Source organism: Hyla sarda, chromosome 1 (assembly GCF_029499605.1).
Source record: "Hyla sarda isolate aHylSar1 chromosome 1, aHylSar1.hap1, whole genome shotgun sequence".
NCBI classification, from domain to species: domain Eukaryota; kingdom Metazoa; phylum Chordata; class Amphibia; order Anura; family Hylidae; genus Hyla; species Hyla sarda.
In genome coordinates, this window is record NC_079189.1 from 432474901 (window position 1) to 432546989 (window position 72089).

The window sequence follows — 72089 nt, forward strand, 5'->3', positions numbered from 1 at the left end:
ATCAGAGCATGTGTATACAAAATTTGTAGGGAAACCTTAGTAAATACAGTGGAAAAAAATTGTAGGGAATTAAAACCCACAAAGAAACCTACACAACACTCTGAGGCTAAGTTTCCATTTTGGTTTTTTTCTGGCAGTTTTTGGAGATCTGCCACTGCAGTTTTTGAGCCAAAGCCAGAAGTGCATTCAAAAGGAATAGGACATATAAAGGAAGGACTTACACTTCTCCTCCCTTATGGATCCACTTCTGACTTTGGCTCAAAACCTGCAGTGGCAGATATCCAAAAACTGCCAGAAAAAAAAAAGTGGAAACTTAGCCTTAGTAAATCAGGGCCAATGTGTGAATGACAACTGCTCCAACATTACAGCTTTCGGAACCTGAGTTTTGGGTCCTCCACAATTATCCTGGAGTTCAAATGAAAAAGACATGAAGGAGGAACATGTGAGGAGAGCTGTGTGTTGGCCCTTCTTATCTAATTGGCTATGGCAACACTGAGAGCCTCTTCAGCTGGGTGACAGGCACAACCCCAAGCTGCTTGGCTGCTGTATACTGAAGCTTTTAGCAGTCACTAGTCTATTATAAAATGTATTAACTTGTAATAAAGTCTATATTTTGTACTAGCAAGCTGATTATGAGGTTGCTCTTTTGCACATGCAGATCCATAGGATAGTTACTGGGTGATATGAGACTTGAGTTTAACAAACCATATTCACAAGGAAAAGGCTCTTGCTCTGTGTGATGGTTGTACATGCAGATTACAATTCTATGTAAAAGATACATCTAAGCCAGTGTCTTCCAAACAGTGTGACTCCAGCTGTTGCAAAATGACAACTCCCAGAATGCCAAAGGTTGTCGGGGCATGCTGGGAGTTAAAGTTTTGCCACAGCTAAAGGCACACTAACTTGAAAACACTGACATAAGAGGTTGTAGTAGATGCAGCTGATCCTGGAATCTACTGGATTTTGCTGTAATTGAGTACTTTAATCTTGATCTTAAACTTGCTTCTATATGTGATTCTGGTCAGTGTAGTGTATTTTTTTTTTTTTTTTAAGCATTGTAACCCAGTGATCTTCCTATTGCATTTGTCTCATGTGGAAAATATCTGAAAAGTGTCCCACATACTGCCTGCTCTCAGTCCTACCACTTCAATAAGACTTTTTAATTGTTCTTAATCATCTCGCTGCACGGAGGGCCAATCTAGGAATGAGCAGATTTCTGTACGAGCTATAATACTGTAAAGGGGAGCTCTTCATGCCCTAGGTGGCACTGGGAAAGCTGATACCCAGAGTTCTGACACTTCCCCATTCATATCCTTCCAAGGCCTTGTTGATACTACCGAAAATGTGCAGAATGTCTGCTTGGAAAACACGGTGGACATTCTGCACACTTAAATGGGCCCTGTCAGATTCAAATACTTTTTATATGTTGTACATCTTAGCAAAACATTAACCTTTCTAATATACTAATGGACTCCTCTGTGCTCTCTCCTGTCTAATAGCACTCCTCTGTTCTCCCTCCTTTCTGATAGCATTCCCCAGTGCACTCTCGAATGCTATCAGTCAGGCAGGAGAGTGCACAGGGGAGTGCTATCAATCAGACGGGAGAGTGCACAGGGGAGTGCTATCAGACGGGAGAGTGCACAGGGGAGTGCTATCAATCAGACGGGAGAGTGCACAGGGGAGTGCTATCAATCAGACAGGAGAGTGCACAGGGGAGTGCTATCAATCAGACAGGGGAGTGCTATCAATCAGACAGGAGAGTGCACAGGGGAGTGCTATCAATCAGACGGGAGTGCTATCAATCAGACAGGGGAGTGCTATCAATCAGACAGGATAGTGCTATCAATCAGACGGGAGTGCTATCAATCAGACGGGAGTGCTATCAATCAGGAGAGTGCTATCAATCAGACAGGGTGCACAGGGGAGTGCTATCAATCAGAAGGGAGTGCTATCAATCAGACGGGAGTGCTATCAATCAGACAGGAGAGTGCACAGGGGAGTGCTATCAATCAATCAGACGGGAGTGCACAGGGGGGTGCTATCAATCAGACAGGAGAGAGCACAGAGGAGTGCTATCAGACAGGAGAGAGCACAGGGGAGTGCTATCAATCAGATGGGAGTGCTATCAATCAGACGGGAGTGCTATCAATCAGACGGGAGTGCTATCAATCAGGAGAGTGCACAGGGGAGTGCTATCAATCAGACAGGAGAGTTCACAGGGGAGTGCTATCAATCAGAAGGGAGTGCTATCAATCAGACGGGAGTGCTATCAATCAGACAGGAGAGTTCACAGGGGAGTGCTATCAATCAGAAGGGAGTGCTATCAATCAGACGGGAGTGCACAGGGGGGTGCTATCAATCAGACAGGAGAGTGCACAGGGGAGTGCTATCAATCAGACAGGAGAGAGCACAGAGGAGTGCTATCAGACAGGAGAGAGCACAGAGGAATTCTAGCCCACCCTCACTTTCTGGACGTTGTCCATGACTGTGCTTCAACTTGGACAAAGCCAAGATTTTATAAGCCACGATTTCTATAAAAAGGAAATAACTTTCTCATGAAGTATATTAAAAGGGTTAATATTTTGCCAAAATGTACAACATTGAAAAAGTTTGTATCGCTTGGCAATGTGATATCTCAGAATGCAATGCATTTCTGAGCGGAATCCGCAGAAAGAAAAGATATGTCTATTCTTTCTGCGGTTGCCGGAATCAGGATTTCCATGGCAGACAAAATTCCGCTGTGTGCACAGTGCAGTCAATGGGACTCTGCTGCAGCAGAATATTTATTATGCAGAATTCTACTCTGAATTACTGCTGTGTGAACATAGCCTAACTATCTCATTCCTTTTTATAGTCAGTAGAGGTGAGGAAACTGCTGTATGAAACTGATGGCTCAGCTGTTGATTTGTTTAGTGTTAGAGAAAGTAGTTCCACTTTTAATGTTGCTCTATTGCTCCAAGCAGTTAGGTTTGTGCATAGAATAATTGTAGCACATTAAAGGGGTGTTCCAGGGGAAGTTAAGAAAAAAAATTGCCCCAAAGCCACCACAATACCTGTGTCCCCTGTAGTTATCCTTGTGATTTTACCAGCTTCTGTGGCCCCTGTTGTCTTCTGAATATCCTTTTTTCTTATTACCTCTGCTGGGGTTCTGCACTCTAAAGGCTTATGCATGCTATGGATTTTCAGAGCAGGATCCTCTTGCAGCAGAATCCCATTAATCTTACTGTGCACACTACAGTAGTTTTGAAGTGGAAGTGAACAATCTGTGTAGAAAAGCCCAGGACTTCAGAAAATAAATGCTGATTCTGCAAGGAAACTCCTTGCTGAATTTCTGCAGTGTACATGGGCCCTTAGGATGGGTTCACACAGCAACGTTTCTGCACTGAATTCTGCATGAATTTATAGCCAGTTCACTTCAATTTAATTCCTGCAGCAGAAATTCTGCTGTGTGAATGGGACCGGGGAATCCCATTGAAGTGTATTGGTTAAAAATTCAGTGCAGTAATTCTGCCATGTGAACCTGGGGACAGGCTGTCCTCAGCAGATTTTATTCTGCAGAATTTTAAATGCAGAAAACCCGCTGCAAGCCCCATTAAAGTCAATAGGGTCTGAAGCAGACATTCCGCCAACCCCCCCTTTCAAACACTCAGCTAGAAACCTGCAAATAAATCCGCTTGTGTGAAAGAGCCCTTAAGGTAGAATAACACATGCTGTATTTGTGCAGCTGATTTTGCTACCCATTAACTTTAATGAGTAGGAAAATACGCAGCGGCAAAATACGGCACGTGTGACCTTACCCTTAAAGCGTACCTCCAGTGACAATCCGCTGGCAGAACAAACTTAAAAAATTCCCAGCAACTGCGTATCCAGAGACTAAAGTGATCAGGATGCGCCCATGCAAATCTATGAGAAAGGAAAATGGTAATCCTGTTCACACTAAACCCGATACACAGAGTTATAGTGGGGGTGAATGGGAGACCAATGCACGGTCTCTAAGATAACTACCTTCAGTCCGGCTCCTGATCCCTCTGGAGATTGGCTTCTATATTCGCTGAATTGCGTGTTGGAGACAGGCCTGCCAGGGAAATTTGATTATTCATGGCAGCTGGTCTTATGAGCGCTTAGTAGGCACAAGTGCTCACGTGACCAGTGGTCGTGAATATTCAAATACCCCCGGTGGGCCTGCCTCCAGAGGGCACTTCAGTGAAGATAGAAGAGGATCTTCAGCAGGACTGAAGGTAGTTATCTTAGTCAGAGACCCCGCATGGGTCTCCTGTTCACCGGCACTATAACCCGGTGTATTGAGTTTAGTGTGGGTGAACAGGATGACTGTTTTCCTTTAAAAAAAACTCCTTCTGCTGGACCATGGTTGGAGATGCGCATGCGCGGTATATTCACCCACATTGTGGTTGCTCCCCCTGCTCTATGAGTTAGGCCCAGAGCTGGCGCGATGTGAGAGTATACTGTGCATGCGCGTGGCGACTCGCACATCTTAGTGGGTCTGCTTGTAGCGGTGTATTGCCGCTCCGAGCAGGTACATGTAAAGGCACCATCTAGCTGTCCTTCAGCGGTGGATCCGCAGTGTAAAATACGCTGGGGATCCGCTTGTGTGAACTTACCCTTATAGTCTGGGAGCTGTTTACACCCTGAATGTATACTATTAAAATGAACATACATCTATATTTTTCAGTGCCTGGACATGCTGTGAATTGTAGTTTTGCAACAGCTGGAGACACAGTGTTAGGAAATCACTGCTTTAGGCATTGCACAACAAATCAAAATATTGAAAGGCATTTTTTTTTTTTTCTGTGCCTTTAAAGAGAAGCAGTACTGTATATACACTTAAACCTCTTTAAGAAGACCACCTTAATTTGGATTGAAAGGTGGTCTTAAAGGAAGTGGCCACTATGCATAATTATATGGTTGACTGAAAATCTGTCATGCAACATCTTGTTTGGCTGAGGGGGGGTTGTTCTCAGAGAGAGGGGGGATTTAGCAAGACCTGTACAGAGGAAGAGTGGTGCAGTTGTTTATAGCAACCCATCAGATCAGCCTGTGAAAAATGAAAGAAATGATCTGATGGGTTGCTATGGGCAACTGCACCACTCTTCCTCTGTACAAGTTTCACTGTATCTCTAATCATTTAAAGGGGAGTTCTGCCTACACCTCCACTATGTACTGTCACTACTGCAAGAAAATAGTTCCCACCCTTTGGTAAATGTTCAAAAACTTGTATTTTTATTTTGTAAGAAATAATAAAGTACTTTTGAGAGAAATGAAATGAGTCTTGTATGTTTATTACTGACTGTGTCAAGAAGCAGCAGCCACCTAGACGTTGCGTCACGTGACTCCTCTATTTACATCCGTCACGTGACTCCTTCACGCTGCGTCGGGGGGAGGTGCCTCAGTGAGTTGGGGGTGGGAGGAGCCTTGTTAGGGCTGCAGCGGCTGTAATCCTTAGTCGGAGTCTGCACGGCGGCTAGTCATGTTACGGGGGATTACGGTGCTGTGCAGGGCATGGCTGCCGGCGCGGACAGGTGAGCTGAGAGGAACCGGTGACCTTGTGGTGACCCTGGCTGGTGACACCGACAGCTGACCTCTTTGTTGTCTCCACAGCTCCCCGGTGCCTGCACACAGTTTATCAGAGCACCGAGTTACCGGACACCCACCGTATGCTGCGGGACACATGCAGGGAATTCTCCGAGAGAGAGCTACAGCCCATAGCTGCACAGCTGGACCGGGAGCACCGGTACCCGAAGGAACAGGTGTGCTGCAATGTCATGGCCGCTGCCCTTTCACCCACTGAGAGCTCTGTCCTGTGGCCTGACTCCTATACAGTTTCCCAGCCAGGGTGACTCCAGCTGTTTGAATAACTACAACTCCCAGCTTGTTGAGAGATGTAGTTTTGTAACAGTTGGAGGCACCCCGGCTGGGAGTTCCACTCTCTCCTTTAATGTGTCTCAGGCCCCATTCACATCATGTTTCCAGCCCCGCTGCAGTTATACAGGGTATAGAATATGTTTCCTCTGTGGATCCACATTCTTCTGCATGGAGCAGAGATGATCTGGAACTAGCACTTAATCCCTTAAATGGGCAATGTCATGAACTTTTTTCTTTATATGTTGTAGTACTGATGTACTACAACATATTTCTAATATACTTTAATACTTATTTTTTTTATTAAAACACTTTATTTTTATTTTGAAATCCAGCCACTAGGGGTCTCCCTCCTAGAGGCCAGCTGCAGCCTGGCGTGACCTCCCCTGAATTCGGACCAATGCCGGCCGGGCAATCGGTCCAAATTCATTCAGCCTGTGCTCGCTCCCTGCCTGTCAATCAGACAGGCAGGAGCGAGTGCTAAGAGCACATTGGCTCCCTGGCCTCACGCCGGCACCGCCTCCCGCTGCTGCCTCAGGAAGGACTCGGACTCACTTCAGTATGTCTGTTTCGGGTGGGGGTATATATTTTTATGTGTCTAGCACCTTTATTTTTTTTATTACACTTTTAGCTCACTAGTCTGAATTCTTCTCAAAGGGAGGGGGCGTGGCCTCACTGTGCAGGTCTCCGCCCCCTCCCTCAGTATGCTGTCTGCTCACATCTCCCCTAGCATTAGCAAAACTACAACTCCCAGCTTGTCCTTACTGACAGTAGGGGGACACATGCTGACAGTGGGAGGATTTTTCCTCTGTGAGCCCTGCACTCACAGCTGTCAATCAAGGAAGTGTGTCCATGACAGATGATGATGCATGGACACAGCAGGAATAGTATGTGTCCAAGCAGGTAGGGGGACAGTTTTTTGACTGGCTTTTTCATCATGAAATAGTGAACATTTTCTAATTAAATGGGCACTCTCATTAACCCCTTAAGGACTCAGCCCATTTTGGCCTTAAGGACTCAGACAATTTAATTTTTACGTTTTCATTTTTTCCTCCTCGCCTTCTAAAAATCATAACTCTTTTATATTTTCATCCACAGACTAGTATGAGGGCTTATTTTTTGCGTGACCAGTTGTCCTTTGTAATGACATCATTCATTATATCATAAAATGTATGGCGCAACCAAAAAACACTATTTTTGTGGGGAAATTAAAACGAAAAACGCAATTTTGCTAATTTTGGAAGGTTTTGTTTTCACGCCGTACAATTTATGGTAAAAATGACGTGTGTTCTTTATTCTTAGGGTCAATACGATTAAAATGATACCAATTATTATATACTTTTATATTATTGTTGCGCTTAAAAAAAATCACAAACTTTTTAACCAAATTAGTACGTTTATAATCCCTTTATTTTGATGACCTCTAACTTTTTTATTTTTCTGTATAAGTGGCGGTATGGGGGCTCATTTTTTGCGCCATGATCTGTACTTTTTTTTTGATACCACATTTGCATATAAAAAACTTTTAATACACTTTTTATAATTTTTTTTTTAATAAAATGTATTAAAAAAGTAGGAATTTTGGACTTTTTTTATTTTTTTTCGTTCACGCCGTTCACCGTACGGGATCATTAACATTTTATTTTAATAGTTCAGACATTTACGCACGCGGCGATACCAAATATGTCTATAAAAAATGTTTTTTACGCTTTTTGGGGGTAAAATAGGAAAAAACGGATGTTTTACTTTTTTATTGGGGGAGGGGATTTTTCACTTTTTTTTTACTTTTACTTTTACATTTTTTTTAATTTTTTTTTACACTTGAATAGCCCCCATAGGGGACTATTCATAGCAATACCATGATTGCTAATACTGATCTGTTCTATGTATAGGACATAGAACAGATCAGTATTATCGGTCATCTCCTGCTCTGGTCTGCTCGATCACAGACCAGAGCAGGAGACGCCGGGAGCCGCACGGAGGAAGGAGAGGGGACCTCCGTGCGGCGTTATGAATGATCGGATCCCCGCAGCAGCGCTGCGGGCGATCCGATCGTTCATTTAAATCGCGAACTCCCGCAGATGCCGGGAGCTGTATTGATCCCGGCACCTGAGGGGTTAATGGCGGACGCCCGCGAGATCGCGGGCGTCGGCCATTGCCGGTGGGTCCCTGGCTGCGATCAGCAGCCGGGATCAGCCGTGCATGACACGGGCATCGCTCCGATGCCCGCGGTTATGCTTAGGACGTAAATGTACGTCCTGGTGCGTTAAGTACCACCTCACCAGGACGTACATTTACGTCCTGCGTCCTTAAGGGGTTAAAACTAATTTTTGCTATTGCACTCCATATGGTAAATTAAAAATATTTCTAATGTACTTTACTTAAAAAATGAAGTTTTCTATGTTTTCTTTGTGCTTAAAAAAAGCTCAAGAACACATTTTCCTCCATCTCATACACAGACTTTGGACTGAAGCCCAAACTCAAGAAGTACAGTCTGGAGTGCAGCATATGGCAGTTAAGTGTGAGAAGAGCTATGATTGGATGAGGCTGGACACACCCCCCTCAGCACTCCAGTCTGCACTTTCTGTGTTTGGACTTCGGTCCAAAGTCTGTGTATAAGATGGGGGAAAATGTGCTCTTGAGCTTTTTTTAAGCACAAATAAAACATAGAAAAACTTCATTATTTTTTTTAAACAAAGTATATTAGAAATATTTTTTATTTACCATAAGGAGTGCTATAGCAAAAATTTGTTTTAATGAGTTACCCTTTAACCCCTTGGCTGTGAACAAAGCAGGCTGGCAGCTCTGAGTGTTTAGGACTTCAGCATGAGTCAGAAATGCTTGCTGACAGGACTGATTGGGAAAAATACAATAGAAAGAAGCATATTTTTCATTAACATGCTATTGGAAAGTTATTCAACATTCATTAAATTTTTCATTTTCACGGACCACTGTTCCAAAAATCTGTCAGACACCTGTGGGGCGTAAATGCTCACTGTACCCCTTGATACACTACATGAGGGGTGTAGTTTCCAAAATGGGGTCACATGTGGGGGGCGGGGGTCCATTGTTCTGGCACTATGGGGGCTTTGTAAAATGTGGCCTTCAATTCCGGACACATTTTCTCTTCAAAATCCCAATGGCGCTCCTTCTCTTCAGAGCATTGTAGTGCACCCGCCGAGCACTTTACATCCACATATGGGGTATGTTCTTACTCAGAAGAAATGGGGTTACAAATTTGGGGGGCTTTTTTCCTATTTTCCCTTGTGAAAATGAAAAATTTAGGGTAACACCAGCATTTTAGTGAAATTTTTTTTATTTTTTTTTCATTTTCCCATCCAAATTTAATGAAAATTCATCAAACACCTGTGGGGTGTTCAGGCTCACTATACCCCTTGTTACGTTCCGTGGGGGGGTGTAGTTTCCAAAATGGGGTCACATCTGGGTATTTATGTTTTTGCGTTTATATCAGAACCGCTGTAAAATCAGCCACCCCTGTGCAAATCACCAATTTAGGCCTCAAATGTACATGGTGCGCTCTCACTCCTGAGCCTTGTTGTGTGCCCGCAGAGCATTTTACGCCCACATATGGGGAATTTCCGTACTCGGGAGAAATTGCGTTACTAATTTTGGGGTGCTTTTTTTTCCTTTTACTGCTTGTGAAAATAAAAAGTATGGGGCAACACCAGCATGTTAGTGTAAAAATATTTATTTATTTTTTTATTTTTTTACACTAACAGGCTGGTGTAGCCCCCAACTTTTCCTTTTCATAAGGGGTAAAAGAAGAAAAAGCCCCCCAAAATTTGTAGTGAAATTTCTCCAGATTACAGAAATGCCCCATATGTAGCCCTAAACTGTTTCCTTGAAATACGACAGGGCTCCAAAATGAGAGAGCGCTATGTGCATTTGAGGACTAAATTAGGAATTGCATAGGGATGGACATAGGGGTATTCTACGCCAGTGATTCCCAAACAGGGTGCATCCAGCTGTTGCTAAACTCCTAGCATGCCTGGACAGTCAGTGGCTGTCCAGAAATGCTGGGAGTTGTTGTTTTGCAACAGCTGGAGGCTCCGTTTTGGAAACACTGCCGTACAATACGTTTTTCATTTTTATTGGGGGGGACAGTGTAAGGGGGTGTATATGTAGTGTTTTTACCCTTTATTATGTGGTAGTGTAGTGTTTTTTAGGGTACATTCGCACTGGCGTGTTACGGTGAGTTTCCCGCTAGGAGTTTGAGCTGCGGCGAAAAATTTGCCGCAGACCAAACTTGAAGCAGGAAACTTTCTGTAAACCAGCCTGTGTGAATGTACCCTGTACAAACCTCCAGCTGTTTCAAAACTACAACTCCCAGCATGTACTGACAGACCATGCATGCTGGGAGTTGTACTTTTGCAAAAACTGGAGGCACACTGGTTGGAAAACCTTCAGTTAGGTTCCGTTACCTAACTCAGTATTTTCCAACCAGTTTGCCTCCAGCTGTTGCAAAACTAAAACTCCCAGCATGTACTAATCGTCGAATGGCATGCTACGAGATGTAGTTATGCAACAGCTGGAGGTTACGTAACTACAACTCCCAGCATGCTGAGACAGCTGTTTGCGTTTTGGGCATGCTGGGATTTGCAGTTCTGCAACATCTGGAGGGCTACAGATTATAGACCACTGCACAGTGATCTCCAAACTGTGACCCTCCAGATGTTGCAAAACTACACATCCCAGCATGCCCAGACAGCAAAGAGCTGTTTGAGCATGCTAGGAGTTGTAGTTTTGCAAGATCTGGAGGGATACAGTTTAGAGACCACTGTATAGTGGCCTCAAACTGCAGCCCTCCATCTGTTGCAAAACTACATATTCCAGCATGCACAAACAGCTGTCTGGGCATGCTGGGAGTTGTAGTTTTGCAACATCTGGAGGGCTACAGTCTCAGACTGTAGTCCTCCAGATGTTGCTAGGCAACTTACCGGCTTCCATAGGATCCAGGGAGCCGTCCTCTTCTGCCGCACGACGTCGCCGTCCGCCAATCACCGTCGCCTGCAGCCTCCGGAGGGGTAAGTGGACCTTCGGCGTTCGGTCCCCTTCGTTTCCCTGTTCTGCCCCGCCTATTGTGGGTGGGCAAGACGGGGAAAACGAAAGTAAACCCCTCCACCCCCGATCTGCTATTGGTGGTCGCATCTAGACAACCAATAGCAGGGATAGAGGAGGGGTGGCACCCCTGCCACCTCACTCCTATGCCTTCAGGGGGATCGTAGTTGTCTTAGACAACCGCGACCCCCCCTTCTATTCCGGGTCACCATAGACCCGTAATGACGCGGAATCGGCGCAAATCGCAAGTGTGAATTCACTTGCGATGTGCGCCGATCGCCGACATGGGGGGACTAATGACCCCCTGGGCATTTGCACGGGGTGCCTGCTGATAGATATCAGCAGTCGCCCCCGCCCGGCAGGGACCGAAATTCCCACGGGCGTATGGATACGTCCTTCAACCTTAAGTACCAGGACGCAAGGGCGTATCCATATGCCCTTGGTCCCCAGCAGGTTGATGCAATTGCAAAACCCTATTGGTTTTGCATGCTTTACAACATATCAAAAGTTTTTGTATCTGACAGTGCCCATTTAAATGGGTCCTGTCAGATTCAAAAACTTTTTATATGTTGTACATCTTGGCAAAACATTAACCTTTCTAATATACTTCATAAGAAAATTTTATTTCCTTTTTATAGAAATCATGGCTTATAAAATCATGGCTTTGTCTAAACTGAAGCACAGGCATGGAAAAAGTCTAGTAAGTGAGGGTGGGCTAGCACTCCTCAGTGCTCTCTCTCCTGTCTGATAGGACTCCTCTGTGATCTCTCCTGTCTGACAGCACGCCTCTGTGCTCTCTCTCCTGTCTGATAGCACGCCTCTGTGCTCTCTCTCCTGTCTGATAGCACGCCTCTGTGCTCTCTCTCCTGTCTGATAGCACGCCTCTGTGCTCTCTCTCCTGTCTGATAGCACGCCTCTGTGCTCTCTCTCCTGTCTGATAGCACGCCTCTGTGCTCTCTCTCCTGTCTGATAGCACGCCTCTGTGCTCTCTCTCCTGTCTGATAGCACGCCTCTGTGCTCTCTCTCCTGTCTGATAGCACGCCTCTGTGCTCTCTCTCCTGTCTGATAGCACGCCTCTGTGCTCTCTCTCCTGTCTGATAGCACGCCTCTGTGCTCTCTCTCCTGTCTGATAGCACGCCTCTGTGCTCTCTCTCCTGTCTGATAGCACGCCTCTGTGCTCTCTCTCCTGTCTGATAGCACGCCTCTGTGCTCTCTCTCCTGTCTGATAGCACGCCTCTGTGCTCTCTCTCCTGTCTGATAGCACGCCTCTGTGCTCTCTCTCCTGTCTGATAGCACGCCTCTGTGCTCTCTCTCCTGTCTGATAGCACGCCTCTGTGCTCTCTCTCCTGTCTGATCAGACACAGAGGCGTCCTATTAGACAGGAGAGAGGGCACAGAGGAGTGCTTTCACAGGAGAGAGGGCACAGAGGAGTGCTTTCACAGGAGAGAGGGCACAGAGGAGTGCTAGCCCACCCTCACTTACTGGATATCGTCCATGCCTGAGCTTCAGCTTGGACAAAGCCATGATATTATGAGCCATGTTTTCTATAAAAAGGAAATAACACTTTCTTATGAAGTATATTAGAAAGGTTAATGTTTTGCCAATGTACAACATATAAAAAGTTATTGTATCTGACAGTGCCCATTTAAATATCCCGCAAGTAAAATGTATATAGTAGAGTGCACATAGTCACCAGTAGACTATACCTGTCTATAAAAGTCTTTGGGCATAGCCTTGTATACATCAGAATAGTTTTTTTTTTTTTACCTGATGACATATACCACCAGTGGAGCCCTAAAACATAATGTGAATAAAACCATAGCTGCTTTTAAAGTTCAGGTGGCAGTTTGGCAAAAGAACAACCATTAATAGTTTCTTCATTTGCAACCACGGTTCCCTAATAAAGAGGTTTTATTCTGCCAGTAAGAGTAAACATAACTAGTTCTGTCCTATTAATGTATCTGTTTAAAGCAACCAACTTACACGTAAAGATATCAGTCTGGCTGTTCAGACATCTGTGTGTGTGTGTGCATGTGTGTAAAGGTGGCCAAACATCTAAGTTTAGAGCTGTAACTCTCTGAACTCTCCATTCAATTGAATGTTAAAGGAAAACTGTCAGCTTGCTCCCCCCGCACTAACCAGGAGTGCTGGCTGGTAGTGTGGGGGACGCTGATCAGTTTGATGCCTACCTTGCCTGGATCTGCCCCGCCGTTCGGCCGAAATCTTTGTTTTTCTGTAAAAGCTAATTAGGTGCTAACTGGCACAGGCTGCGTAACTGGCACTCTGACGTCAGCGCAGCTCGTCCGCAGCGCCGCCCAGCTCATCAGTATTCCTCTCCTCCCTCTGCCTCTCCCTCCTCATTACAGAGAGGGGAGAGGCAGAGGGAGGGGAGGAATAATGATGAGTTTGGCGTCGCTGCGGCCAGCGGCGCTGACGTCAGAGTGCCAGTTGCGCCACCTGTGCAAGTTAGCACCTAATTAGCATATCAAGAAGAATGAAGATAATGGACGAATGGCAGGGCGGATGCGGGCACGGTAGAGGAGGGTGTAAGTCTCTATCCAGACTATGCAGGTGGTGGCCTAAAGGTCAGGGAGTTTAAAAGAAAACTGTCACATGTTCACTGGCGGATAGTGCCCGGATCCGTCCGGCCGTTCGCCTGCAATCTTTGTTTTTCTACATATGCAAATGTGGCTGTAACTGGCACGGGCGGGGTTTTCAGGAGCCTAGTGGCACTGTGACGTCAGCGCCACCCGTCTGCGCCGCCTGATTATGAATATTCATCCCACTTCCCTCCGGCTCTCCCTCTCTCCGCTGCTCCTAACTGGTTTTCACTACGCATGTCAGGAAGCGGCGCATTCGCAGTGAAGACCAGTTAGGAGAGGCGGGCAGAGCCGGAGGGAGGTGGGATGAATATACATAAGCAGGCGGCGCTGTGGACGGACCGCGCTTAGAAAAACTAAGATTGCGGGCAAATTGCTGGACGGATCCGGGCAAGGTAGGAATCATATGACTCAGTGTCCCCCGCACTATACGTCAGCACCTGTGGTTAGTGCAGGAGTGAACATATGATAGTTTACCTTTAAATCCAACCTGCCCAAACCTTTTATCTCCTTAACATAATCTGTAGGGGAGGGTCAGGAGACCATCCATATACTTTAGACAGTTGTCAGGTCCTGACAAAGCCAGTGAGTTTGGCCAACTTTGACTAGTTGTAGGTAATTTAAAGGGGTACTCCAGTGGAAGACTTTTTAAAAATTTTTTTTTTTTTTTTAAATCAACTGGTGCCAGAAAGTTAAACAGATATGTAAATTACTTCTATTAAAAAAATCTTAATCCTTCCAGTACTTATTAACTGCTGAATACTATGGAGGAAATTCTTTTCTTTTTGGAACACAGTGCTCTTTGCTGACATCACGAGCACAGTGCTCTCAGCTGATATCTCTGTCCATTTTAGGAACTGTCCAGAGCAGCATATGTTTGCTATTTGGATTTTTTCCTCTGGGCAGTTCATAAAATGGACAGAGATGTCAGCAGAGAGCTCTGTGTTCCAAAAAGAAAACTATTTCCTCTGTAGTATTCAGCAGCTAATAAGTACTGGAAGGATTAAGATTTTTTAATTTACATATCTGTTTAACTTTCTTGCACCAGTTGATAAAAAAATAAAAAAAGTTTTTCACCGGAGTACTCCTTTAAGGATGCTCATATACATTTATTAGCTGTCGAAGGAACGCTTATTCAGCCAACATTTCTTTCTGCTAACAAAATTGAGTAGGTGTCGGCAATACTTAAACTCCTGTGTACATGAGTTTGTATGCAGGAAAACAGTAGAGGGCTATTTGTGGTGCTTGGCCTGTATAGTCAATGTATACTACATGCAGTGAGGATAACATTTGGAAAGTGCACACACCAGTAAAATCCCAAACTTTATTTCCAATCCATTAAAAAAAGGTTTTCAGGTCCAGAAGAACATGTACGATAGAGCTGATGTGGTCACATGGATTGAAAATAAAGCTTAGGAATTTACTTGAGTGGCGAGTGCTGCTTTTTAAATCTTCCCCTTGCTGCATGTACTCATGCTGCCCACAGCTATTAATCCGGTTTCCCCCATACAGATGCATGCTCGGCTTAGCCAAGTGTGCGTGTATTTGTTATGAAGGAGAGGGTGATCTGCCCTGACCTCTGTCTAGTATCTTACCACACATGGTCAAGCTTTCTGTAGAGTATATAAATCCTTAAATCCAATATAAAAGTCATCAACTGCATGTTGGTCGTGGCAAAAGCGTTTATAACCAGGGGTGTGGAAATAAAAAAAAAAATAAAAAATACTTGTCCAAGGGGCTAAAGCGGAACACAATCTACTTGTCACTCAAGAAAATCCACTTATCCTGGTAGATACAAGAATTTCAACCCAAATAGTCTGTAAATAAGGTCTTTATTAGTTTCTGCACTTTCGTTTTCTCCTTCTCGCCCTATAATAGCCATAACTCTTATTTTTCCATCTACAGACCCATATGAGGCTTGTTTTTTTCGGGGGCCAATACTACTTTGTAATGACACCTTTCATTTTTCCATAACTTATGCTCTGAAACAAAAAACATTTATTTGTGAGCAGAATGTGAAAAAAAAGGTGGCCCCCTATAACATAAATTTTTCCGTATACTGGGCTGTATGAGGGCTAATCTTTTGGGCTGTAATATGCTGTTTGCATCGGTACCATTTTGGTATTGATTTGGACTTTTTGAACACTTCTTTTTACTTTTTTCTGGGATATGATGTTATAAACATAAAAAATTGGTCCTTCCACCTCACTAGACCACCAGGGATGGTTAAAAAAATCCCTTTAGACACCGCTTTCAACTTTGATAGCGGTGATCTAAAGTAGGGCTGGGCGGTATACTGGGCGCTGGAACTCACTGTACGCCAGTGGTAGGGGGTAGGGGAGGGGGGGGGCAGTCGGTCCGGCCCTGCATGCCCGATACAGGGCTAAAGCTATGAAAAATTCACTTGCCTGGCGCCACATCCCTGATAACTATTTCAGTGAGGAGGGGGAAATAAGCCACTGGCAGCGGTGTATCTTGCATGCCTTTTAACGGGAGGCAGGAGGCTGTCAGCTGTTGGATAATTTGCCTGATCCCCTATCTTCCCAGACCCCTTTAAATAACCCCTTTAAATAGTGATCTCAATGAGTAAACTACCAGGCATTGACAATGGCAGAACAAATAAGATAGAGCATGAGATTCCATACATGTTTTAATGTATGGGCTGCTTCATCAATGACAATCAGTATGGCCATTGGTGCAGCTGTCATGAGGATTATTACTCAGCTTTTCCAGTTGCCATCAAATCATCAGCATTATGTGATCAATACACCCAATAACTAGATGAAAAAGTCATGAAAAACTCTGCGTGAATAGTAATGGCAGCCATATTGTTTGTCCGTTGGCATGGTGATAGAAACGTCATTTCGGCTGTTCTGGACAGCTGACCGATGACACTATGCAGCAGGGGACCAATCAGACTGGTCCCCTGCTGCAGATCATTGTCATTAGTCAGTCAGTTAGTCACTGACTAATGACAAGGACTTGCGGGGTTCAGGGCTGATCGGGTCTCTGGTGACCCGATCGCCCGGAAAATAGGGATGATCGGAGCAGTGAGAGACCGCTCCGATCCATCCTGAGTGATAGGAGCGAGGTGGCAGCTGCCACCTCGCTCCTAAACCCCTGCCATTGGTCGTAAGTAGAGATGAGCGAACTTACAGTAAATTCGATTCGTCACGAACTTCTCGGCTCAGCAGTTGATGACTTTTCCTGCATAAATTAGTTCAGCTTTCAGGTGCTCCGATGGGCTGGAAAAGGTGGATACAGTCCTAGGAGACTCTTTCCTAGGAATGTATCCACCTTTTCCAGCCCACGGGAGCACCTGAAGGCTGAACTAATTTACGCAGGATAAGTCATCAACTGCCGAGCCGAGAAGTTCGTGACGAATCGAATTTACTGTAAGTTTGCTCATCTCTAGTCGTAAGGACTAGAGACCAATGGCAGGAGGGGGGCGGGAGGTTAGAGGTGAAATCCCCGCTCTGCCCCGCCCCTGGATGTCGGGGCAGAGCGGAGGGAAAATGTCGGATGGTCCCGGGACCAGCGATCATGTCCTGGGACTGGCGATCGTGTCGGGACCCGCGGCCGTATCCGGACAGACAGCGCGGGACCGGCGGAGGCAGCGGCGGACGCAGCAGTGAAGATCAGCGGTAAGTGTTCCAGGAGTTGCCAAACTACAGCTCCCAACAAGCCCAGACAGCCAAAGGCTTTCTGGCCATGCTGGGAGTTGTAGTTTTGCAACATCTGGAGGCCCACAGTTTGGAGACCTCTGTGCAGTGGTGTCCAAACTGTGCTCTTACAGATGTTGCAAAACTAAAACTCCCAGCATGCCCAGACAGTCCAGGCATGCTGGGAGTTGTAGTTCTGTAACGTGGTCCTTCAGATGTTGCAGAACTACAACTCCAAGCATGCCTGCACAGTGGTCACCAAACTGTGACCCTCCAGATATTGCAAAACTAACTCCCAACATGTCGGTCTGGGCATGCAGGGAGTTGTAGTTTTTCAACAGCTGGAGGCACCCTTTTTGGGAAACACTGAGTTAAGTAACAAACTCGGTGTTTTGCAACCAGTGTGCCTCCAGCTGTTGCATAACTACAACCCCCAGCATGCACGGACAGCCAAAGGGCATGCTGGGAGTGTTAGTATGCCTCCAGCTGTTGCATAACTACAAGTCCCAGCATGCCCTTAGTTGTCACTGCATGTTGAGAGTTGTAGTTTTTGCAACGGCTGAAGGCACACTGCTTGCGAAGTTTACCTCACACAGTGTTTCACAACCAGTGCGCCTCCAGCTGTTGCAAACAACTCCCAGCATGCACTGATAGACTGTACATGCAGGGAGTTGTAGTTTTGCAACAGCTGGATGAACACTGAGTTAAGTAACAAACTCTGTGTTTTGCAACCTGTGTGCCTCCAGCTGTTGCATAACTTCAAACCCCAGCATGCACGGACAGCCAAAGGGCATGCTGATAGTGGTAGTTTTGCAACAGCTGGAGGTTTGCGCCCCTCCCCCCGCCCCAGCCGGGGTCTACAGCGAGCTTCTTGCTACAAGTTTGAGATGCAGCAAGTTTTCCCCGCAGCTCAAACTACCAGCGAGAAGCTCGCTGTAGACCCCGGCCGTGTGAGTGTACCCTAAAAACACCACACCACACTATACTACATTACACAAAATAAAAAGTAAAACGCTACATACACATACCCCTACACAGCCCCCCCCCCCCCCCCCAAATAAAACATTTCTTGTATGACACTGTTTTCAAAACGGAGCCTCCAGCTGTTGCAAGACAACTCCCAGTATTGCCGGACAGCGATTGACTTTCCAGGCATGCTGGAAGTTTTGCAACAACTGGAGGCACCCTGTTTGGGAAACACTGCCATAGGGTATTCTTGGTATCGGAGGCAAGCGTCATTCTTGCATCCGGTTCCGTCCTTATGCAAATCCCTTATTTAGTTCTCAAATGCGCATGGCGCTCTCTCACTTCAGAGCCCTGTGGTATTTCAAGGCAACAGTTTAGTGCCACATATGGGGTATTTTCGTACTCTGGAGAAATTGCCTAACAACTTTTGGGGGGCTTTTTCTCCTATTACCCCTTGTAAAAATGTAAAATTTTGGGGAAAACCAGCATTTTAGTGAAATAAAAAAAAATAAAAAATTTACATCCGACTAACGAAAAGTTGTCAAAAACCTGTGGGGTGTTAAGGCTCACTGTACCCCTTGTTACCTTCCTTGAGGGGTGTAGTTTCCATAATATTATGCCACATGGATTTCTTTTGCTGTTCTGGCACCATAGGGGCTTCCTAAATGTGACATGCCCCCAAAAACCATTTCAGAAAAACTCACTCTCCAAAATCCCATTGTTGCTCCTTCCCTTCTGAGCCCTCTACTGCGCCCATCGAACACTTTACATAGACATATGAGGTATTTACTTACTCGAGAGAAATTGGGTTACAAATTTTGGGGGATTTCTCTCCTTTTACCCCTTATAAAAATACAAAACCTGGGTCGCCAAGAACATGCGAGTGTAAAAAATGCAGATTTTGAATTTCACTCCTTCACTTTCCTACTATTCCTGTGAAACACCTATACACCAATACTTTGGGGGTGCAGTTTTTATAATGGGGTCATTTGTGGGGTATTTCTAATACGAAGACCCTTCAAATCCACTTCAAACCTGAACTGGTCCCTGAAAAATTCAGATTTAGAAAATGTGAAAAATCAGAAAATTGCTGCTGAACTTTGAAGCCCTCTGGTGTCTTCCAAAAGTAAAAACATGTCAACTTTATGATGCAAATATAAAGTAGACATATTGTGTATGTGAATCAGTATATAATTTATTTGGTATGTCTATTTTCCTTACAAGCAGAGAGTTTTAAAGTTCAAAAATTGCAACATTTTCAAATTTTTTATGACATTTTTGAATTTTTCACCAAGAAATGATGCAAGTATCGTCGAAATGTTACTGCTATGTTAAAGTAGAATATGTCACGAAAAAACAATGTCTGAATCAAATTCATAAGTAAAAGCATTCCAGAGTTATTAATGCTTACAGTGAAAGTCGTCAGATGTGCAAGAAACGCTCTGGTCCTTAAGGTGAAAATGGGCTTGGTCCTTAAGGGGTTAAACTTGGGTATGTTTATGCTTTCTCTACAGATCCAGAAGATGGGACAAATGGGCTTACTGTCTGTGGAAGTCCCGGAAGACCTAGGTGGAGCAGGACTGGACTACTTGGCTTATTCTATTGCGGTAGAAGAAATAAGCCGTGGCTGTGCATCCACTGGAGTCATCATGAGTGTCAACAATGTGAGAGCAGAAAGCCTTTCCATTTATTTAGTTAATATTCAGCGTATTCCATTAGTGGCTATTTTGACCACTTATCATTAGTGCTCATTAGCCTCATTGACTATAGCAGTGAAAGGGGTACTCTGGTGAAAACCTTTTTTCTTTTAAATCAGCTGGTGGCAGAAAGTTAAACATATTTGTAAATTACTTCTATTAAAAAATCCTAATCCTTCCTGTACTTATAAGCTGCTGAATATTACAGATGAAATTACTTTCTTTTTGGAATGCTCTTTGATGAGATCACGACCACAGTTCTCTCTGCTGACGTTATTATAATAACGCTTTATTTATTGCGGTCCTTAATGGGATTTGAACCCAAGTACCCAGCACTGCTAACCACTGAGCCACCATGCTGCTGCCCTTAGCATACATCTGCTATGCATCTGCTATGCATGGTTGCTAAAATGGACAGAGATGTCAGCAGAGAGCACTGTGTTCGTGATGTCATCAGTGTTCCAAAAAGAAAGGAATTTCCTCTGTAGCATTCAGCAGCTAATAAGTACTGGAAGGATTAAGATTTTTTAATAGAAGTAATTTACAAATATGTTAAACTTTCTGCCACCAGTTGATTTAAAAGAAAAAAGGTTTTCACCGGAGTACCCCTTTAATTACAGCTCTGGACTACAGCTACATGTTGATTGGTTGCTGTGCATGGTTTAATATGTTTTCAGACCACTGGGTTATCTAATGTGGTACAGTACATGTTTTTGAGACATTGTACTAAGACTAAGGCCCTCTTCACATGGCAGGATTTGATCACTATTTGGTAGCAGTATTTAGAACATTGGAAAGATTTGCACCTCTTCTGTGGTTTAGACTGCTGTGTGTAAGTAGCCTAACTTGTTCTACAATTTACTTATTTGTCTGCAATATTTTAGTCTCTTTATTTAGGGCCAATCCTCAAAAATGCCTCTGAGGAGCAGAAAAAGAAGTGGATTACTCCATTTTGCAGTGGTGACAAGATCGGCTGCTTTGCACTCAGTGAACCAGGTTTGTGAGATATCTACTTTGTAAGAGCCCATTCACAGTTGTTAGCACCTCAGTTTAAATATTTGTGGTGTTTTTTCTACCAAAAAGCTACTAATCATATGATTGCTAGTGTTGGATAGGAGCTGTTGGATCTTAGTAGATCCAGATCAGCTTTGGAGTAAGTGCCGGGTGTTGTATTCTCCCTGTAACTTGAGCCAGTTTGTCAGTCCCAGATACAGGGAAAATCATCACTAACAAAAAGTGCGTAAATGCTGCCCGAAGGTTTTTTTTTTTTTTAATGACTTCATGGGGGTCTCAGTATGTAGAATATTAAAAATATTTTAAAAAATTATAATTTTGAAAGTTCAGACCCTTTCACTTTTTTCACATTTTGTTATGTTACAGCCTTGGGCTCTCCCCCATCATTCCGCACTCAGTATCACTGTACCGCAAGCTCCTACATGGCACCCAGGTGTTCCAACTTTTTATGTTCAGAACACCTGCTGCTAGTGTGCATGGGGCGGCGGTGGTCGCCTGTTCTCCTATAGATACGGTAGAAGAACAAAGGTACTTGTGTTCCTCTTTAACCCCTTAAGGTCGCAGGACGTAAATGTACATCCTGGTGAGGTGGTACTTAACGCACCAGGACGTACATTTACGTCCTGTGCATAACCGCGGGCATCGGAGCGATGCCCGTGTCATGCGCGGCTGATCCCGGCTGCTGATCGCAGCCAGGGACCCGCCGGCAATGGCCGACGCCCGCGATCTCGCGGGCGTCCGCCATTAACCCCTCAAATGCCGGGATCAATACAGATCCCGGCATCTGCGGCAGTGCGCGATTTGAATGAATGAATGATCGGATCGCCCGCAGCGCTGCTGCGGGGATCCGATCATTCAGAACGCCGCACGGAGGTCCCCTCTCCTTCCTCCGTCCGGCTCCTGGCATCTTCCACTCTGGTCTGTGATCGAGCAGACCAGAGCAGGAGATGACCGATAACACTGATCTGTTCTATGTCCTATACATAGAACAGATCAGTATTAGCAATCATGGTATTGCTATGAATAGTCCCCTATGGGGACTATTCAAGTGTTAAAAAAAAATGTAAAAGTAAAAAAAAAGTGAAAAATCCCCTCCCCCATTAAAAAAGTAAAACGTCCGTTTTTTCCTATTTTACCCCCAAAAAGCGTAAATTTTTTTTTTTATAGACATATTTGGTATCGCCGCGTGCGTAAATGTCCGAACTATTAAAATAAAATGTTAATGATCCCGTACAGTGAACGGCGTGAACAAAAAAAAAAAGTCCAAAATTCCTACTTTTTTTATACATTTTATTAAAAAAAAATATTAAAAATTTATTAAAAGTTTTTTCTATGCAAATGTGGTTTCAAAAAAAAAAAAGTACAGATCATGGCGCAAAAAATGAGCCCCCATACCGCCGCTTATACGGAAAAATAAAAAGATAGAGGTCATCAAAATAAAGGGATTATAAACGTACTAATTTGGTTAAAAAGTTTGTGATTTCTTTTTAAGCGCAACAATAATATAAAAGTATGTAATAATAGGTATCATTTTAATCGTATTGACCCTCAGAATAAAGAACACACGTCATTTTTACCATAAATTGTACGGCGTGAAAACGAAACCTTCCAAAATTAGCAAAATTGCGTTTTTCGTTTTAATTTCCCCACAAAAATAGTGTTTTTTGGTTGCGCCATACATTTTTTGATATGAGTTATGTCATTACAAAGGACAACTGGTCACGCAAAAAACAAGCCCTCATACTAGTCTGTGGATGAAAATATAAAAGTTATGATTTTTAGAAGGCGAGGAGGAAAAAATGAAAACGTAAAAATTAAATTGTCTGAGTCCTTAAGGCCAAAATGGGTCTGAGTCCTTAAGGGGTTAAAGGAACCAGTGGAAATTTTTTTTTTCTTAAATCAACTGGTGCCAGAAGGTTAAACAGATTTGTAAATTACTTCTATAAAAAAAATCTTAATCCTTCCAGTACTGTATAATCCTTCCAGCTGCTGTATAATACAAAAGAAGTTATTTTCTTTTTGAATTTCTTTTTTGTCTGAACACAGTGCTCTCTGCTGGCACCTCTGTCCATGTCAGGAACTGTCCAGAACAGGAGAAAATCCCCATAGCAAACCTATTCTGCTCTGGACAGTTCCTGACATGGACAGAGGTGTCAGCAGAGAGCACTGTGGACAGACAGAAAATAAATTAAAAAAGAAAAGAACTTTCTGTGGAGCATATAGCAGCTGATAAGTACTGGAAGGATTGAGATTTTTAAATAGAAGTAATTTACAAATCTGATTAAAAGGAAAATTGAGGCTCAAGATCTTGAATACTGGATACACATTTATTAATTGTTTAAAATATGTAATGAGCTCCGTGATGCACAGGGCCCTTGTGGGTCAGCGGGGACACAAAATACAATTTAATAAATTTAAAAAATTACATATATAGCATAGAATACATTATAATATAAAAATAAGTAATAAAATACAATCAATATAAAAGCCACACGTCTGTGGATATTCCAGCCTGTAAGAATAAAATACTGGCGCATGTGTCTTTTGAATAGAAACGAATATGTGAAGTGCAGAATTGTACTGTTCAATGCGCTATTGGTATCCATTGGCAACAATATAACAATTATTGCATGGTAACAATGTAGCAATGTCTGGTATACTAGCAGTGTTTATGAGCAAACAGTAGCAATGTTAAGTATACTTGCAGTACTGAAGAGCTGAAGGATAGATCGCCGCTTAGAGACTCAGCCGTCTCATATGGATAGCGGTGATAGTGGGCTTCAATGATGGGGACTGCAGCGCTTCAATGAGCAGTGAATTTTTCCAAATTGCGTAGAATGCGCGGAGAGAATGCTCATATTCACGGTCCTATTATGTGTGGCATCTGCTGATAGAGACTCAGAAGTTACAGCAATAATGAAAGATCCATTTTTTTTTGAGGCTGTGCAGGTAATCCCCTATTCGGTCAGAGGGTATGTGGCGTCCTCGTGGCCATGGCAATGCGCATAAGTACCTGGGGCTTAGCGGATGCCGTATAAGCGCAATAGCTGTATTCCAATATAGAGGCTGGAAATATGAGGCGTTAGTAGCGGAGCTGGACGCGTTTCAAGTCCTCCATAGGACTTCAGCAGCTTTAAGATGAGTTATAATTTATAAATCTTTCTGGCACCAGTTGATTAAAAAAATATAGGTCTCTCCATAGATGTTTGACCAAGTCACGGTTCTGGCTGGGCCATTCAAGGACATTCACAGAGTTGTCTTGGCTGTGTGCTTATGGTCATTGCCTTGTTGGAAGGGGAACTTTTGGCTTAGTTTGAGACCCAGAGCACTCTGGATCAGGTTTTCCTTACAAACAACTTTTATTAAGGAAAAAACAACTTAGATAGCGCTACAAAATCACTTCAGCGGTAATCATAATAATTTCCCCCATAGAGTTTATTATGGTAAGCTTTAACCCTCAAAAGGACAAACTATTAAACTGTTCATAGTCTATAGACAAACCTACATATCTCTATACATGTATTGTGTACAGACTCATAATACAAAACCTGGCTTAAAGTATTATTCTGTAACAGGTTTATTCTGTCAGGAAAATATGGTAGTTCTAGCAAAACGATGTAGATATAGTCAGGGTCCCACATCAGACCGCGCTAAGCTTAGAATCTCACCCAGCATAAATAAACAGAAGCAATCCATAAAGGTGCTAAGTAAGGGGAGTGCCTAAAACATAACTTTTAATGTAGTCCTTTAAAATATAATCTAAAATAGTGTAGTGCCAATGTCAGCCCAACACCTATGAAGAATGTATATACAATCAAAGACCAGTGGTCAAAGTCATGGCTCAGGATAGATTGGCTTAGTCCATATGCAGGGTGTGCACATATAGGGCTCTGCAGGGCCCAGTCAGCCCCGTAATGCAACAACCCAAAGATAACTCAAATAATACCGCCTGGTAGATATGGTAGAAAATATGGTGGCCTGCTCCTTTGACTCCATTTGTATAAAACTGTGGGCTAAGATTAGCATAGCAAATTTGTGCAACAACTACATCAAATGTAGATTTGAAAGCATACTGTGACAGATGATATACCTTCAGTATGAAACTACAGGCATACAGTAAACCAGTCGGTCTTAAAGGGGTACTCTGGCACTTAGACATCTTATCCCCTATCCAAAGGATAGGGGATAAGATGCCTGATCGGGGGGTCCCGCAGCACCCCAGTTAAAATCAGTCCCCGGAGCATGTTCGCTCCGAGTCTGATTACCGGCGAACATCCTCCGGGGACTGATTTTAACTGGGGTGCTGCGTGCAAGATCACGGGGGTCCCCAGCGGCAGGACCCCCGCAATCAGGCATCTTATCCCCTATCCTTTGGATAGGGGATAAGATGTCTAAGCGCCGGAGTACCCCTTTAAGCACATCTGTTAGAAGGCCTAATAGATCTCTGTACGAGGCTAAGCCATAATATGACTTTACATAAGCCTATAATGTTATCACCTAAGTATTGACATAAACAGTTCTGTTATGTTTCCATAATATTCAGAGACATTCTGTGCTTTTGTTTTTATTTCTGTAAATGCCTGGTTCCAATTAAATTTCATTATTTCTATGAAAATAATGTAGCTGGTGAACTGTTAATCATCATTGGAGCTAAAATACTTATCTATTGTAATCCTCAGGTAACGGCAGTGATGCAGGTGCAGCAAGTACTGTTGCCAGGCTGGATGGGAAAGAGTGGGTTCTGAATGGAACAAAATCCTGGATCACAAATGCATGGGATGCTTCCGCAGTTGTCGTCTTTGCTACAACAGATAAGTCCAAGAAACACAAGGTTAGTGACGCAGTCACATATGTGATAAAATCTTTTACCGCTTATGATTTTATTGCTGCGTGCTTGTGATATCACACCTTTCCATGAACTCCTAGAAGATGCAACATGTACGGCATGGCTGCCTGGTACTTGGCACAACAGGATGTACATGTACGCCCTAAGAGGCACTTGGACTATAAAATGAGCACAGGAGCTGCACTTCATTCATAAACTGTGGGTCGCCATGCTGCTAATGGTGGACATTATGAGTCACACTGATGCCTGCCATCAACCCTTTAAATGTTGTGTTCAATACTGATCATTGCATCTAAAGCATCACCAGAGCTTTGTGACACTCATCAGACCACCCGCAGCGCGGTTTTGGGGTCCGATAAGTCAACTGGCAGCCAAAGATCTTGCCTCCTCCTTGCCGCTCTACTGGGATCAATTTGCATAGTCTGCCTTCTGGCAGGCTAAACAAGTGGAGCACCGAAATGACTGTTTTGTGCTATACAAATGTATAGCACTGAACAGTTACAGCAATCGAGTGATTGCTATAAATATTTCCGTATGGGAACTTAAAAAATGTGAAAAAAACAAACATACATATTTGGAATAGCTTCATGCAGAAATGTCCGAACTATTAAAATATTAAAAGTCCAAAATTGCTGCTTTTTGATTACATCCCAGATAAAAAAGAATAAAAAAAAGTGATCAATAAAATCTACAGATTGTGACGCAAAAAAGGCCCTAATACAGCCCCATATAAGGAAAAATAAGAAAATTATAGGGGGTCAGAATAAAGAAATTTGAAACAAGCTTGTTTTGTCAAAAAAGTTTCCCCTTTTTTTTTTTTTGGTACCAAACGTTCCCCAGTTTTTCCTTTCTAATCCTTGTTGAGGAGGAAAGCAACAAAGGCAGAAGCTTTTGGCCTTCTATCCCGATCTCATGTCCTGTCCTTATATGTCATCCTCATATCCCTTCCTCAGGTGGGCCTGAGTTGTGATGAAGTTATTGTAAGCCGAAAATAGGGGACAAGGCTTTGTGGGAGTGGGCATGATTTGCATCGGTATGATGCACAAAAAAATAAAAGGGGTGTGAATTAAAGGGTGGGTGTGTCTTTGCGAGATGAGGGATGGCAAGCCTGACTGACCCATTCACCAGGAGATGCAGAGCTGAGCTTGTGGAGTATGGTATCGGAAGTCCCATTTTCTTGCATAGGACTTGAAACAAAACCCCCATCCCTCATATAAGGGGTAGGTTAGGGGTTAATTTAACTATTATATATTTTTATTTGACATATAAGTAACATGTCACCAAGTATTATCGAAATATCTTCAGCCATACGAAAGTTATTCTGGAACATAAATTCCCCATAGATTTGCATGGGAATTTAAACAAAAACCCCGCCCCTGGCAAATGGGGGTGGGTAAGGGTTATTTTACCTATCCTATGTTTGTAGTTAACATATAAGTAACATGTATACAAAGTTTCATGATATCTTTAGCGGTTTGGAAGTGATGCTGGAACATACACACATTGAGTTTTATACCCAGTCATGTCCATAAATATTGGGACATCGACACAATTCTGAAATTTTTGGCTCTATACACCACCACAATGGATTGAAATGAAACACACAAGATGTGCTATAACTGCAGACTGTCAGCTTTAAAGGGGTTATCCAGGAAAATACTTTTTGTTTATATATCAACTGGCTCCAGAAATTTAAACAGATTTGTAAATTACTTCTATTAAAAAAAATCTTGATCATTTCAGTACTTATGAGCTGCTGAATTTGAGTTGTTCTTTTCTGTCTAAGTGCTTTCTGATGACACCTGTCTCTGGAACTGTCCAGAGTAGAAGTAAATCCTTATAGCAAACCTCTTCTACTCTGTGCAGTTCCCGAGACAGACAGAGGTGTTAGCAGAGAGCACTGTTGTCAGAAAGAAAAGAACTCCACTTCAGCAGCTGATAATTATTGGAAGGATTAAGATTTTTTAATATAAGTAATTTACAAATTTGTTTAACTTTCTGGAGCTAGTTGATATAAAAGAAAACGTTTTTCCCTCAAATACCCCTTTTATTTACATCCAAATCAGGTGAATGGTGTAGGAATTACAACAGTTTGCATATGTGCTTCCCACTAGTAATGTCCCATTACTTCCCAAAAGTAATGGGACAATTGGCTTCTCAGCTGTTCCATGACCAGGTGTGTGTTATTCCCTCATTATCCCAATTACAATGAGCAGATTAAAGGTCCAGAGTTCATTTCAATTGTGCTATTTGCATTTGGAATCTGTTGCTGTCATCTCTCAAGATGAGATCCAAAAAGCTGTCACAATCAGTGAAGCAAGCCATCATTAGGCTGAAAAAAAAAAAACATCAGAGAGATAGCCCAAACATTAGGCACGGCCAAAACAATTGTTTAGAACATTCTTAAAAAGAAGGAATGCCCGGGGAGCTCAGCAACCCCAAAAGACTCGGAAGACCAAGGAAAACAACTGTGGTGGATGACCGAAGAATTCTTTCCCTGGTGGAGAAAACAGAACACTCTCCAGGAGGTAGGTGTATGTATGTTGAAGTAAACAATCAAGAGAAGACTTCACCAGAGTGAATACAGAGGGTTCACAACAAGATGGAACCATTGGGGAGCCTCAAAAACAGGAAGGCCAGATTAGAGTTTGCCAAACGACATCTAAAAAAGACTTCACAGTTCTGGAACAACATCCTATGGACAGATGAGACCAAGATAAACCTGTACCAGATTGATGGAAAGAGAAGAGTAAGGAGAAGGAAAGGAACATACCACCTCATCAGTGAAGCATGGTGGTGGTAGTGTCATGGCATAGTGGGCATGTATGGCTGCCAATGGAACTGTTTCTCTTGTATTTATTGATGATGTGACTGCTGACAAAAGCAGCAGGATGAATTCTGAAGTGTTTCGGGCAATATTATCTACTCATATTCCGCAAAATGCTTCAGAATTCATTGGCCGGCACTTCACAGTGCAGATGGACAATGACCCAAAGCATACTGCAAAAGCAACCAAAGAGTTTATTAAGGGAAAGAAGTGGAATATTATGCAATGGCCAAGTCAATCACCTGACCTGATTCCGATTGAGCATGCATTTCACTTGCTGAAGACAAAACTGAAGGGAAAATGCCCCAAGAACAAGCAGGAACTGAAGACAGTTGCAGTAGAGGCCTGTCAGAGCATCACTAGGGATGAAACCCAGCAATGTCTTCTGATGTCTATGCATTCCAGACTTCAGGCTGTAATTGACTGCAAAGAATTTGCAACCAAGTAGTAAAAAGTGAGAGTTTGATTTATGATTATTATTCTGTCCCATTACTTTTACTTTTGGTCCCTTAACAAGTGGGAGGCTTATATGCAAACTGTTGTAATTCCTACACCGTACACCTGATTTGGATGTAAACACCCTCAAATTAAAGCTGACAGTCTGCAGTTAAAGCACATCTTGTTTGTTTAATTTCAAATCCATTGTGGTGGTGTATAGCCAAAAATGTTAGAATTGTGCCGATGTCACAATATTTATGGACCTTACTGTATATAGACTAGCTGGCATTGCCCGGATTTTCCTACCTAATCCTTGTGCGGGAGGAAAAGCAGCATAGGAGGAAGTACTTGTCCTCATATCTTGACCATATATCCCGTCCTCATATCCCGACCATATATCCCGTGCTCATATCCTGACCTCATCCTGTCCTCGTATCCCTTCCTCATATCCCGACCATATATCCTGTGCTCATATACCGTCCTTGTATCCCTATTTTGTCCTCGTGTCCCGTCCTCAGGTGAGGCTGAGTTGTGATGAAGAGATTGTAGGCCGAAAATAGAGGGAGGTGTGGTTTTGTGAAAGTGGGCATGATTTGCAAGCTGGACCAAAGCACAAAAAGGGGAGAAAATAAAAGGGGTGGCTTTCTGAGATGGCGTGTGTCATGTGAGGGGGGGGTGGGGCATGCAGGAGGGGTGTGGTCGGATTGATGCACTCACCAGGAGATGCCGAGCTTGGAGTAAGGTACTGGAAGTCCTATATACTTGCATGCGACTTAAAGGGGTATTCCAGGAAAAAAAAATTTTTATATCAACTGGCTCCAGAAAGTTAACAGATTTGTAAATTACTTCTATTAAAAAAAATCTTAATCCTTCCAATAATTATCAGCTGCTGAAGTGGGGTTGTTCTTTTCTTTTTGGCAACAGTGCTCTCTGCTGACATCTCTGCTTGACTCGGGAACTGCACAGAGTAGAAGAGGTTTGCTATGGGGATTTGCTTCTACTCTGGACAGTTCCCGAGACACGTGTCATCAGAGAACAGAAAAGAACAACTCAACTACAGCAGCTCATAAGTACTGAAAGGAGTAAGGTTTTTTAATAGAAGTAATTTACAAATCTGTTTTCTGGAGCCAGTTGACTTTCTGGAGCCAGTTGATATATATAACATAACATTTTTTCCTGGATAACCCCTTTAAGACAAAAACCCCATCTTTCACATAAGGGGGTAGGTTAGGGTTAAATATCATATATTTTTATGACACAAAAGAAACGTGTACTAAATATCTCCAGCCATTTAGAAGTTATGCTGGAACATACATTTCTCATAGACTTACATGGGACTTCAAACAAAAACCCTGACCCTCGCAAATGGGGATGGGTAAGGGTTAATTTATCTATCCTATGTTTGTTGTTGACATATAAGTAACATGTATACCAAGTTTTATTGTAATATCTGTTTGGAAGTGATGCTGGAACATACATACACACGCACACACATACACATACATTGAGTTTTATATATATATATATATATATATATATATATATAATATACTAGCTGAGTTCCCGGCGTTGCCCTGTTTTTCCTTCCTAATCTTTGTTGGGGAGGAAAATCAACACTGGAGGAAGCTTTTGACTTCATATCCCGTCCTCATATATTGTTGTCATATCCCGTCCCCCTATCCCAGCCTCCTATCTCGTCCTCCTATTCCGTCCTCCCGTCCCGCCCTTATATCTCGTCCTTATGTCCCATCCTCATATCCTGTCCTCAGGTGGGACTGATTTGTGATGAAGATATTGTAAGCTGAAAATAGAAGGGGACATGGCTTTGTAGGACTGGGCGTGATGTGTAAGCCAGACCGATGCACAAAAAGGGTACTTAACAAAAGGGGTGGGGCTTTAAATGTGGGCATGTCTTTGTGAGATGGGGTGGGGCTTGTAAGCCGGACTGACACATTCACCAGGAGATACAGAGCGGAGCTTGTGGAGTAAGGTACTGGAAGTCCCATATACTTGCATGGGACTTGAAACAAAAACTTTATATAAGGGTTAGTTTAACTATCATATCTTTTTATTTGACATATAAGTAATATGTGTACCAGGTATTATTGAAATATCTCCAGCCATACAGAAGTTATGTGGGAACATACATTTCCCATTGATTTGCATGGGACTTTATTTAACCTCTTAAGGACCCAGCCATTTTACACCTTAGGACCCGGCCATTTTTTGAACATCTGACCACTGTCACTTTAAACATTAATAACTCCGGAATGCTTTTAGTTATCATTCTGATTCCGAGATTGTTTTTTCGTGACATATTCTACTTTAACATAGTGGTAAAAAAAATTTGTAACTTGCATCCTTTCTTGGTGAAAAATGTGAAAATTTTAGGAAAAATTTGAAAATTTTGCATATTTCTAACTTTGAAGCTCTCTGTTTGTAAGGAAAATGGATATTAAAAATATTTTAATTTTTTTTCACTTATACAATATGTCTACTTTATGTTTGCATCATAAAATTGACAAGTTTTTACTTTTGGAAGACACCAGAGGGCTTCAAAGTTCAGCAGCAATTTTCCAATTTTTCACAAAATTTCCAAACTCACTATTTTTCAGGGCCCAGTTCAGGTTTGAAGTGGATTTGAAGGGTCTTCATCTTAGAAATACCCCACAAATGACCCCATTATAAAAACTGCACCCCCCCAAAGTATACAAAATGATATTCGGTCAGCCTTTTAACCCTTTAGGGGTTTCACAGGAATAGCAGGAAAGTGAAGGAGAAAATTCACAATCTTCATTTTTTACACTCGCATGTTCTTGTAGACCGAATTTTTGAATTTTTACGAGGGGTAAAAGGAGAAAATGTATACTTATATTTGTAGCCCAATTTCTCTCGAGTAAGCACATACCTCATATGTCTATGTAAAGTGTTCGGTGGGCGCAGTAGAGGGCTCAGAACCGAAGGAGTGACAAGGGGATTTTGGAGAGTACGTTATTCTGAAATGGTTTTTGGGGGGCATGCCGCATTTAGGAAGCCCCTATGGTGCCAGAACAGGGAAAAAAAACACATGGCATACCATTTTGGAAACTAGACCCCTTGAGGAACGTAACAAGGATTTAAGTGAGCCTTAATACCCCACACGTGTTTCACGACTTTTGCATATGTAAAAAAATAAAATAAAATTTCACTAAAATGTGTTTCCCCCCAAATTTCACATTTTTGCAAGGGTTAATAGCAGAAAATACCCCCCAAAATTTGTAACCCCATCTCTTCTGAGTATGGAGGTACCCCATAAGTTGACCTAAAGTGCACTACAGGTGAACTACAATGCTCAGAAGAGAAGGAGTCATATTTGGCTTTTTGAGAGCAAATTTTGCTCGGGGGCATGTCGCATTTAGGAAGCCCCTATGGTGCCAGGACAGCAAAAAATACCCACATGGCATACCATTTTGGAAACTAGACCCCTTGAGGAATGTAACAAGGAATTAAGTGAGCCTTAATACCCCACACGGGTTTCACGACTTTTGCATACGTAAAAAAAAAAAAATTTCATTAAAATGGGTGTTTCCCCCCCAAATTTCACATTTTTGCAAGGGTTAATAGCAAAAAATACCCCCCAAAATCTGAAACCCCATCTCTTCTGAGTATGGAGGTACCCCATAAGTTGACCTGAAGTGCACTACGAGCGAACTACAATGCTCAGAAGAGAAGGAGTCATATTTGGCTTTTTGAGAGCAAATTTTGCTCGGGGGGGATGTCGCATTTAGGAAGCCCCTATGGTGCCAGGACAGCAATATAACCCCCACATGGCATACCATTTTGGAAACTAGACCCCTTGAGGAACGTAACAAGGGGTAAAGTGAGCATTTACCCCCACTGGTGTCTGTCAGATCTTTGGAACAGTGGTCTGTACAACATTTTTAATTTGCACAGCCCACTGTTCCAAAGATCTGTCAGAAACCAGTGGGGTGTAAATTCTCACTGCACCCCTCATTAGATTCCGTGAGGGGTGTAGTTTCCGAAATGGGGTCACATGTGGGGTTTTGTTTTTTTGCGTTTGTCAAAACTGCTGTAACAATCAGCCACCCCTGTGCAAATCACCTCAAATGTACATGGTGCACTCTCCCTTCTGGGCCTTGTTGTGCGCCCCCAGAGCACTTTGCGCCCACATATGGGGTATCTCCGTACTCGGGAGAAATTGCATTACAAATTTTGGGGGGCTTTTTTCCCTTTAACCTCTTGTCAAAATGAAAAGTATAGGGCAACACCAGCATGTTAGTGTAAAAAAATATATTTTTTTTACACTAACATGCTGGTGTAGACCCCAACTTCACATTTTCATAAGGGGTGAAAGGAGAAAAAGCCCCCCAAAATTTGTTAGGCACTTTCTCGCGAGTACGGCGATACCCCATATGTGGCCCTAAACTGTTGCCTCGAAATACGACAGGGCTCCAAAGTGAGAGCACCATGTGCATTTGAGGCCTAAATTAGGGATTTGCATAGGGGTGGACATAGGGGTATTCTACGCAAGTGATTCCCAAACAGGGGTGCCTCCAGCTGTTGCAAAACTCCCAGCATGCTTGGACAGTCAACGGCTGTCCAGCAATGCTGGGAGTTGTTGTTTTGCAACAGCTAGAGGCTCCATTTTGGAAACAGTGGCGTACCAGACGTTTTTCATTTTTATTGGGGAGGGGGGCTGTGTAGGGGTATGTTTATATGTAGTGTTTTTTACTTTTTATTTTATTTTGTGTTAGTGTAGTGTAGTGTTTTTAGGGTACAGTCACATGGGCGGGGGGTTACAGCGAGTTTGAGCTGCCGTGCAAAATTTGCTGCATCGCAAACTTGCAGCCTGATACTCACTGTAAGCCCCTGCCTATGTGAATGTACCCTGTACATTCACAGGGGGGGACCTCCAGCTGTTGCAAAACTACAACTCCCAGCATGCACAGTCTATCAGTGCATGCTGGTAGTTATAGTTTTGCAACAGCTGGAGGCACACGGGTTGGGAAACACTGAGTTAGGAAAAGACAATGTTTCCCAACCAGTGTGCCTCCAGTTGTTGCAAAACCACAACTCCCAAACATTCTCAAGCATGCTGGGAGTAGTAGTTGGCAACATCTTTAGAGCCAGATGCTGCCGAACTACAACTCCCAGCATGCTTGGAGTTGTAGTTTTGCAACATCTGGAGGACTACAGTTTGCAGACCACTAATACAGTGATTCCCAATCTGTGCCCTTCCAGATGTTGCAAAACTACAACTCCCAGTATGCCAAAACTGTCCAGGCATGCTGGGAGTTGTAGTTCTGCAACATCTGAAGGGCCAGATGTTACAGAACTACAACTCCCAGCATGCCTGGACAGTAAGGGCATGCTGAGGATGTGTAGTTTTGCAACATCTGGAAGGGCACAATGGTCTCCAAACTGTGGACCTCCAGATGTTGCAAAACTGCAACTCCCAGCATGCCCAGACGCCAAGGGCTGTCTGGGCATGCTGGGAGTTGTAGTTTACAGGGTCCCATTACAGCAATGCATGTCGCTTTACGGCGACGTGCATTGCTGTAAAGAGCCCGACCGCGGCTGAAGATCTACTCACCTGTCGCCGCCGCTGCCAGGATCCGGGTCTTTAGGGACGAGGTAAGTACCGGGGCCGATCCCCAGCACTCCCCCGTCCCCCGCCGCGTCCTCCGGTCTTCCTCCCGTCCTCTCCGGACTTCCAGGGGCCGGGCGGGAGGAAGTAACCGCCCCCCCTCCTGCGATTGGTCGGTTAACTAACCGACAGATCGCAGGGTATAGGAGGAGGTGGCAGGTTTGCCACCTCGCTCCTATACATTAGCATGGTCCTGGCTGTCTGTGACAGCCGGGATCATGCGAAATTACCGGGCGGTCGGGTCCCAGAGACCCGATCAGCCCGGTATCGCCGCAGATCGCAAGGGCGATTTCCCTTGCGATTTGCGGCGATCGCCGACATGGGGGACCTACATGGCCCCCCTTGGCGTTTGCCCTGGATGCCTGCTGAAGGATTTCAGCAGGCATCCAGTTCCGATCTCTGCCCGGCGCGCGGCAGAGACCGGAAAACGCCAGGGCGTATGGATACGCCCTGGGTCCTTAAGGCCCAGGGTGTGAGGGCGTATCCATACGCCCTGGGTCCTTAAGAGGTTAAACAAAACACCGACCCTCACAAATGGGGGTAGTTAACCTGTTAAGGCCCAAGGGCATACCTGTATGTCCTGGGTCCTTTCCCTTTCTATCAGCGGGACATAGCGGGTCGGGCACGGCCCGTGGCTAATAGCACGCAGCACTGATCGCAGTGCCGCACGCTATTACCCCTTTAGACGTGACGTTCAAAGTTGATAGCCGCGTCTAAAGTGAAAGTAAACTAATACCGGTTAGCTCAGGGGGCTGTTCGGGACAGCCGCGGTGAAAAGCTGTAGGACAGCAGGAGGGTCCCCTTACATGCCTCATGGTGTCCGATCGCTGAATGACTGCTCAGTGCCTGAGATACAGGCATGAGAAACCATTGATCAATGTAAGAGATCAGTGTGTGCAGTGTTATAGCCCCATATGGGAGCTATAACACTGCAAAAATAAGTGGGGAAAAAAAAGTTAAAGGAGTACTCCGGTGCGCACTTTTTTCATGTTATCCCGTCCGGGCTGCAAAATAAAAGAAAACGCACTTTCTCTTACCTGCCAACGAGCCCCCGTAGCTCCGGTACACTCCGGTACAGGTGTTCGGTCCCCGGGCTGTATTCTTCTTACTTCCGGTTAGCCCGGAACGTCACACGGAGCTTCAGCCTATCACCGGCCGCAGCGATGTCCCGCCTCGGCCAGTGATAGGCTGAAGCTCCGTGTGATGTGCCGGGCTAACCGGAAGTAAGAAGAATACAGCCCGGGGACCGAACACCTGTACCGGAGTGTACCGGAGCTACGGGGGCTCGTTGGCAGGTAAGATAAAGTGCGTTTTCTTTTATTTTGCAGCCCGGACGGGATAAAAGGAAAAAAGTGTGCGCCGGAGTACTCCTTTAATAACCCCCTTCCCTAATAAAAGTTTTACTCACCCCCCCCCCCCCTTTTTCCCAATAAGAAAAAAACTGTGTACATAAAAATAAACATGTGGTATCGCGGATGTCCGGAAACATGTGGTATGTGCGGAAATGTCCGAATTATAAAAACATATAGTCAATCAATAAGTTCTATCAATGCAAAAATGGTACCGCTAAAAACTTCAGAACACGGCGCAAAAAATGAGCCCTCATACCGCCCTGTACGTGAAAAAATGTAAAAGTTATAGGGGTCAGAAGATGACAATTTTAAACATATACATTTTCCTGCATGTAGTTACAATGTTTTCCAGAAGTCCGACAAAATCAAACCTATATAAGTAGGGTATCATTTTAATCATATGAACCTACAGAATAATAAGTTGTCTTTTTTACCGAAAACTGCACTGTGTAGAAACGGAAGCCCCCAAAAGTTATAAAATTGTGTTTTTTTCTTAAATTTTGTCGCACAATGATTTTTTTTCCGTTTTGTCTTAGATTTTTTGGTAAAATGTTTTATGTCGCTGGAAAGTAGAATTGGTGGTGCAAAAAATAAGCCATCATATTAATTTTTAGGTGCAAAATTTAAAGGGTTATGATTTTTTAAAGGTAAGGAGGAAAAAATGAAAGTGGAAAAACCCCTGGTCCTTAAGGGGTTAAGGGTTAAATTAACTATCCTATATTTTAAGTGGACATATAAGTAACATGTGACCAAGTATTATCAAAATATCTCCAGCCGTTTGGAAGTTATGCAGTAACATATATTTCCCATTGACCTGTATGGGACTTTAAACAAAAACCCAGACCCTGGCAAATAGGGGTGAGTAAGGGTTAAATTACATATCCTATGTTTGTTGGCACACGTTACTTATATATGTCAACAAGTTTCATGTTAATATCTTTAGCTGTTTGGACGTGATGCTGGAACATACACATATTGTTTTATATATATACAGGGTGGGCCATTTATATGGATACACCTTAATAAAATGGGAATGGTTGGTGATATTTACTTCCTGTTTGTGGCACATTAGTATATGTGAGGGGGGGGGGAACTTTTCAAGATGGGTGGTGACCATGGCGGCCATTTTGAATCCAACTTTTGTTTTTTTCAATAGGAAGAGGGTCATGTGACACATCTAACTTATTGGGTATTTCACAAGAAAAACCATGATATGCTTGGTTTTAACGTAACTTTATTCTTTCATGAGTTATTTACAAGTTTCTGACCACTTATAAAATGTTTTCAATGTGCTGCCCATTGTGTTGGATTGTCAATGCAACCCTCTTCTCCCACTCTTCACACACTGATAGCAACACCGCAGGAGAAATGCTAGCACAGGCTTCCAGTATCCGTATACACTGCTATATACTACTATATACACCACAGGAGAAATGCTAGCACAGGCTTCCAGTATCCGTATACACTGCTATATACTACTATATACACCGCAGGAGAAATGCTAGCACAGGCTTCCAGTATCCGTATACACTGCTATATACTACTATATACACCGCAGGAGAAATGCTAGCACAGGCTTCCAGTATCCGTATACACTGCTATATACTACTATATACACCACAGGAGAAATGCTAGCACAGGCTTCCAGTATCCGTATACACTGCTATATACTACTATATACACCGCAGGAGAAATGCTAGCACAGGCTTCCAGTATCCGTAGTTTCAGGTGCTGCAGAATGGGCAAAACAAAAATTGGAACAGGACCCTCAGTTTACGCAGAAGGTTTTGTTCAGTGATGAGGCAAACTTTTATGTGAATGGTGAAGTTAACAAACAAAACCTCCGCTATTGGTCTGACACTAACCCACATGGGATAGATCCCTCCAAGACTGTTGGAACACAAAAATTGATGGTATGGTGTGGTATATGGGGTACAAAGATAGTGGGGCCATTCTTCATCAATGGAACCCTTAAGGCCACTGGATATGCGAAATTGCTACATGATGATGTGTTTCCCTCTTTATGCACTGAAGCTGGCACGTTCCCTGAGTTTTTCCAGCAAGATGGTGCACCACCACATTATGGGTGTCAGGTCCGAGCATTCCTAGATGAACGGTTTCCTGGAAAGTGGATTGGTCGTCGTGGGACAGTTGAATGGCCCCCAAGGTCTCCCGATCTGACCCCCTTAGACTTTTATCTTTGGGGTCATCTGAAGGCAATTGTCTATGCTGTGAAGATACGAGATGTGCAGCACCTGAAACTACAGATACTGGATACCAGGGGAGGATGTGATTTCACAGGAAACCAGCAATGATTTCCTAAAATATATCAGTTGCACATAATGTTCACCTCTGAAACCTTTACCTATACAATTAATGCTTGTCCTGTGAACTTGCCTTAAATGTCTGAGTTGGAAAATAGCTTTAAAGGGGTACTCCAGTGGAAAACAATTATTTTAAAATCAACTGGTGCCAGAAAGTTGAACTGATTTGTAAATTAGTTCTAATAAAAAATGTTAATCCATCCAGTACTTATCAGCTGCTGTATCCTACAGAGGAAGTTGAATAGTTCTTTTCAGTCTGACCACAGTGCTCTCTGCTGCCACCTCTGTCCATGTCAGGAGCTGTCCAGACCATTAGCAAATCCCCATAGCAAACCTCTCCTGCTCTGGACAGTTCCTGACATGGACAGAGGTATCAGCGGAGAGCACTCTGCTCAGACAGAAAAGAAATTCAAAAAGAAAAGAACTTCCTGTGGAGCATATAGCAGCTAAGTATTGGAAGGATTAAGATTTTTAAATAGAAGTAATTTACAAATCTGTTAAACTTTCTGGCACCAGATGTTTAAAAAAAAAAGTTTTTCACTGGTGTACCCCTTTAACGACTACCTGTGAAAGTTGGTACATCTGACGGGATACTGTACATGGTACCTGTAATAGGACTAGATAAGTTGTTGACATTTTGAACATTTCTTTCTACAGTAGTTGTGGTCTTAGATGTTATTTGTTCTTTTTTAGGGTATTAGTGCCTTTTTAGTTGAGATGCCAACCCCAGGTTTATCTCTTGGAAAGAAAGAGGATAAGTTGGGAATCCGGGCTTCATCCACTGCTAATTTGATTTTTGAAGATTGCCGCATACCACATGAGAATATTCTAGGACAGCCTGGAATGGGCTTCAAAATTGCTATGGTAAACAGTCGTCTTTATTGTATATATGAAACAACTTGTATTGTATATGTGTTTAAAGCATACTTGATTTAGGTAACTTTTTGATATAAGCTGTCTTATGTGTGAGAAGTAGCAGTATCTCTGGCCAGTATGTGTAACTTTGTATATGGCATGTCTCTCCAGTTTTCCTCACTGTAGGCTTCATCTTTGAATTAAATGGGTTATCCTGTAATAGAAAAGTAGAGCGAATATCTTATAAAACCTGAGGACAAGAGTGGCACTGTTTTTGGATGGTATTGCAGCTCAGTTCCTTAGGTATTGTGTGGTATTACAACTTCTCTCCTTTCATATCTGAGGACAAGGATGGCACTGTTCTTAGAAGAAATTAGTTGTGGTTTAGTATTTCTGGACAATAGCTTTGAGTTGTTCCTGACCTAGTGGCCTAAAATCTGACTGCACACAGAAGATCCTGCTTTACTGTCTCTGTATATTATACACAGAGAAACAGTGGCAGGATGGAGGACGTTATAGAGTACTGAGGTAACTAAACTGTAACTGAAGCTCAGAACAGATTTGTTTCGGAATTAAAACATTTTTTTAGGTCTAGGGATCTAGGTTGTGAGATCAAATACGTATAGTACATTTGGGTAGTGTCTTAGCAGTCCAGTCTTCTGGTTCACTCCAATAACTCCTCCTTTCATATTTCCCCTTATCTCACTATAGACTTGTATGAGCAACATTTAAATGGGTAATCCAGGAATAGAGAAATAGAGCTGATTTCTTCCAAAAAACAGTGCCACACATGTCGTTAGATTGTATATGGTTTTACAACTTGGCTCCATTCACTTCAGTGGAACTGAGCTGCAATACCATGCACAACCTGAAGACAGGTGTAGTGATGTTTTTTGAAGAATTGAGCTCTGGTTCTCTAATCCCGGATAATCCCTTTTAATTGATTTTGGCTTTTTTTTTTAAGTGATTAAAAACTTTAGGTGTGGAGAGCAGGACATGAGTCTGAGAAAGGGGTAAAGAAGCATTTTTCTTAAGTTATATTACAAAGTTTCTTACCTTTAGTTTGTACTATTGAGTTATGCAGATTTTGTTGAAGGACAGTGCCTATTCAGAGCTTCTCTTCTTTTAGCAAACTTTAGATTCGGGGAGGATTGGCATTGCTTCTCAAGCTCTTGGTATTGCCCAGGCTGCTCTGGACTGCGCTGTAGACTATGCAGAGAAGAGGATGGCATTTGGAGCCCCAATTACCAAACTTCAAGCTATCCAGGTCAGCACAGCACCTTCATAGCTATGTGGTTTATCATATTTCTTTTTTCTTCATCTGTTTATTTTTATCTCTCAGTTTAAGCTGGCGGACATGGCCCTAGCTCTAGAGAGCGCAAGGCTCCTGACCTGGAGAGCAGCAATGCTAAAAGATAACAAGAAGCCTTTTACAAAGGTTAGATGTCCTCCATCTTTAAGCATGTACAGCATACTCGTATATCCTACCTTCTAACATATTTTCTTTTATTAGGAAGCTGCAATGGCAAAACTAGCAGCATCTGAGGCTGCCACAATGATATCACACCAGGTATGTTTGATTTGATTTATGAGAATACACTGAGTGATATAGGACTGGATATTGTGCTATGAGGAAGCATGAAATACTGTGGAAACTAAGTGAAGCCAGTTTATACAACATATATTGGCTATGTCAAAAGAATGTATTTGTAATTCTATACAGTGAAAAAAAAAAATATATATATATACTTTTCTTGTATCCAAAGGTTTGTATTGTTTCAGGCGTTTTGTCTTTGGCCGATTACTTAATTATCCCATTCCTGCACATGTACAGAATGCTGGGATCATCACTTTCATGCAAACATTATGTGTTCATAAATATACTGTGTATTAGTATTGGGGACTAGTGCTCAGTTTATGCAGATGTGCTTGAAGGGGTTATCATATGAATTATCTTCATGCTGAAAGGCAGAATGAGATTCCTTCCCTATCTAGCAATTGAGAATGTAGTCCTATTATTCTGGGATGCTACTTCTGAAGGTCTCTGGTCCTTCCTTGACAAGCAAAGCAGAAAGTTAATACTGCCCTACAGAAAACAGAGGATCGCTTCTTAAAGACCTGGTTGTGGGGAGGATGATAGAGCATGTGTGTCCACTAGTACTCCATGCATTATGAGCACATTGTTGTACACTTTAAACAGCAGGTGGCGCCATACTATGCACCGTAAATTCCCTTTGAGAAAAAAAGTTTTTCTGTCTGAATTTGGGTGGTTGGTTCAAAGAAAAACATAAAGAATTCAGGTTAAATTGATGGATTCAGCAAATGTGAACCAGAAACAAATGGTAGAAGAGCACAAATTCATCATTTCCATCTGATTCCTGGTCCTGGTATGACCCTTCAAAACTCTTCCATTTACATGCAGTTAGAAAAAGGAGTGCATAGATGAACGGGCGCCGTTTATTCTTGTACAGTACAGTAATTAGAGCTCTCAGTGCTGGGACCTGTGGACCAATCACATAGTGTCCCCAGCACTCACATACAGGGGATAGGCGTGGCGGCTGCGGGCATAGCCACGCCTATCCGACTGTTGCTCACTATTGTTAAAAGCATTTTTTAGCATCATTAAAGCTGCTAGAAAGCAGCAAAAGGTAGGATTTAACTGTTTTTTCTAACAACTTTGTGAAGCTGGGGCTGGTTTATGGGGGTTAAAACTCATGACAGTTGCGCTTTAACTCAGTGTTTCGCAACCAGTGTGCCTCCAGCTGTTGCAAAACTACAACTCCCAGCATGTACGATCTTATCAGTGCATGCTGGAAGTTGTAGTTTGCAACAGCTGGAAGCACACTGGTTGCGAAACACTGAGTTAAGTAACAAACTCTGTATTTCGCAACCAGTGTGCCTTCAGCTGTTGCAAAAATACAACTCTCAGCATGCACTTACAGCCAAAGGGCATGCTGGGACTTATAGTTATGCAACAGCTGGAGACACGCTGCTGCAACTCCCAGCATGACCTTTGGCTGCCTGTGCATGCTGGGGGTTGTGTTATGCAATAGCTGGAGGCACAAAAATGTGTCTCCAGTTGTTGCATAACTACAACCCCCAGCATGCATAAACTACCAAAGGGCATGCTGTGCATGCTGGGAGTTGTTGCTAAGCAACAGCAGGAGGTCAACCTTACCACCTGCTGCTGCGCTCTGAGGATCCGCCTGCCGCCACCACAGACTCTGCTCCTGGGGCCCCAATCCCACCGCATACGCTCTGTGTCCCCAAGAGGTTAAATCCTGTTCATTGCTATGCATATGCACAACACTGATCAGTATTATCTGCAATCTACTTCTCTGGTCTGCTAGAAGGCAAACCAGAGGAGATTGCTAGGGCCGGCCAAGAGGCTTTTGGCAGCCATTTTGACTCATTGGATACCCATGTTTGTCTGTGGCGGTCCATTGAGTCCCCCCCCCCCCCAAGCCCTGATAATGCCACAAATGCCATGGTCAGTATTTATCATGGCATCTGAAGGGTTGATGGCGGACATCAGCGGGATCGCTGATGTCTGTCACAATCCATGAGGTCCTGGCTGCTAACAGCAGTTGTCTGGTTCCGATCCCAGTATCAGGTGACGCAGTGATCACAGAACCCCTGCAAAGTACATTTATGTCGCTCTGTGCTAAGTACCAGGGCACAGCGACTTATATGTTCATTGTGTGTCCTCTAGGAGTTAAAGTAAACAGTTCAACACCCTTCCCCCCCCCCCCCCCCCCAAGTATTTGGTTTGTGTTTTTTCTTACATATGTATTTGGGTTTCTGTATTTCCTCGGTTATTCTTACTAGAAATGTATGATTGGATGTTGGCAGTAGGGGACTGTCTCTAGACTGTCTGGCACTGTCAACTTTGATTGCATAGTCTCAGGCATTGAATGGACTCTCTTCTGTCTAGTAACGTGTTTAGTCACATGTTTCTAGCAAGAGTAACAGGAACAGAATAACACAAAGCTATAAGAAAATTGTTCCAGAATTGTTATTTTATGGGAAGCAGACAGGTCAGGAGAGAACACATGTCCTCTTTAAATATTTGGTGAGTTACAACTGCTACTGATTTAGTATTTTTGATTTTTCTAGGCCATTCAGATTCTTGGCGGTATGGGGTATGTAACAGAGATGCCTGCTGAACGCCATTATAGAGATGCACGAATCACAGAAATCTATGAAGGCACCAGTGAGATTCAGAGACTAGTTATAACCAACCAACTGCTTAAGGAATATCAACAATAACCATCAGAGGAAAAGATACTGACCGAAATGCCTTAAAGGATAAGAGCCACCAAATCAATATTTACAGTTAGGTCAATAATGCACATCTTATCCATGTCACTGAATTAGAATGTACACGGCAATGTTTTATTTTGAGGAGAATACTGAGACAAGAATTATCTGCCATACAAATACCACTACATTTGGGGGAAAAACTGTTCATGATTAGATAATTTTTATACACAATAAAGTTATGTAAATTTGTATGATTAGGAGAGTTGTAAATCAGCATGGCACTAGCCAGTAACTTTAATGACTGCAATTTCCCCTTAAAGCACTACAGTAGACACGAATGTCATTGTATGTCTGACCTAGCAGAATTACTATTACTGAATTACTATGCACTTTAAGTGTAACCTCCTGGCATCTGTTTATGGGTTACCGCTGGAGAATGGAGTAGGTTACTCAAACATATGCCATCACTTAAGCCATCAGTAGAGAAAATCAAACACGGTCACACATCTATATCTTGTACAAAGATCCTGTGCCTCTCAGGATATGTATAAAACTAACAGGTCATTAGTGTATGTTATTGATCGTAATGTGCAAGCATTCTAGCCACCTATGTGTAGCAGGTCCCTAACATAAAATGGTATGGCTTCAAGTTGCAACCACCACTGTGACATCGGTACCTATATTGGGAATGGTGCAGGTGCATAGCAGCCACAATGCTGCCTGACCTAGCTCAGGGCCATGCCTCCCCACAGACACAGCAGGCACACAGCAGAATACTGCAAATGGGTCTGTTCCTTGCAGTCTTCCAGTCCTCTGACTAGAAGTATATGGTAAATGAGCCTTGCAATCTGTTCAAACTGGTGTGGTGCTATGCAGCTGTCGTGGCGCAGCACAAAGCCTGGGACATTGGGGCAGCTGTGATGTGCAACAGTGTCTGTTTTACTCTATTAATGTCATATTCTATTACATATCTACAGACCAAAAGGGGGAAATTAACAAAACCTATGTAGAGGAAAAGTGGAACAGTTGCCCATAGCAACCAATCCAATTAAAAAGGGCTCTATAAAAGGTGCAATATGATTGGTGGCTATGGACAACTGCTACACTTTTCCTCTGTGCACGTTTTCATAAATCTCCCCCCAAATGTATGTCAAGAATGTCCTTTTGGCTAACATTTCATAAGAACATTTCCCAAGTCGTCTCCATGACAGCACCCGGAGAGATTGCACCTGCCTAATTGGGACAGGAAAAACAGAGTTTAAAACCCCACCACTTCCTCTCCATTCCCAGTGTTTTTCCTGTCCCGAGTAGGGAAGGAATCTCTGAGAGTGCAGGAGCGCTCTTCTGCTGAAAAAGTCGGGGCAGCCCCTTAGAAGTACCTCCGTTACGCTGGCGACCGTCCGACACAAATTCAACTCCTTCTTTGTTTGTCTCCCCTTGCGGCACCCAGGCGGGCTTATGCAGGGGAGACGCGATAGAGGCCGGATTGCGGACCTCGGGTCCTGCCTTCCACTCCCGCTCTGTCCAGCAAGCGGCGGCATCGCAAACCAGAGGACTCTATGGTAGGAACGTCACTTCCGTCGACGTAGGAGTCCTCCGGAGTGCGCTTCCTGCCTCGTGTATGGCGTCTTACGTCACACCTGGCCGGAAAAGAGGCGGGGATTTCAAAAAATCCCCATGAATATAAGGCACAAGGAAATCGCAGAAGGCGCTTACTCTAGAGGAGTAAGCTCTGTAAGAATTCACTCTGGCGCCGCATGGAGTTGCTACGTCCTATTACCCACTGCAGGAGATCTTGTAAGTACTCCTGATGCTGGTTCATTATTTGGCCTTTATCATAATGGATTTCAAGCCTCTATGACTGAAGGTGTCATCTGTCACAGCTGAAGCAATTTCTGCTGCTACAGTCGTTTTTCCATGATGTCTACACCGTCAAAGCCGTGGAGGTTGAGCCCGTGCAGATCCAAATAACCGTGAGTAATGAGGGCCTATAGGGTTTATACCCTGGCCTATCTTCAGAACTACTGTCTGATCCTTTCCTCCCTTTATATTTTAGGGAGAAAAGGATACTCCTATGATTTCTGTAAAAACAAAAGAAGAAAATGTGTAATCTGTAATAATAAACCTCAGGTGTCTTCGGTGTCTTCAAAAAACCACTATGTAAAAAATGTCTTGCCAATTTAGTCTCGGAGGAAACTCCTGATATTATGAAAGATATTAGATCAATGATTGAGTCTGAAATCCAGGCTTCTAAATCCTCTTCAAGTCAGTCGATCCCGTCTGGATCTCAAAAGATCCATTCAAAAACTTAAATGATCTTTCTCCGACTCTGATAATACATCTCATCAGGATATTGAGGAGGGTGAATGTGTAGACAGCCCACAAGAAGAAGAGGATACGGGAATTTAAAAAATTCTGTTTAATCCGGAGGACATTGAGGAGCTTATTAAAGCGGTTAGAGCCACCCTTAACAAGGTACAAGAGGTTAAAACCATTCAGGATGAATTATTCGGAGGTCTAGGTGACCGTAAATCTCCCTCCTTCCCTGTTCATCCGAACATTCATAAGATCATTAATGACGAATGGGCTAGACCAGATAAGGGGTCCTTTATTCCTAAGGTCATTAACCCCTTAAGGACCGGAGGTTTTTCCGTTTTTGCATTTTCGTTTTTTGCTCCTTGCCTTTAAAAAATCATAACTCTTTCAAATTTACACCTAAAAATCCATATGATGGCTTATTTTTTGCGCCACCAATTCTACTTTGTAATGACGTCAGTCATTTTGCCCAAAAATCTATGGTGAAGCGGGAAAAAAAATCATTGTGCGACAAAATTGAAAAAAAAAACGCTGTTTTGTAACTTTTGGGGGCTTCCGTTTCTACGTAGTACATTTTTCGGTAAAAATGACACCTGATATGTATTCTGTAGGTCCATACGATTAAAATGATACCCTACTTATATAGGTTTGATTTTGTCGGACTTTTGGAAAAAATCATAACTACATGCAGGAAAATGTATACGTTTAAAATTGTCATCTTCTGACCCCTATAACTTTTTTATTTTTCCGTGTATGGGGCGGTATGAGGGCTCATTTTTTGCGCCGTGATCTGAAGTTTTTAACGGTACCATTTTTGCATTGATAGGACTTATTGATCACTTTTTATTCATTTTTAAATGATATAAAAAGTGACCAAAAATGCACTATTTTGGACTTTGGAATTTTTTTGCGCGCACGCCATTGACCGAGCGGTTTAATTAATGATATATTTTTATAATTCGGACATTTCCGCACGCGGTGATACCACATATGTTTATTTTTATTTTTATTTACACAGTTTTTTTTTTTTATTGGAAAAGGGGGGTGATTCAAACTTTTAATAGGGGAGGAGTTAAATGATCTTTATTCACTTTTTTTTTTCACTTTTTTTTTGCAGTGTTATAGGTCCCATAGGGACCTATAACACTGCACACACTGATCTTCTATGTTGATCACTGGTTTCTCATAAGAAACCAGTGATCAACGATTCTGCCGCATGACTGCTCATGCCTGGATCTCAGGCACTGAGCAGTCATTCGGCGATCGGACAGCGAGGAGGCAGGAAGGGGCCCTCCCGCTGTCCTGTCAGCTGTTCGGGATGCCGCGATTAGCCGCGGCTATCCCGAACAGCCCGACTGAGCTAGCCGGGAACTTTCACTTTCACTTTTAGCCGCGCGGCTCAGCTTTGAGCGCGCGGCTAAAGGGTTAATAGCGCGCGGCGCCGCGATCGGCGCTGCGCGCTATTAGAGGCGGGTCCCGGCTTCACTATGACGCCGGGCCCGCCATGATATGACGCGGGGTTACTGTGTAACCCCGCGTTATATCAGAAGAGCAGGACCAATGACGTACCGGTACGTCATTGGTCCTTAAGGGGTTAAGAGACGTTATCCCTTTGCTGAGACTGACTCAACTAACTGGGACTCTATTCCAAAAGTCGACGCTCCCATAGCCAAGGTGGCCAAAAATACCTCCTTGCCATTTGAAGACTCCTCTCAGTTAACCCCTTCCCGCTATTGGACGTATGCATACGTCCAGGCGAATTACACGTTCGCGCAAATGGACGTATGCATACGTCCAAGCGATCTCCTGCTCTGCCACGGGCAGCGCAGGAGATCGCGGGTGGGACTCAGCTGTCAATCACAGCCGGAGTCCCACCGCAGCTGCCGGGGCCGCGATCGCGCCGGTCCCGGCAGCATTAACCCCATAGATGCCGTGATCAGTTCTGATCACGGCATCTACGGTGTTTGCAGGGGGAGCGCTCTCCCCCTGCCCATCAATCGCGGCGCCGCGATAAAATAAGGGGGATCGGGGGTGTCCAAGACACCCTCAATCCCCCTTGAAGAGATAGGAGTGAGGTGGCAGGGTTGCCACCCCTCCTATCCCTGCTATTGATCGGCGGAGCGGCCGACCAATAGCAGACTGGGGGCGGGGGGGGTTAAAGTTCGGTTCCCCCCGCTATGCCCACCCATCGGTGTCCGGGCACAGCGGGGGGAACCGTGTAATAGCGGCGGCGGCAGCGGCGGTCACTTACCTGGCGGCGGCGGCTGTGATCATGGCGGCGGTGGAGGTAAGTATGACGCCGTGTGTGCAGAGTCTGTTGCCTAGCAACATCTGCAGGGCGACAGTTTGGAGAGTGGTCTCTAAACTGTCGCCCTCCAGATGTTGCAAAACTACAACTCCCACCATGCCTTGACAGCTGTTTGCTGTGTTGGCATGCTGGGAGTTGTAGTTTTGCAAGATTTAGAGGGGTTCAGGCTGGAGATCACTGACAGTGGTCTCTAAACTGTAGCCCTCCAGATATTACAAAACTACAACTCCCAGCATGCCCAGACAGCAGTTTGCTGTCTTAGCATTCTGAGATTTGTAGTTTTGCAACATCTGGAGGGCCACAGTTTAGAGACCACTGTCAGTGATCTCCAGCCTGAACCCCTCTAAATCTTGCAAAACTACAACTCCCAGCATTCAGGAACAGCAAATGGCTGTCTCGGCATGCTGGGAGTTGTACTTGCGTGCCTCCAGCTGTTGCATAGCTACATCTCCCAGCATTCCCTTTGGCAATCAGTACATGCTGAGAGTTGTAGTTCTGCAACAGCTGGAGGCACACTGGTTGGGAAATACCGAGTTAGGTAATAGGTTCTATTACCTAACTCAGTATTTTCCAACCAGTGTGCCTCCAGCTGTTGCAAAACTACAACTCCCAGCATGCACGTTCTGTCAGTGCATGCTGGGAGTTGTAGTTCCCCCCCCCCCCCCCCCTCCCATGTGAATGTACAGGTTACATTCACACTGGCGACGGATTACAGTGAGTTCCCTGCTTCAAGTTTGAGCTGCAGCCGCAGCTCAAACTCCTAGCCGGAGACTCAGTGTAATCCGCCGTCAGTGTGAATGTAACCTAAAAACACTACACTAACATAAAATAAAGAGTAAAACACTACATATACACACGTACACTACATATACACACGTACACTAAAATTTTTAATTTGCACAGCCCACTGTTCCAAAGATCCGTCAAATGCCAGTGGGGTTTAAATTCTCCCTGCACCCCTTATTACCTTCCGTGAGGGGTGTAGTTTTAAAAATGGGGTCACATGTGGGGGGGGTCCACTGTTCTGGCACCACGGGGGGGCTTTGGAAATGCACATGGCCAAATTCTCTCTCCAAAAGCTCAATGATGCTCCTTCTCTTCTGAGCATTGTAGTTCGCCCCCAGTGCACTTCACGTCCACTTATTGGGTATTTCCATACTCAGAAGAGATGGGGTTACAAGTTTTGGGGGGTATTTTCTGCTATTATCCCTTGTAAAAATGTAAAATTTGGGGGAAAACAAGCATTTTAGTGTAAAAAATTTTTTTTTTTTTTTACATATGCAAAAGTCGTGAAACACCTGTGGGGTATTAAGGTTCACTTTACCCCTTGTTACGTTCCCCAAGGGGTCTAGTTTCCAAAATGGTATGCCATGTGGGTTTTTTTTCTGTCCTGGCACCATAGGTGCTTCCTAAATGCGGCATGCCCCCAGAGCAAAATTTGCTTCCAAAAAGCCAAATGTGACTCCTTCTCTTCTGAGACCTGTAGTGCGCCAGCAGAGCACTTTTCATCCCCATATTGGGTGTTTTCTGAATCGGGAGAAATTGGGCTTCAAATTTTGGGGGGTATTTTCTGCTATTACCTTTTTTAAAAATGTAAAATTTTTGCTAAACCAAGCATTTTTGGTAAAAAAAAAAAATTTTTTTTTACATATGCAAAAGTCGTGAAACACCTGTGGGGTATTAAGGTTCACTTTATCCCTTGTTACGTTCCTCAAGGAGTCTAGTTTCCAAAATGGTATGCCATGTCGTTTTTTTTTTGCTGTCCTGGCACCATAGGGGCTTCCTAAATGCGACATGCCCCCCGAGCAAAATTTGCTCTCAAAAAGCCAAATATGACTCCTTCTCTTCTGAGCATTGTAGTTCGCCCGTAATGCACTTCAGGTCAACTTATGGGGTACCTCCATACTCAGAAGAGATGGGGTTACAAATTTTGGGGGGTACTTTCTGCTATTAACCCTTGCAAAAATGTGAAATTTGGGGGGAAACACACATTTTAGTGAATTTTTTTTTTTTTTTTTTTACATATGCAAAAGTCATGAAACACCTGTGGGGTATTAAGGCTCACTTAATTCCTTGTTACGTTCCTTAAGGGGTCTAGTTTCCAAAATGGTATGCCATGTTTTTTTTTTTTTTTTTTTTTTTTGCTGTTTTGGCACCATAGGGGCTTCCTAAATGCAACATGCCCCCAAAAAACCATTTCAGAAAAACGTACTCTCCAAAATCCCCTTGTCGCTCCTTCACTTCTGAGCCCTCTACTGCGCCCACCGAACAATTTACATAGACATATGAGGTATGTGCTTACTCGAGAGAAATTGGGCTACAAATTCAAGTATAAATTTTATCCTTTTACCCCTTGTAAAAATTCAAAAATTGGGTCTACAAGAACATGCAAGTGTAAAAAATGAAGATTTTGAATTTTCTCCTTCACTTTGCTGCTTTTCCTGTGAAACACCTAAAGGGTTAAAACGCTTACTGAATGTCATTTTGAATACTTTGGGGGGTGTAGTTTTTATAATGGGGTCTTTTATGGGGTATTTCTAATATGAAGACCCTTCAAATCCACTTCAAACCTGAACTGGTCCATGAAATATAGCGAGTTTGAAAATTTTGTGAAAAATTGTAAAATTGCTGCTGAACTTTGAAGCCCTCTGGTGTCTTCTAAAAGTAAAAACTCATCAATTTTATGATGAAAATATAAAGTAGACATATTGTATATGTGAATCCAAAAAAAAAATATTTGGAATATCCATTTTCCTTACAAACAGAGAGCTTCAAAGTTAGAAAAATGCAAAATTTTCAATTTTTTCATCAAATTTTGGGATTTTTCACCAATAAAGGATGCAAGTTACCACAAAAATTTACCACTATGTTAAAGTAGAATATGTCACGAAAAAACAATCTTGGAATCAGATTGATAAGTAAAAGCATTCCAGAGTTATTAATGTTTAAAGTGACAGTGGTCAGATGTGCAAAAAAGGGCTGCGTCCTAGAGGTGAAAATGGGCTGTATCCTTAAGGGGTTAAAGGATCCAATGGACTGAAAAACAGAGGGTCTCTTAAAGAAGTCTTGGGAGGCAGCAGCTACGATGCTTAGACCTAATGTAGCTTCTACTTGTGTAGCCAGAACCTTGGGTGTTTGGATTGACCAACTGCAGCTACACTTACAGGGCGATACCCCTAAAGAGGATATAATTGCAACTCTCCCTATTCTTAAAATGGCTACCAATTTTCGCGCAGATGCATCTGCAGAATCTGTCAGATTATCTGCCCGCACTGCTGTCCTGTCAAATATTTCAAGAAGGGTGCTCTGGTTAAAATCCTGGACAGGGGATGTTGCCTCCAAAAACAAATTGGCCATCCTTCCTTTTTATGGACAATTTGTTCTTGGAGCTGACTTAGATAATATCTTGGCTAAGGCCTCGGACAATAAAAAAGGTTTTCCCAAAGAGAAAGCTCAACCAAAAAAGACCCCCTTTCGCCTCCTTTCTCAAATTAATCAGCCCTATAGAGGTAAGGGCAAAACAGGCTGTTGGTCCTATGGGAAAGGAGGTAGAGGGAGAGGCTTCTTGTTTAACCCCAACCAGTCTAGCACTGGTGGAGTTAAACAATGATGCCATTCCAGGAGGGGCGAGATTGTTATCCTTCACCCACATTTGGGAATCAATGATTCCCAACCCTTGGATAATCAACATAATCCAAGAGGGTTACAGGGTAGAGTTCTCCTCTCCCCCAAGATTTGTGGTAATCAAATCCCCAGGTTCCCTAGCCCTAATCATTCAGGGGGTCCAGAATCTATTGAGTTTAGGGGCAGTCATAGAGGTCCCAAAAAAACTGAGTGGTTCAGGTCATTATTCCCATCTGTTTTCTAATCAAGAAGCCAAATGGGAAATTCAGGACCATCATCAATCTGAAACCCTTAAAGGAAAACTGTCACATATTTTCTCCCGCACTATCCACCTTGGTCTGATCCGCACCGCCGTTCGCCCGCAATTGTAGTTTTTAATCTCTGTGTATATCCTGCTGTAACTGGCAAAGGCGGGGCTTCTGCGGGCTAACGGACACTGACGTCAGCGCCGCTCATGAATATTCATCCCTCCCTCTGGTTAGGAGCGGCGAAGAGAGGGAGTACAGGAGGGATGAATATTCATGAGCGGCGCTGACGTCAGTGTCCGTTAGCCCGCAGAAGCACCGCCTTTGCCAGTTACAGCTGGATATACACAGAGATTAAAACTACAATTGCGGGCGAACGGCGGCGCGGATCAGACCAAGGTAGGGCTCGTTTTAATCAGCGTCTCCCGCACTATTCAGCAATACCTGTGGATAGTGCGGGAGAAAATTACCACGTATTACCACCTCCCTATCCACATAGACTCACAACCCCTTTCTAAGATTCGCCATCCAGTGGGACGGAAGAGTCTACCATTTTCAATTTGTTTGTCTGCCCTTCAGGCTCTCCTCGGCCCCCCGCATTTTCATAAAAGTGATAGCGGAAGTGGTGGCAGTTCTCAGTTCTTATTTGGACGACATAATGATTGTGGCAGACTCTGTTCTTTACCTAAAAGAACGGCTCAGGTCCTTCAGGATCTCGGCTGGATCTTGAACCTAGACAAATCCAACTTGCTACCAAGTTGCTAACTCTTGCACGTTAATCCTTATCACCCCCTTTTGGCCCAAAAGAAGTTGGTTTCCTCTTCTAAAATACATGAGTGTGGAAGATCCAATACGGTTTCCTCCTCGTCCAGATCTACTAACCCAAGGTCCAGTCCAGCACAGTCAGGTTCATACCCTCAGCTTAGCGGCCTGGAAACTGAGAAGCTCCCACTAGAAAGAAAGGGTTTCTCTGAAAGAGTCATTAACACCCTGCTAGCCAGTCGCAAGTCTTCCACCTGTAAGAGCTATTCTAAGGTTTGGAAAAAAATACATTTCCCTGGTGTGGGTCTTCTTTTTCACTTGAATCCCCTAACATTTCTCAGATACTTACATTTCTGCAAGATGGCTTTGACTTGGGTCTTTCTCCAAACACTTTAAAAGTGCAGGTTTCAGCCCTCAGTGCTCTTTTCCAAATGAAATTAGGAGATGATTGTTGGGTGTCTGTTTATTAAAGCCTCTGAGAAACTTAGGCCTAGGATTACAAACCTCTACCCTCCTTGGAACCTTAATGTAGTCCTTGAGGCCCTTACTGAAGCTCCCTTTGAGCCAATAGAGTCCATCTCTATCAAATTACTTACCTTAAAAACTATATTTTTGGTAGCAATAACTTCTGCACGTAGAGTCAGTAAGATTCAGGCTCTCTACTTTACAGCCTTTTTTTTTTTATAATCAGAGATGATAGAATCATTCTCAAATTAGACCCTAATTTTGTACCAAAAGTATCTTCATCTTTTCATAGATCCCAGGATATTGTTATTCCTTCCTTCTGCTCAGCTCCTAAGAATGATGAAGAAAGATCATTCAACTGTTTAGATGTAAGGAGAGCAGTATTACAATATATTGAATCTTCCCGTCCCTGGAGAAAAGACAAAAACCATTTTCTCCAGTTTTCAGGTCCTAACAAAGGGAAAAAGGCTTCCAAGAGTTCTATTGCGAGATGGATCCGTATGGCCATCTCAGACGCCTATTCAGCAAAGGGGAAAAATCCCCCTCTTGAATTAAAGGCTCATTCTACTCGTGGGGTCTCTTCCTCATGGGCAGAGAGAGCATCTGCTTATTTGTCATGCAGCCACTTGGAAAAACTTACATACGTTTTTCAAGCATTATAGATTAGATGTTCTTTCTAATCAGGACATGGCGTTCGGACGCATAGGTCTTGAGTGCTGTGGTCCTTCCCTGAATACTATTCTTTGGTATTATCTCCGGGTGCTGTCATGGAGACGACTTGGGAAATGGTTAATTATACTCACCGATAATTGTATTTCCTGGAAGTCTCCATGACAGCACCCATAATACCCACCCTTTGTTTTTTTCTTTCTGGTTGGTCATTTGGTGATCACTTTTCCTTTCTACTCGGTGTTCTTTAGAATACACTAGGAATGGGAGGGGTGGGGTTTTAAACTCTGTGTTTTTCCTGTCCCAATTAGGCAGGTGCAATCTCTCCGGGTGCTGTCATGGAGACTTCCAGAAAATACAATTATCGTTGAGTATAATTCACCATTTCTATACAGTTTCCTACCTTTTAAAAATGTAGTGTTCTATATATATATTTTTTTTTTTTTTTTTGCCTACAGTTGAGCATGAATTTATGTTTCTATTGGTTAGGGAGCATTCACATTACGTGACTCTGAACGGACTCCTCAGTGACACATTTCTCAGTCACAGCTAAAAGTTGGATACTGTCAGAAAATGTCCATAATGGAGAGACTAGGTCACTTAGTTTATCAGATTGAATAGGGTCCATGCAGACTTCAGCATTCAAACATTTGGCAGCTGATTTTGAGCTTCTCTTAAAGGATCCACGCCACAGAGGCACAAAACATGTTAATGCTTGATTATATGAATGGTGGAAATACCATTCATCCACATCTTCTGGTATGAATGATGGAAACTACCTAATTCTCAAGGTCTGATGTTACATACATTGTATTTTTGCCATAGAAGCAATGTACATGGAACATTTCAACAACAGATGTTAGTGTGAACAGTGGAAACACATCCTAGTGCAAAAACGCATTACTCAAAGAAAATGTACTCTGGCAAAATGGTGTAATTCTTAAATTGCATCCTATACTTCAGGTTTCCTTCTGAGAAGTTCTGAAGGTTCCAGACACACCGGATGAGATTCATCCAAACCTGTGCAGAGAGAAAGTAGAGCAGTTGTCCACAGCAACCATATCGCTTCTTTCATATTTAAGAAGGCCTCTGAAAAATAAAAGGTGCAATCTGATGGGTGCTGTGGGGAAACTGTTCCTCTGCATGTTTTGATAAATCACCCTCTGGGAGCCCTGGCTCTGCTTGGATCAGATTTGGTCAAAAATAAGTAAATATGCAAGTTGTACAGTATCCCATTACTTTATGCCAAGAGTTAAAATGGTCATGGTAGTCAAAGGGTTAAGTAAAAAATAATGTTAGACAGTGGAGTCAAACAACTACTTTATACTTATATCCAGGTATCAGTTGGGGTCACAAAACCTTTGACACGTCTACGTGATTTTCAAAATGATATTAACACTGTCAAATATTTACAGCAGGGCCTGTGTGGAACACATGAGAACATCTGACAATTTTTAACCATAAAAATGCAATGTTATAGGTGTTTAAAAAAAATTAAATGGAAGAATAGCCAGTTTTACTGTGTGTGAACTTGACCTTATAAAGAGAAGTCGCATTGCATATAGGTGTCTCAGTCCTGACCAAGCAGTAAACCATGCCAAGATAATACAACCCCACCCCCCACCGCAACATGCCAACATAAGACTACGGACTCAATGTTAAAGATCACAGAAAGTTCCAGCACAATCATATCCACTATGAGTGATATAGGCCAGAATGCCCCTTTATAAACTGTCACTATATTTATATACATGTACGTACACACACACACACACACACACACACACACATATTATATATAAAACCACAACCTCACTACACCTTATATTAACCCCTTAAGGGCTGAGCCCTTTTTCACCTTAAGGACTGAGCCATTTTTTGCAATTCTGACCACTGTCACTTTATGCATTAATAACTCTGGGATGCTTTTACCGATTATTCTGATTCCGAGATTGTTTTTTCATGACATATTCTACTTTCATGTTTGGGGTAAATTTTCGTCGATACTTGCATAATTTCGTCCAAAATTTTATGAAAAAATAGAAAATTTTGCATTTTTCTAACTTTGAAGCTATCTGCTTGTGAGGAAAAGCATTAATTTTTAACGTAAATTTGTGTTCCCTTAGTCCTAACAGCAGCACAAGTGGGGTGTTCTGCCCCTGTGAAGCTGGCAGGACGGTGGAATTTTTAATTCCGCCCAAGCAATTTAAATTAATTAGCCCCCCCCATAAAAGGCCTCCTCCCCTAGGCCATCTCGCTTAATAACAAGTAACAAAAAAGGTTAGGGCGGGAAATTTGTGTGCTGCTGTTAGGACTAAGGGAAAAACAAATTTACGTAAAAAATTAACGCTTCCCTTACGTCCTAACCAGCAGCACAAGTGGGGACTTAGCGAGTAACAACACAAATAGGGAGGGACTACGACAGAGTGGCACTTAGGATTGACTGCCCAAAGGCCAACTCTTCCGATCATTTGGCATTAACCCTGTAATGACTCAAAAAAGTATTGTGGGTGCTCCAAGAAGCAGCAGCACAAATCTGTTCCAGAGGAACAGACCTTTTCTCAGCAAAGGAAGTAGAGACTGCCCTAGTGGAATGGGCAGTGACAAAGGCAGGAGGAGTTAGCTCCTGGACTATGAAGGTCTCTCGGATTGCCTCCTTAAACCACCTACTTAGGGTAGGTTTAGAGGCTTTCAAGCCCTTGTTCTTTCCAGAAAAAGAAACAAGGAGGTGTTCCGACTTCCTGAATTCTCCAGTTCTTGAGATTATAGACTCTGAGAGCTCTAGAGATGTCCAGAGTGTGGTCAACCGCTTCTTCAGGAGAGGATGGATTAGGGAGTAGAACTGGAAGGGAAATAACCTGGTTGGTATTGGAGAAAGTCGGAACCTTAGGAAGGAAGGTTGGTAAAAACCTCAACAGGACTCTGTCCTGTAGAAAAACAGTATAAGGCTCGAAAGCCGAAAGGGCCTGAAGCTCACCCACTCTCTTGGCTGAGGTTATGGCCAATAAAAAAGTGACTTTAAGGGACAAATACCTAAAGTCTACTTCTTCCATAGGTTCAAAGGGGGGGGAACGCATAACCCCCTGAGAACAGTGGTTAAATCCCAACTGGGAATAGGTCTGAGAACTGTAGGTTTAAGTCTTTCAGCCCCTTTGAGGAATCTTCTAACCAGGGATTCTTGTGATAGAGACCTGCCTAGGAAGGCAGAGAGTGCTGCGACCTGAACCTTTAAGGTGGATGGGCTAAGACCCTTGTCAAGGCCATCCTGGAGAAAACGCAGTATTGCAGAAAGAGGAGGATCTGAGGTAACTACCTCTTTCGTTGCACACCATTGAAGGAAAATCTTCTTTATCCTGGAGTAAACCTTGTTTGTAGACTCTGCTCTAGAGTGTGCAATAGTTCTCAAGACCTCCGCAGGAAGCCCACTCCTTAGTAGGGTCCTGTCAATCTCCAGGCTGTCAGATTGAGTCTCCTCAGATCTAGGCAGGAGCCTGTGTTGTGAGACACAAGGTTCTGCACGTGGGGAAGCCTCCAATAACACCCCTGACTCATTCTCATGAGTTGGGTGAACCAAGACCTCTTCGGCCAGAATGGGATGATGGCAATCACTGAGGTCTGGTCTTGTCTGACTTTCATCAATACCCTGGGTATCATGGAAAGTGGAGGGAATATGTAGGCCAGCCTGAACCTCCATGGGATGGACAGAGCTTCTATCGCCACCGGATTGTCCTCCTTGTAAAGGGAACAAAACTTGCTCACTTTGGCATTCAGCCGGGTTGCCATGAGGTCTATTTCTGGTGTACCCCACTTCAGGGTTATCCTCCTGAAGATCTTTTCGTTGAGAGACCATTCTCCCTGGACTGCAAGCCCGCGACTTAGACGATCTGCCACTACGTTGAGATCCCCCTTGATGTGGACTGCAACAAGGTGGGATAGGTTGAGCTCTGCCCACGATAGAATAAGTCCGGTCTCCTTGAGGAGCACTTGGGACTTTGTGCTACCCTGTCTGTTGATATAAGCCACTACGGTGGTGTTGTCTGACCGGGCTCTTATTTGCTTTCCCTAAGATATGGGGAGCAAAGTGGAGGAGCGCAAGACGAACTGCTCTTAGTTCTCTCATGTTGGATGAGAGTAACCTTTCCTGAGGGGTCCAGGTACCCTGAACCGGATGGTCGTCCAGATTAGCTCCCCACCCTAGAAGGGAGGCGTCCGTGGTCAGAGTGATCCACAGAGGTTGAATCAAGGACTTCCCATCTGTCAGGTTCGTCCACCACCTGAGAGAGGCACGGACTTCGGACGACAGGGTGCATTTTTTGTCCAACCCACTGGGGTTGCAATTCCAGGCAGTCAAGACCTGATCTTGGAGAGGTCGGAGGTGCCACAGGGCCCAGGGGACTGCTTCTGCAGACGCTGACATGTGGCCCAACATCTTCATTAGAGTTCTGATGGGCACTCTGCGAGGTGCCGACAAAAACTCTGCGGCTCTTATGAGCGCTCTCTCCTTTCTGGGGTGAGAGACAGCGTCATCCGAGAGGAGTCTAGGACAAACCCCAGGAACCTTCTTGAGGTAGATGGAATGATCTCGGATTTTTCCCAATTTATGAGCCACCCTAGGTGTTGAAGAAAATCCAGGGTCAGTTGAAGATGAGCTTGAAGAATGTCTAGAGTCGCGGCTTTTAAAAGCCAGTCGTCTAGATAAGGAACAATCTCTAGGCCTTTTAGTCTTAGAGCAGAGACAACTGGAACCACCACCTTTGTGAAGGTGTGGGGAGCGGAGGTAATGCCGAACGGTAGAACAGCAAATTGGAAATGCCTTACCATACCTTTTATGGTGACGGCGATTCTTAAGAACTTCCTGTGGGCAGGAAATATAGGGACATGAAGGTATGCATCCTTCAAGTCTATAGTGACCATGAGATCTTGTGGGTTCAGGATACTGACCACCGAACGAATGGTTTCCATTCTGAACCGCCTTTTCCTTATAAATCGGTTTAGGTAGCGCAGGTCTATTATCATGCGCCAGTCGCCATTTGGTTTGGGAACCAAAAATATCGGGGAGTAGACGCCAGATCCTCTTTGATCTGGGGGAACTTCTTCCAAAGCTTGCTTTTCCAAGTATTGGAGAACTGAGGTTTCTATGACAGCCTGTTTTGGCTGAGGAAGTAACTTTGTTAAGACAAACTTCCTTGGGGGAGGGGAGATAAATTCTATCCTGTACCCCGACTGAATAACCTTCAGAACCCAGCGATCCTGGATTTCTTGCATCCAGGTTGTAAGGAATAAACTTAAACGTCCTCCTACTGGAGGAGGATGGGCAGATAGATTCTCTGCAACAAACACTTGAGGGGAAGGGAGAGGGAAAACGTTGGTGGATGTCAGTGGAGAGTCATAGCTCGGCCTTCTGGTCTTTACCGCGGCCGCGACCTCCACCACGTTTTTGAAAGGACTGACGTCTCTGGGATCTAGGAGGGTCCTGGGACTTCCCCCCTCTTGCTCTACCTTTACCCCGAAAGGCCTGAACAGGAAGGCACCTGCCTTTTTTGTCAGCATAACCTTCCATTATGCGATCCAGTTAAGAACCAAATAACCAAGTAGGCTCGAAAGGCATCCCACACAAGTTAAACTTGGAGGTGTTGTCCGCTACCCAAGGGCGTAACCACAAGGGACGTCTGCTAGCAGAAGCGAGTGCCATGGACTTGGCAGCTAGCTTAAGGTGTTGCTGGGAGGCCTCGCAGAGGAAGTCTATACCAAGGAGGAGTGTCTTGAAGCTGTCCAAGATGTCTTCCCTGGGGACATTGTTGTCAATCTCGGTTTGTATGCGCTCCACGCGCTCCTTCACGAAGTCAGACACTTCTCCCGAGGCAATAGCCAGAGGCAGACGCTGATGCTGCTGAATATGTGCGTCTGAGAAGGGAATCCACCTTCCTATCAAGCGGGTCCTGGAGGTTGCTTCCATCATCCGCGGGAACCAAGACTCTCTTGGACAGTTGATTTACTGCCATATCAACCTTAGGAGGTAGCATCCAGGAATCAGATTCCGCGTCTGAGAGAGGGTACATCAACTTGAAGGTACGAGTGACAAGCGCAGGTTTATCTGGGTGCTTCCACTCAGCCTTCATCATCTTTTTGCGTGCATCATTCACCTTGAAAACCCAAGGTTCTCTAGAGGTGGATGCAGAGGCTTCCCCTTGGTCAACATCCTGGTCCCTTGACCGGATGGACCTAAGTAATCTCTGCGTCTTTTCCGCAGGGAAAAGAGGCGGAAACATCTTCACCTCAACAGGCTGTTCAGACTGTACAGATGACCTCTGGTCCAATACATCGACCGACATAACGGATTCTTCCGCCACAGAAGGAGGAGTGGATTCAGTTCTAGCTCTTTTGGGAACAAGAGCACTCTTAATTTCAGATATGGAATTTCCCATAAACTCCTTCATCCAGATGAACATGTCCTGGACAGTAGGTTCAGCTGGATTAGAGGGTGGACGGCAACCGGGACACTTGTTATATTCGTAAGCGTCCGGAAGTGGAGTGCCGCAATTGGCGCAAGTTAGATGGCGTTTTTTGGCGCTAGCCTTACGACCACCAGAGTGTGGGTCACTAGAGGAAGGAGTAGACATGACTCTGGAAAGAAAAGAAAATAAGTTAGGGCGATAATAATTTTATTTATTATCCCTAACGCCAAATAGAGAGGGAGAGATACCTATAATGCACATAGGAGCTCTAACCACTAATGCTAGGCTTGTAAATAGGACTAGCTATGATGGCAGCAGAGACTGAATGAAGGTCTCAGCTGTCTTTATATGGGAAGGGGCCCCGGAAGCTCCGCCCCTTCAGAGAAAGACCAGCCTGCAATAGGCTGAAACACCCGGAAGGGAATTTTAATAAAAATTATCCACTGAGCCCTTCCCTAACTAGGAAAGGGCTCACGCCTGAATTTTCACCTAAATATAAACTTTAAAGGCAGCGCAAAGCGCTGAAGAAAAGTTAGGCCGGGACCGAAAGTCGTCAGATGACGTACTTCCGGTCCACGGCTCGCACAGTGTAATGGAGGCACGGAGGAAAAACAGCGCGCGCCGGGAAAACGTGGGACGCCGGGCGGGTAAGAAAAAACCTGCGGCGGCATCCCTAATGCTATGAGGGATCACCGGATCCCTCTAGCAACATAAAATAGTCAAAACAAATTGTTTTAAGATAAACCAGGCCGGAGGCCCAGATAATAAAAAGAGAAAAAAACAGGGGGCAGTTGGAAAAGGTACTGCGCCCCAAAAATATCTCCCCAAAATACAGGGGAGACATCCAGGCAGGCTCCAAAGGAGCCTGCACCGTCCTGCTGTCCGTACACAAGACAGAAAAAAAGCGAGATGGCCTAGGGGAGGGGGGCTAATTAATTTAAATTGCTTGGGCGGAATTAAAAATTCCACCGTCATGCCAGCTTCACAGGGGCAGAACACCCCACTTGTGCTGCTGGTTAGGACGTAAGGGAATGGATATTCCAAATACATTTTATATTGATTCACATATACATCATGTCTACTTTGTGTTGACATCATAAAGTTGACATGTTTTTACTTTTTGAAGACATTATAGGGCTTCAAAGTATAGTAGCATTTTTAAAAATTTTCACGAAAAATTCAAAATCGGAATTTTCCAGGGATCAGTTAAGTTTGAAGTGGATTTATAGAAACTATACCCCTCAATGGACTCAAAATGACATTCAGAAAGTTTAACCCTTTAGGTGTTTCACTAGAATAGCTGCAAATTGGAGGAGAAAAATCAAAATCTGCATTTTTTACACTAACATGTTCTTGTAGCCCCATTTTTTTTTATTTTTAAATGGGGCATTAGGTGAAAAAGCCCCCCCAAAATGTGTAGCCCAATTTCACTCGAGTATGGAAATACCTCATATGTTAACATAAAGTTCTCTGCAAGCTCACAACATGGCTCAAGAGGGAAAGAGCAACTGTGGGATTTTTTTTAAACAAATTTTGCGGTCATGGTTTTTGGGGGCCATGTTGCATTTAGGAAGCCCCCATGGTGCCAGAACAGCAAAAAAAAAACACATGGCATACTATTTTGGAAACTACACCCCTGGAACGTAACAAGGGGTATAGTGAGCCTTAAAGGGGTACTCCGGCACTTTGGATAGGGGATAAGATGCCTGATCGCGGGGGTTCTGCCGCTGGGGACCCCCGTGATCTTGCACGCCGCACCCCGTTAAAATCAGTCCCCGGAGCGTGTTCGCTCCGGGTCTGACTACTGACAATCACGGGGCCGGAGCATTGTGATGTCAAGGCTCTGCCCCCCTCAATGCAAGCCTATGGGGGGCCGTGACAGCCTATGATCGACAGTAATCAGACCCGGAGCGAACACGCTCCGGGGACTCATTTTAATGGGGTGCTGCGTGCAAGATCACGGGGGTCCCAAGCGATCAGGCATCTTATCCCCTATCCTTTGGATAGGGGATAAGATGTCTAAGCCCCGGAGTACCCCTTTAACACCTCACAGGTGTTTGAGGACTTTGCGTTGAAGTTGGATGTGAAAATGGAAAATTTGATTTTTAACACTAAAATGATGGTGTTACCCCAAAATTTTCTTTTTCACATGGGGTAATTGGAGAAAATGGACCCCTAAATTTGAAGCCCAATTTCTCCCCATTAAGAAAGTGTCCCATATGTGGATGTTAAGTGCTCTGCTGGCGCACTACAGGTCTCAGAACAGAAGGAGCGCCATTAGTCTTTTTGAGAGAGAATTTTGCTGAAATAGTTTTTGGGGGGTATGTTGCATTTAGAAAGTCCCCAGAGTGCCAGAACAGCAAAAAAAAAAAAAAAAAAAAAAAAAAATACATGGCATACTATTTTGGAAACTACACCCCTCAAGAACATAACAAGGGGTATAGTGAGCCTTAACACCTCACAGGTGTTTGACGACTTTGCATTGAAGTTGGACGCGAAAATGAAAAATTTGATTTTTTACACTAAAATGATGGTGTTACTCAAAATTTTTTATTTTCACATGGGGTAATAGGAGAAATGGACCCCAAAATTTTAAGCCCAATTTCTTCCCATTAAGAAAATGCCCCATATGTGTATGTTAAGTGCTCTGCTGGCGCACTACAGGTCTCAGAACAGAAGGAGCGCCATTGGTCTTTTGAAGAGAGAATTTTGCTGAAATTTAAGTCGGGGGGCCATGTGCATTTACAAACCTCCCATGGAGCTAGAACAGCAGAAACCCCCCACATGTGACACCATTTTGGAAACTAGATCCCTCCAGGAACGTAACAAAGGTTACAGTGAGTACTTACACCTCACAGGTTTTTTTTTGAACAGGGGGCCGTAAAAGTGAAAAATGAGATTTGTAATACTAATTTGCTGGTATTAACCAAAATTTTTTCAGTTTCCCAAGTAGCAAGAGGAACAAAAAAGCTCCACAAAATGGGTAGCCCAATTTCTCCAGAATAAGGATATACCCAAAATATGACAGTAAAGCACTATGCAGGTGCAAAACAGGGCTTAGGAGTGAGACAGCACTGATGAGATTTGAGGCCTAAAGTGGTGCTTTGCACTGAAGTGGAGATTTGAAACAGACAGGTGTTCCCTAAATTTATTTTCCAGGAATGGATTAAGTGTACTATGGGGGGGGGAGAAATGAAAGTGCAATTTTAATACTGATATGCCAATTCCCAGAATGATGACCCAGAGTATAGCCGAAAGTAAAAATGATGCCCGCCCATTCTGGCAATGTGATGTGTGTGGCTGTTCCTATTCTGATACCTCAAATGCGCACCCCTCTCAGGTGGGGACAGACCACTGCACATTTGAGGCAACTGCAAACCCCCAATGCTCTGTGTTGACTCTGTGTCCCATGACCCTTTTTATCAGGGGTATTGAGGATATAGTTTTTTTTTTTTTTTGTTTTTTTTTTGGGGGGGGGGGGGGTTGTCTTCCAAATTTTAAAACCAATGTACTCTGGACTGGTACATTGGAGTATAATTCAGGGGAATTAAAATCAGGATTGAAAATGGAAGTGGGATACTCCTTTAAGCAGTTTTTAATGCAGAGGCCCGGATAATCGGGGCAAGTGGCAAGTGTCACACAGTGGTGGTGTCCTCCCAAATCCCCCTCCTGTGACACACTGCATTTTTTTCTGGGAAGTTCCAGAGGTCCTCTGACCCGCACCTTGGTGGTCACCAAAAGATGAGGACCTTTAGAACTACGTCTTGAAACTGCAGGAATGTCCCTGTGTTGCCAGCGTGCTGGGACAGTACAAAAGAGTTGTACATGGCAACTTGTACCATGTAGACCGCAACTTTTTTGTACCATACCAGTGTTTTCCGCATGGCATCATATGGCTTGAGGACTTTATCAGAAAGATCAACTCCCCCCCCCCCCCCCCCCCCCCCCAATATACCGATTGTAGTCCAGAATACAATCGTGCTTGAGGACCGGTCCCGCGGTACCTCGCACAGGGACGGGTGCTGCCGTTCCCATGAATTATGATGAGCATAAGGGCATTCCTCTTGTCCTTATACCTGACCAGCAACAGGTTTTCATGGGAAAAGGACGGGACTCACCCTGGGGGATAGGAGCGTGTAGGGGATGGGGCGGAAGGCCTCTTTGATTCTTCCGGACTGTCCCACAAGTGACCATGGGTCTGGCAAGGGATGTGAAGAGAGGGTTACCAGTATAAAAGTTATCCACGTAAAGGTGGTAATCTTTATCAAGCAATGGATGCAAAAGGCCCCAAACGATTTTCCCAGTAACACGCAGAGTGGGGGGGACATTCTGGGGGTTCAAACCGGGAATCTCATCCCTCATACACTATATTAGAAGTAGAGCAGGAAAAAACCCTCAGGTATGGCGCTGCAGGCTCTTGTAGACAGATGAGGCGGATGCCAAAGGTAAAAGGAAAGTCCTCAGCAGGACATTTTATAAAAAAAACAAACAATAAAACGGACAAGATTACGTGTTTCGGGAGGATCCCTCCCTTCCCCAGATCAGGATAAGGACAGTACAACAATGGCAGGTTTATATGGCCCAGTAATGGGCACCAAAAACACATGGGAGGAGTAACAATCCAAACTTGAAAATCAAAGTACAGGAACAGAAACAGCACTTACATATAATATACAGTATGAATATACATTAGGAAGCAATACAATTGCAAATTGTGGTAATATAAGGTCAGGTTATGTGTTGGACCGTGGATGGCAACTGCTGGAGAACCGTTGCCAGCCACGGTACTGTCCTTATCCTGATCTGAGGAAGGTAGGGATCCTCCAGAAACACGTAATCTTGTCAGTTTTATTGTTTTTTAATAAAATGTCCTGCTGAGGACTTTCCTATTACCTTTGGCATCTGCCTCATCTGTCTACAAGAGTCTGCAGCGCCATACCTGAGGGTTTTTTTCCTGCTCTACTTCTAATATTGACTCCCAGGACGACTTGTTTCCTCCTGCAACCCATCAGCATAGTAGCGACTCGCACTACAGCACCCCGATTATATCGTGGGTGATATGCTTTTTTGCATAGATCTCAAGGTGAGCGGCCATCTATAAGCCCCGTGGGGTTGCCCCTCACACACCACCCGATCTATTGAGGGTAAATACACGAGGCACCGTCGGTCCTTTCTTTTCTTTTCTCTACACACTCATACACTATAAACTTGCAAGTGTACCCTGAGGTACTCTCGCAAAGTTTATACATCTTCACGCCATACCACGCTCGCTTGGTAGGGATGTATTGCCGGAATCTGAGTCTCCCCTTAAAGCTGATGAGAGACTTATCAATACTGACCTCCAGCCCGGGACATAGGACTCCCAAAATTTGGCCCCAAAGTGGTTGATGACCGGCCTGATTTTATACCTCATTATCAGCATTTCCGAATGGCCTCGAACCGGGGACGTGCCATGGCCATTCTGTAGAGCAGGGTCTGGTAGAGGATGTCCCTGCTCCAGTATTGCCGGACACTGTTTTTTTTTTTTTTTTTTAACTAGACCCATATGCAGCACAAGGCCCCAAAAGGTCCTCATTTCGGCCGCATTGACGGCGTACCATCCATTGGGTCTAGCTAAAAAAAAATGAGCCCGGGTTTGCGGAGGCAAACTGTTGGGCATACAGGTTCGTCTGGTCAACCATCAGATTGACAAAGTCATCACTGAAAAGTACTACGGGACTGATCAGCGGCGGGTGGGCTTTAGCCAACGGTGGTGGATCACTCTTTTACAGCGGAAGGGCCGGCCACATGTTAAGCAAAAAAAAAAAAGGTCTGCACCCACCTCCCTATACTGCAGTGATTGGTGCGGTCACTACGGCCGCCCAATCACTGCTGTACTGGGGAGTAACAACAGTGCCGCTCCCCAGTACTGTACAAATGATCGGTGGTGTATATTATACCACCGATCATCATCATTATGTGGGTCATCGGGTCAGACATGACCCAGATGACCCGATACCGCTGCAGACCGCCAGTTAGTATTTACCGGCGATCTGCTGCGATCGCCGATATGGGGGATCCTCAGGAAGAGCGAGTGGCAGGGAACAGAATCGCAGCAAATCGACGGTCTGAATTGACGATATGGGGGGACCTCAGGACCCCAGTGGGCGATATGCCGGGATGCCTGCTGAACGATATTAGCAGGCATCCCGGTCTGGTCCCTACCCGGCGAGCAGCAGGGGCCGGAAGAATGCAGGGTGTACGACAGTGAGTTTTTTTTCTGTCCTTGTGTGAGCTGGACGTTTTCTCCCCTTTTCTTTTTACCAAGGTAGCTGCAGGACCCCTCCTGGATGTGTCCGGTTGCCTATATATGTAGCGCTCTGCAGCGCTAGTCCTAGCTGCGGCATGTAACCTTTGCCGGCGGGGTCTTGGCCAAAGGATTTTCCGGGTGATCGGGTCACCAGAGACCCGATCAGCCCGGAATTGGAGAAAATCGCATGTCTGAATTGAAATGCGATTTTCTCTGATCGCCGACATGGCCTGAGAACATTGGAGCACCACATATCCACCCTGTCAGAAAAAGAAATCGCAACGTTCTGGACCATTAACCTCTTCAGGACACAGGGCGTATCCATACGCCCGTGGGAAATCCGGTCCCCACCGCCAGCCGGTTGGGGGCCGGGTGCCTGCTGAAATCATTCAGCAGGCACCCCGGCACATCGCCCAGGGGGATCCCGAGACCCCCCCCATGCCGGCGATCGGAGAAAATCGCATGTCAATTCAGACATGCGATTTTCTCCAATTCCGGGCTGATCGGGTCTCTGGTGACCCGATCACCCGGAAAATAGGGCTGATCGGAGTTGTCAGCAACAGCCCCGATCAGCCTAAGGGATAGGAGTGAGGTTGCAGAGCTGCGATCTCCTCCTATCCCCTGCCATTAGTCAGAACGGAGTTCTGACCAATGGCAGAGCAGGACAGGGGGTTGCCATGGCAACCCCCATTCTGCCCGCCCCTGGATGCCGAGGGGATCCGGGAAGAAGATGGAGGCCGTACCTGCAGGAGAAGATGCCTGGGGACCCGGGATCTTCACTGGAGCCTGCTGGATACTTGCTCAGGTAGGGAATCGACGGTGGGGTGTGGGGGGGGGGGGGGGGGGGGAATGAAAGTGAAAGTAAAACGATCTTTACTGTGGCAACCACTAGGAAGGCCAAACTGCAACTCCAAGCATGCCCAGACAGCCAGTGGGAGTTGTAATTTTGCAACATCTGGAGGGTCACAGTTTGGAGTCCATTTTTACAGTGGTGCCCAAACGGTAGCCCTCCAGATGTTGCCAAACTACAACTCTCAGCATGCCTGGACTGCCCAGGCATGCTGGGAGTTGTAGTTCTGCAACATCTGTCCCTTCAGATTTAGCAATTTTCATTACATTTTTGAAAATTACTGCTCTACTTTGAAGCCCTCTAAATTTTTCAAAAAGCAAAAATAAGTCCATTTTATGATGCCAACATAAAGTAGACATATTTATGGACATTTATCAACGGGTTTAGTCAGGTTTTCTTTACTATAATTGTCGCAAAATTGTCGCAGCTGAGACTACGCGATTTTTCGTGCGACATTTTGACTGGAAAGCGAGAAAAGCAAGTTTTCCAAAAATGAACTACGTAGTAATTTTAAAATGGACTACAGGTAGTCAGGTATTTATTAACTGCGACAGTCGCAACAGGGTTAAAAATGGACTAAATTTACTCCAGCTCAAACATTGAGCAGAAAAAGCTACTACCAAAGTAAAAAAGGAAAAATTGCTTACGTGAAAGAAAATTATCAACAGGCTGAAACCAGTTGATAAATAAGTCACACATAAGCAAAAAAAAAATAAAAAGGAAAAAAATTACTAAAAAAAAAAAGAATACATAAGCAAACATTGATAAATGTCCCTCATTGTGTTTGTGAAGAAAAATAAAATTTATTGTGAATATCCATTTTCCTTACAAGTAGAGCGCTTCAAAGTTAGAAAAATGCAAAATTTTCAACATTTTCATGAAATTTTGGGATTTTTCACCAAAAAAGGATGCAAGTAACGCTGAAAATTTACCACCAAAATAAAGTAGAATATGTCACGAAAAAACTATCCTCAGAATCAGAATATTCGGTAAAAGCGTTATCGCGTTATTAATTCGTAAAGTGACGGTGGTCAGAATTGCAAAAAAGGGCTGCGTCCTTAAGGGGTTAATTCCTTGCAGTCTGAACGCACTCCTAGAGGGCTTAGAACCTATAAGATTCCTGCCCAGTTTCAGGAAGATCAAGTGTTTATTGAAGCTTGGAAACAAGCGCATAATGAACATGCATTAAAACTTACATATTGTTCTGACTCGCAATCGCATCAAGTATGACAAACTATCAGACGAATTAAATAAAGTTAAGTCTGAATTCATGAAACGAGCACCAGAAAATACTATTAACGCTTTCTATTCCAAACTTGAACCTAAACTGCTTAACTTGCAGTCTGAAACAAAAAGCAATAAACGGGACAAGTTTTTGCGGGACAATAAGGACTATGACCTTGACCAGGTATTCACTTGGCACACTAAGACGAAAGGAATGCCAATGCAGAAAAATAAACGCTTCAGCAAATCGGATGTGTACACTCATTCTAAAGATGGTTTTGCTGATAAAAATTCACAATCATCAAAAGAAAGGGAAAGTGCGGTCCCTTTAGGAACAAATGTACCAGACGTGGCAGAAGGAAGAAATCTGCCCGACAAAGAATTAAAGAAAAGGAAGATAAACTCTTGGAGGCCTCAGAATTGACATTGAATGTGATCAACCTTACTGAAGTGCAGCTGAATCCTGACACTGTCATGCCTCTCAAAAGGACTGAACTTTGGAATTATGGGTACTTTCAGACCGGAACAGTTCGAGATCGATATGGCTAAGGCCATCAGAGACATCAATTTGTTTAAGTTTTTCACTAATAAAATTGAGCACGAGCATAGCAAATGTCTTGGAGACGTGCCAGCCACTATCGGCCCATTAGGGTTTTTACCCACTCAGTTCTCGAGCACTGAATTAGATTGTGTTGAAATGATGGCTGCTGGGTTTGAGGATTCTGACGCCACTCTGACCATTTTAGCTCCACTGAAGATAGTTTTAAGAAAGTGAACAGATCAAGGTTTACTCCCCCTCTTCTACAGGGAGGTCACCTTGATCTGTTTCAAAGAGCGGTCATGACTGATAAGTCCATCCTGTATCCTCAGCCAATACCATATCTACCCCAGATTGAAATAAAAGCATAAAAAAAAATTAGGTTACAAGATCTGTTGGTGGTCAAAGCTGACAAGGGGGGCAGTGTGGTGGTTATGTCTAAGGACATGTACAGAGAAGAAGCCGAGAGGCAATTGTTTGATACCACCACCTATACCCCCCCCCTTGCCCGTGACCCCACCTTCAAGATATTAACGAACCTTAAATCTATGCTGCATAAGTTTGTATTAGAGGGTATTTTGTCTAGGAGAAGTGCTGAGAAACTCATTCCCGAGTGCCCTAAACCAGCTCGATGGCACTATCTTCCAAAGGTGCATAAGTCACTGAGCCGCCCCCAAGGCTCAGTGACCGAACACATTTCTCATTATTTGGATTGGCTCCTCTGCCCCCTCCTCCCAGCCATACCTGCATACATAAAAGATACGAGTCATCTCCTTCAAATTCTTGGCGATATTCAGTGGCAGGAGGGTTGGAGCTTGTGCTCCATTGATGTTGTCAGCCTGTACACCCGCATCCCACATGATGCGGGTGTACAGGCTGTCATCAAATCATATCATAGAACAGATATCTCTGAAAAATATATCGGTTTCGTATTAGAATTTATCCTTCCTAACAGCACTTTCAAATACGAGAAAAGTGGTACAGGCAGGACACCGCACCGGGACCCCGATGGGGACACCGGTGTCCTGCACGTACGCCAATTTGTTTTTAGCTGTCTTCGAGGATAAATACATGTACTCTATGTCAAACCCATACATCAAGTTCATCAAGTCATACCTCCGCTTCGTGGACGACATCTTGTTGGTGTGGTCTGGTACTCAGGACCAATTCAGTGCCTTTGTCCAGTAACTCAATGAAACAAACGTTGTGGAGATGTCGCTCACTGAGCAATTTGGAGGTAGGACTCGAGTTCTTAGATGTGAAATTGATTATAGAGAACAGAACATTAATCACCAAAGGCTACAGAAAGAGTACCGCTAAAAATACCATTTTGCACTTCAAAAGTTCACATCCATACCCAGTTAAAAAGGGAATCCCTTACAGCCAATTCGTACGCTTGAAACGTAATAATACTACTATAGAGAGCCAGTACCAGGCTCAAGCTGAGGAATTGGAGCTGAGACTAATAGAGGTTATGCGATGTCTTTGTTCCTTTCTCTTGCGTCAGCTTTCTGTCTGCCTGATTTTATCACTTTGTTCACACAGAAAGGAAGGACCGCTACCAGTACAGATTGCCGGAGGTTCGCATTCACATTCGATAATACTCCAGTTAATGCGATAGTGGAATGTGCCATCAGACGCAACTGGTATATACTGGAAGCAGCTGCTGAGCTTAAATCGATAGCAGAAAGAAAGCCTTTAGTGGCCTACCGTAAATACCCCACTATCGGGGATCGATTGAGATCCAATGTGAATGCGAGCCGAAGTAAGAGCGAAGATAAGGATACTTGGCATAAAGATCTAGCCCCTAAAGGCAATTATTCCTGCAAAAAATTGCAATTTTTGCAAGCACAACTTAGCTACCAAGGTACTGCGAGTTGGTTCAGTAACACATGCCGTTCACAATTTGATTACATGCCAGACTAAAAGTGTGGTGTGTCATATTCTGCCCCTGGGGCTTCTTTTACATTGGTAAAACTATTAGGCAGTTAAAGATCCGGATAAGAGAACATTTTTACTCTTTCCGGACTGGCAAAGAGCTCCTCGACACATTAACCATGTAAGGGAAATCCATGGTGGCAGATGTGAAGAGTTGCGCTTCGCTGGCCTCAAAAAGGTTAAAGCAGTTGCAGGCATCGGTGCAGATAGACACTTGCTTAAAAGAGAAATGCATTGGATTTTGAAAACTGAGGCTACAGGAGTGTTGGGGCTAAATGACAAGGTTGACATGTCTGTGTGCTTTTAAATCAATATTGTTGGCGAAGAGTATTTTTATATGCCTATTTGTATATGCTTTAGGCATTGCAAGGGGTTAATTTACCTCAGAGTTGCAGTTTTAGTCACATGGTGTTTTAGTTTGAATATGGCGATAGGTAAATCTGATTGCCAACCTGTATTTATTTATTCCCTGTGCACTCCCCATGAAGTTAAGGCCAGACGAAGCACGTAACTCGTGCGAAACATCAGCTGCTGCTGTCACCTTTGTACTCTCCCGGTATGTGTCCTCCCCCCCCCCCCAGCAGTGATCTGTATGTGAGTATCATTCATCAATAAAGAAGTTTTGAGAAGAATCGGTGAGTCGCCAGCTTTTCTTGTTTCCTCTGCTATTCGTTAGGAATAGGAAGTTATTGAGCTGACGGTGCCTAAAAGATGCCTCCCTTCTATGACACTACTCCGTGTTCTGCAACTAATGGGAAAAAAAAAAAAGCCTCCCATCTGATTTTCTGCCCCTCCCATCTCACTCAATGGGAGGGGTACATAATGCTGGGAATATAAAGAACTGTTCACTTGTAGGCTATTCTCCTGGCATTCTCTACCAGCAGCAGGCGGAAGCTGAAGGTTTTCAGATTCTCTTTAACAGCTTAAGGACACCGCCAACATTTACGCCGCTCACCATA

The 72089-nt window shown here is 43.9% G+C and overlaps 1 protein-coding gene across 1 annotated transcript; it reads left to right on the forward strand.

Moving 5' to 3' along the window:
* Positions 1–5379: 5379 nt before the first annotated feature.
* Positions 5380–43701, forward strand: ACADS (acyl-CoA dehydrogenase short chain). Its single transcript, XM_056530304.1, has 10 exons — positions 5380–5537; positions 5617–5765; positions 19699–19848; positions 20766–20877; positions 25575–25726; positions 39023–39193; positions 40314–40451; positions 40527–40622; positions 40698–40754; positions 43301–43701. Exons 1-10 carry the CDS (start codon positions 5486–5488, stop codon positions 43451–43453), a joined length of 1230 nt encoding a protein of 409 aa, XP_056386279.1. The 5' UTR covers positions 5380–5485; the 3' UTR covers positions 43454–43701.
* The last annotated feature ends 28388 nt before the right edge of the window (positions 43702–72089 follow it).

Excerpts from the sequence above, each read along its gene's own strand:
- ACADS (XM_056530304.1), top strand. The coding sequence starts at position 5,486 with ATGTTACGGGGGATTACGGTGCTGTGCAGGGCATGGCTGCCGGCGCGG. Across the intron at positions 25,727-39,022 it reads ATAAGTCCAAGAAACACAAG|GGTATTAGTGCCTTTTTAGT; the intron begins GTTAGTGACGCA and ends GTTCTTTTTTAG. Across the intron at positions 40,452-40,526 it reads CCAAACTTCAAGCTATCCAG|TTTAAGCTGGCGGACATGGC; the intron begins GTCAGCACAGCA and ends TTTATCTCTCAG.